The sequence below is a fragment of the Haliotis rubra genome, unplaced genomic scaffold (genome assembly GCF_003918875.1).
Source record: "Haliotis rubra isolate DU_JTF1 unplaced genomic scaffold, ASM391887v1 Scf5, whole genome shotgun sequence".
In the NCBI taxonomy this organism is placed as follows: Eukaryota; Metazoa; Mollusca; class Gastropoda; order Lepetellida; family Haliotidae; genus Haliotis; species Haliotis rubra.
The window spans coordinates 4,991,055-5,063,143 of record NW_025767190.1 but is presented as its reverse complement, the minus strand read 5'-3'; the positions used below and the strand labels follow the sequence as shown (position 1 = coordinate 5,063,143).

General features: G+C 38.4%; 1 protein-coding gene across 2 annotated transcripts; it reads left to right on the top strand.

Moving 5' to 3' along the window:
• The first annotated feature begins 12,970 nt into the window (after positions 1-12,970).
• On the top strand, positions 12,971-57,754 carry LOC124291799 (voltage-dependent calcium channel gamma-5 subunit-like). 2 transcript variants are annotated; one of them, XM_046728870.1, is made up of 5 exons: positions 12,971-13,091; positions 13,771-14,634; positions 28,138-28,227; positions 46,654-46,788; positions 55,982-57,754. In XM_046728870.1, exons 2-5 carry the CDS (start codon positions 14,418-14,420, stop codon positions 56,287-56,289), a joined length of 750 nt encoding a protein of 249 aa, XP_046584826.1. In that variant the 5' UTR covers positions 12,971-13,091; positions 13,771-14,417; the 3' UTR covers positions 56,290-57,754. The 2 variants fall into 2 exon arrangements, with proteins under 2 accessions (XP_046584826.1, XP_046584825.1); XM_046728869.1 differs by having other exon boundaries at positions 13,589-14,634.
• The last annotated feature ends 14,335 nt before the right edge of the window (positions 57,755-72,089 follow it).

Below are 72,089 nucleotides of genomic sequence, written 5' to 3'. Positions count from 1 at the left end.
TTTTTGATTGATCAGCAATGAGTTGTTTCTTCATCAGCGAGATGACCTGGCAAAGTCTCGCACTAGATTCCACTTGTAGAATAGAAGCTCAAATAACACATTCAATCTGAATTAATCACTCTGAACAATTACCGGCCCTAACTAACTCGTTAGTCAGTCAGTGGGTATGCTGGGTATGTGTATCTTGAAAAATATGATCCATCGCTGTGTTGATTTAAACTACAATAACCGGGACGTGCGCACACACACACACACACACACACACACACACACACACACACACACACACACACACACACACACACACACACACACACACACACACACACACACACACACACACACACACACACACACACACACACACACACACACACACACACACATATACGCACAAAATGTCAAAAACAGTACAGGTGTTCAGTCATAAATATTACATAGATAAATAAAAACAGAATGCCTTTTTCTCCAACATGTTTCGTTCTTTACTCTTCAGGGAGATTGTGATTGGAGTTTTGTTAAGAATTCGCCAAATTTCACCCAGTTTCATCATTTATTGAACAATAATCTTTTCAACTTCACGAATTTGTTTTACAATACATCAGTTCATGTGTAAAAAGTACCAGTAACCTAGCAGTTTATCATCTATATATTCCATTCATTGGATACATTAGTAATTTGATACTAAGACTCTTTAAAGAAAGGTTAACATGAAAATAGCTTGAAAATAGAAATTAGTTGCTAAAAGATACGGTATCGCATTCTTCCCATGACAAAATGTGAAGTGTAAACTGGTAGTTGAATGGCGTTTCTTGAGAGGCATTCGGTTAATCACCAATTTAGGTTAATCTACGGTATTAGACTTATAAGTGCGCCATTGGCCAAGTCTTCGAAAACGAGTTGCTTCTCCTGAGCGTTACAGGAATATGTTCCCTGTCCTTGGCTTGCGGATACCCGTGAAGATCCGGGTTAGAATTGGTATTCAGTAACCCATGCTTGTTGTGAAAGTCGACTAACGGGATCGGGTGGTCAGACTCGCTGACCTGGTTGACACATGTCATCGCATCCCAGTTGCGTAGATCGATGCTGATGCTGTTGATCACTGGATTGTCTGGTCCAGGCTGGATTATTTACAGACCGCCGCCATATAGCTGGAATATTGTTGAGTGCGGCGTTAAACAACAAACCAACCAACCATCCTAGGCTGACGGGATCCGTTTCATCTGGTAATGGAAACTGGTTGTGACGTTGTGAGTTTAGATTTCAAACCACGACGGTCCTATAAGCTGGAATGTAGGCGAATGCAGCGTTAAACCACTATTTCGTTAATGCATGAAACATGGAAGATACCATAGTGCATGGTCACCGTTATTCACACAGCAGAATGGATGAAATACGCCCTGAACATGTATACATAGTATTACGTATATCTACTTAATCTGTTACTATTTAACAAGGTCTTCATCGGGTTATTCTGCACGAGAGGTAGTTGTATCCCTGACTGACAGTGTACAGCGATTCATCGTAAGACTCTTAAGATGATCACAAAAACCGGTGATCAGAACATGCTGACCCTATTTGGAAATTCCTGGTGCCGCAACTGATTTTCAGTGGTCCATCCACAAACAATTAATCTCTATTTTGTCTTTACGACCAATGGAGTCTGTTTCGCCAGATAGCGAAGACTGGTGATTATCTTTTGTAGACAGTATATATGTATATATCTGCAAAGGATATATGATAATGTGAGACTACAAGTTATGCTGCATGAAGGAAGTATTGTTAAACTTCAGACATGTTATTTCCACTGTCTGATGAGCTTGGACCTTTTTACTAAAAATGTTGTGTGGATGTTACTGTGCATGTATCCGTCAAGGGCTCTTTAGAATGCCACAGACATCCTTAAATCTGCATCTCACTGTGAAAAGTGAGTTCAAAGCAGGAACAAAAAATGGAAACGGAAATTGGAGAAACGGAAATGGAATTCCGAATGCTGTTACACAGGAAACAGTGTCATGACAGGTTGGTCAGGAGAAGATTTCTTTCACGTTTTGAAACTGGGATCGGCACCATAAGCAAGTGAATAATAGTTTCCCAGCTAAGGTTTGGGAAGTTTGGAAACATCGAAGTGATAAATTGGTATTCCCTTCGTGCGGTTACTGGAAATAGGAATTTCTGATGTGTAGATAAATATGGAAGCGTAACAGTGCCATAAAAATAGTTTCATCTACATAGACGATTTTTTTAGCTTAGTTGGTAATATACACATGCCAATAATGGTTGTCACCCCCTTCATTTTTTTTAATTGGAGAGGGGATGTGGGGTGAGGGTGTGAGGTGTGTGTGGGGTTGGGGTGGGGAGGGGTGTGACAACCATTATTGGCATGAGTATACATACGTGTACGTTACATACCTGCACCTACATCTACGCATATCATGTTTACATCAACACAGGTGATATTTGAATTTAAAGGACATGATACTTTCATCAACATGTGTGTTCTTGCACATCGTTACACTGACCGTGATATTGTCTTGTGAAGTTGTCTCGTAGATAACATTAAACAGTGGTATGAGGTAATCTTGGGGCAATGCTATGGAACGAAAAGAAAGAGTATACATTACACACAATGTAATCAATTGGAACTCCATATTGGAAGAGAGTATACGTTGATGGTATAAACGTTATTCTCAAACTGGAAAAAAGGGGAACGAATTACGGACCATGATCATGTGAAGTCTTAATTACGTAATGGCTTCATCAAAAAGTAGCTTCTATTACTCTACGTAATAATAACTCACTGTTAATAGCAAAAAGAAATCCACTCTGCTGTTGATTGTTTATGTAAAGGAAGGCTCACGTAACCAGTCACCTATGACCTACGAACCTTCAGTGTTTAATTACACTTGACACTGGACAATACGACAGTGTGACTGACCTTTAACAACGATGGCGAAAATGGTCGGACAAGGCATTTTTCTCTTACAGAAAGCCAGACGTCACTGAAATATGACAACTGTGATTCTTTAGTGCCGTTTTCATTTTTCAGACTTACATTTTGTTTGAGTATGAATCCGTCTCAGGAGACAATGACAGAGTATTCATGTTTAAAGGTATTTAAATTATACATTTGTCTCAATTGGTTTTACTTTTGGGCGCAAGTGACTGAAAAACCCTTTTGCTGAAACATGTGGAAGTAATTGATGGAATGGTTTTCCCAACATGAGCACAGTTATGCTTAGAATATGTCGTCAACTGCTAATGAAGACATTACCACATAGCATATGTATTCGGCTTTGACATTGGTTTCCCATGTGTCGTGAAGACACCTTTGATGCCAAATGATTTTAACTTTAAATATTAGAAAAATTTTAGAAAAATATTAGTTTGGAATTTCAGCTTGGCAATTCAAATATATGTGTTATAAATATAACATTGTACGTTGTGAGAGATTGAAAACCACCTCAACGTGTTCGTGCTTCTGGCTCATCATTAGTATTCTAGAAATAAATCCCAAATGATGTTCACTCCCAAGTGATTTCTGATATCAGACATCTTCTTGTTCATCCCCCCAGATAACATGTTGCATCTAATTTAGTCAGCGGAATAAAACGAATAAAAAGTCGTGGTGTTGTCATATATGGAACTAATAACTGAGGATCTGCGATTACATGGATGAAAAGTAGTTTAATCATCAGAAAATGTTTCTTGGACTAATTTCAGCTGCTGATAATCGGCATTTAGGAAGAAACCATTCATGGAAATCAGACAAGTGCGGGTCTTACATTTTTATATGAACAAGTTTAAAAAGTTAATTTGAGATTTGGGAAAATATTTGCAAACATCATTTCATTTTGAGATGCATAAAACATTCGATGGAGGTTTTTTAGAATTATATCTGGAAGTAATTGCGCCAAGCTGTTTGCTGATGATTAGATTCATAAACGCTTGAACATCCTCTATCAAGTCAATTGAAATGTCGGATAACGAAAGCCAGGTCTCCTCAACTATTAAAGTGATGTTTCATTCACCCACTCCTGAGCCTCCCGAGAGATGGTAGCCCGAACCAAACCACTAGATCAGCGTGACATTGAACATTTGCAACAAACAAGAAAGAACTGATAACCCGCTGGGGAAAGCTTTGTTGGCAAGTGTTTCCTTCAGATCATCTCGTTTATTATTTCTGCTATTTAAAGTTTGGATTGTTACAGCAATCATATTTGAGTCATTGAAAGCATAAGTTATTATCTAAATCATTAAATCACATTTTCGTTTTTGTTTTTTTATGAAACTGGTTAATTCCAGTTTCCTTTAATACCCCAAAGTAGAAGATAATTGATGGAACATTTAACGTAGTTCTTGACGTCGGCGTCTTGAAAAATTGGTCTTGTTAAAGGTTCACAAGAGGTTCCAGGGGGCGAACAGACAAACTGGTATAAAAACTAATTACATATGATTCTCAAACCGACGGTGGTTGTAAACACCACATCCACATTTCCTACTCAACCAGTGGCTCCTGCAACTCGTCTGACTTCCGAAAATAGGAACGCCCTAACCCTTACCACGTCCATAACAAATCTCTGCTAATTTTGACTATATCATAAGCTTGTGTTTATGAATCAGTATAAAAATAGTGTGGATACCAGGTGCTAGTCAGTTGTTTACTTGAATAATATCGGGAACGCATCGTAAGTCAAAATAAGGAATTACATAGGATATAATTTTGAAATTTTCTCTGCATGTCTACCATAAAACGTTTAGAAAGGCTAGTTATTACTGTACAAACCGTAGACAATCGAGCCTGGAACAGATAATCCACTATTCCACGTCATGAGCCATGACAACAACGCGACTCAGTCAGCCGAACCATCAGCTCAAAATGCCGAAACTAATAAACTCCAGAAAATACCCAGTGCTAGATTGACGGTTGAAGCAGATTCCACTGGGGATAAACGACAAAACAGTTTCCTACCCAACATTCAGCAACCTAAAACGATCAGTGCCATTTAATGTTAATAATAGATTGCAATTGTTCTCTATGCATACTGCAATTCATAGTCAGCTCAGCTTTAGTACACAAATACATATGAAATGTCTGTGATCTCAATAAACAATGTAACCAAAAATTGGGTTTAATGCTTCTCACTGGGTACAACGTCAAGTCTATTTACAGCTGGTTTACACAAGCATATCTGGAGGAAATGACTACCAACCGCGTTTGATTGTGTTCTACGTTTCATTTATCAGTCTATTCACTGTAGGTAAAACACTGCCTTTTCATATGTTTAGAAACAGGATAATTAATAAATACGTACTTTACGTTCAGAAGATAATATTATTATTCAAGCTTTACAACCACCACCGGTTGAATTGACATATTTAATTTGAATACATGCCGTACGAGGCATCTACAGATATTGATTTCACAGACATAAAAGCAACAAAACCGTTGAATAATCATACAAAACTTTCCTCTGAACGCACAAAGTCCCCAACAAATAAAATCAAACATGCCAAAGACGCAGATAAGTGTTAGCTATATTTTATAAACTAATCAAATCATTTCTAGTTCTAAGAAGATCTTGTGGTGAATCATTCTGACATGTTTACAAATAATACATTATATATAGCAGTAACTTGAAAAAGAAACATAATGTTACGCCATCACTAATTTGTACCGACGCACGTCAGAAAACATCCGTATAGTAAAAAGGACGTTATACGAATTGTTCGGTCAGGCTTTTTGATAAAATTATAATTCTTTCTCCATATTGTCCAATACGAAATATGATGATATATATTTTTCAAGACGATCAAACGAAAACATACACTTGGATTATACATAGTTCCAATCGAACTACACCAACATTGAAGAATTATTTTGTTGAACATTCAGATGACGAAGCACTCAACCCTTACTTAATTACATATAATCTGCCAAGCTTATGGTTCGACTGTTGAGGTGGACCGTCGTGAGACAACCCCATGAGGATATGGCGAAGTGCTTTTTAACAGAATGACCACTGAAAATAGCTGGGGTCGACAGACATCAAGTACCCCTGCAAGTCACAAATCAAGCGTATGATAGCAGGTCATTAGAACATTTCTTGAAACGTTATCCAATCCCTTAGAGAAATAAAAACCGTTTCAGCAAACAATAAAACTACACAGTAACTTTTATTTGAAGCTAAAACGAGCATCTATTGTCCGTAAATTGGAATTATTTTCCTGAAAGTAAGGCAATCCTATAATCTTGATGCAATGATGAACGCATCAGGATGCGACTGTAAAAAGGCATTTCATGTTTGATTTGTCTCACAGAGCACAATTTTTTATAATGGAAAATTGGACATCTGTCACAAAAAGTATACTTTTGTGTTTTTGATTTGGTAATGTGTTCCAGTTAGGTTGCATGGATGAATGTAGGGATAATGTATGGATGTCAGTAACTTTTTAAATTTAATCTGATGACTGACCATAACTTGGTATGGCGATTCTGCTGGGCGACTGAGAAGGTTTGGTACTAAGCGAGGGGTTCTTGAGGTTGTTGTTGATGGTCCTGGTAGGGTCATGTAGCTGCTGAATGAAGTGAAGGTTTTCCTGAGATGGTTCAATGCACCACTGAAGTCATCAGAATGCCAATTGGATTTGGCTGGGTAAGGATGGCGATGATGCTTGTTATTTTGAGGGATTTGGATATCGTTTTGAAAGATACACGTCTACACATGTCTAGACAGGGAAGACGTTGATTGGTTTCTATCCCCGTGGTGAACTAAATTTCATATCCGCAAAGCCGTGACCAGGGAACATATCTCCCTAATGCTAATCGCTTTATTGATCTGCGCCACCATCAATCTGTCGTTGCATTACGCAACACATTTTCTTATTGCCGTCATGTCTAGCGACGAATTTCAAATGCTTGTTTATTACTTCAGCAAATCATGGCCCCCGAGCCCTGTACAAACCACACCACATAACCATGACACACATCCTCGTCTTAGATAAGTTGGCCCCTAAAACTATAGCTGAAACTGAAGTCATCAAATGATCATCATATTAGTTTCAGTACGTAGTATGGAACCTCGGTATAGGAAGAAAGAAGCAATATGACACCAGGCAAGACATCAAACGCCTTTATTTTCACCCAAAACTATAACAAACATAAATACGATCCAGAAAGTAAACCAACACCCGATGTTTATGGAGATGTTAATACTTCTTGATCTATCAGAACCATGTGGCTAGAGAGTTTAGTTCAACGTATTCATAGTATTCCAGTTATATCACGGAGAGTCAGCATCATGTGGCTAGGTGAGTTTTGTTCAGCGTATTCATAGTATTCCAGTTATATCACGGAGTGTCAGCATCATGTGGCTAGGTGAGTTTAGTTCAACGCTATGGTGATGACAAAGGACAATTCCCGATCACTATCGGAGCTAACTGGCATTCCAAACCAGGATTAGAGGATCCTGGTGACACTATAGTATATAATGTACATGAATAACATGTATAGTGTAGCAAGTTTTATACTCAGCTTTGTTCAGGGATTCATGATACTTCCATTCCCAGTCGCATCATACTATTGGAAATGATACGTTTTGTTTCTCTGCCTGGCGTTCGGCAATAAACATTTTGTGTCTGAATAGAGTATCTGTATGATGTATGAAACTGCGACACGGTTTATCAGTAATGAGCACTATACACTTGACATAAGTCCATACAAGCAGACACATACATACACACGCACACGCACACGCACACGCACACGCACAAGCACAAGCACAAGCACACGCTCGTACGTCACTACGAAAATACAATAATCGCCCATTCGCCACTCCTAATCCTAGTTTTGATCACGCATTAAGAATCAAGAATCAAGTGCAGGTCACCGTTGGTTGGTTGGTTTGTTTAACGCCCCACTCAGCAATATTCCAGCTATCTGTAAATAATCGAGTCTGGGCCAGACAATCAAGCAATCAACAGTATGATCATCAACCTACACATTTGGGATACGATGACATGTGTCAACCAAGTCAGCGAGCCTGACCACCCGATCCCGTTTGTCACCTGTTACGTCAAGCATAGGTTACTGAAGACCAATGCTAACCCTGAACATCACGGGTTGTATATCCAAAACAACATTCGGCAGTCAAGTATAGGTAGCACCATGCGTTGCAACTAATGTAATACGATAGGTTTTCATTGTTTGTAGCAAATTCACACACAAAAGGAATAATTAAAAATTCTTCCGAAAGTCGAGGCTCCTTGGGAAATATGGTTCAGATTGTAAGGTTCGGTAATACAATTCCAAATTAATACAAAAACGAAACGTTTTGAAATAATACTTAAAAACCATTGCCAGTTGCCACGACTCTTAGCACATTACTTGATGTTTAATGGCACTGAAACATAATACCCTTCTAAGCATTGGCTCTAAATGTGCAAAACATTGAAAAGTTGTTACATCAATTTATAAACTGGATTATATTCGTCTTTGATAACAATATGCAATCCAACTGAGTATTGAATCTATTATGTTTGACATTGAAAACTCTCAGATCGAATATATGATTTCAACTAGGATGATGAAATTACACATTACCATGCCCATCACGTTTGTTCTTGATAAAGTTTCAGATGGAATGCAATGCATAGAGAACAGCAAAACAATAGTTGAAATTGGCTCGACTTTCCAAAACGAATATCATTTGGGGTTTGGGGAAATCTTTGATAAGTTACACACTTTGAATACACGTTCATATTAATTCAACTCACTGACAAAACCAATTCTTCCGAAAGAAGAAAAGGCTGGACATATAGAACCTATTATAATGATTCCTATATATCATATACATATCTGTCAGGAAAAGTTTCATTTAAAAAAACATTAAAATAGAAATGTGGACAATACCAAATTCCACAAAAATAATTGAAATAACATAACATAAGTAATGTCGCTATTATGAGGGAAATTTGTTTATCTCAGAAGCCGTCAGTCCTGAAAGACCATTATTAGAAATTTATACAATCATGGTTTACATCAACAGAAAATATATGCAACAGCAAAACTTTAAAGGTCGATTGAACAATACTCTGTAGTTCTATATCAATGACACAGACTGTGAACACACGGTATTTATGCATTGTAATAACGCCTTTTAAAAACCACGGTAAACAGTAACATCATAAAATAGTTAAATCAGACCAGATGAAGTACCGTGAAGATTGTGGTTAGAATTGGTTTTCAGCAAACCATGCTTGTCGTAAGAGGCGACTAATAGGATCGGGTGGCCAGACTCGCTCACTTGGTTGACACATGTCATCGTATCCCAGTTGTGTAGGTCGATGCCCATGCTGTTATATAGCCAGAATATTGATCAACACAGCGTTAAACAACAAATAAACAAGAAACATTACAGCTAATCTTACACAACGTCTCAAATCCATGTTTTATGGGAGGGCGCATTGGTAGTGTCCAGATCATTTTTAAGCTTACTTGGTAATTCGGTAAGCATCTCTTTTTCTCGACAATATTCAACTATTGCCGCTAGTAATGCGTCCTTTCATTCTGGACACGTCCACCGGAATCTGCGTAGAGTGACCATGAATGCCTGGATTCTCGGCCTGAACACAGTAGATAATGTATTTTGTAGAAGTCATCAACACCCCTTGTGAAGCGTTCCTTATTAGCCCCGGGGACAAGGAAGTAGTGGTCTCGGTCCTGATTGGCTCAATCATCAAGTGGATCACACAGGACTTAGACACAGAAGACTAATCCAATTGCTTCCATTGATATTAACATAGAGGGCAATGAAACCGACATTCTGTTGGTTGCTGGTAGACCTAGACGGAATGTACAATGAAATTCACAAAACAGTTTTTACAACACAATAATGATCAGCATATAATCGTTCTAATTAACAAATTTAATTAAGGATTAACAACTTATGAATAGAAATTACCGCTACTTCAGTTACATATAAACGGTTATCCGTTCAAAGGCATTAATGTTTAGGAGTTTTATTGTATACTTTTAGATGTGATACCTCTATCACATTAGAAATGTTTTAGAAATGGTATTGTGAACACCGAAAAAGCTGTAAAAATGTCACAGATGTTCAAATCACGGTTATAAAGAGAAGAGATTTTTAAATTCCCTTATGAAAGAATTAAAACAAATAATACGTGTTAGTATCGTAAACATGTAAAAGCATGTAAACATGCGAATATATATGCCTGGAAACCTGGATCATGAAAATCATTTTGTCTTATATTAAGTGTTAAGATCGAAACTTTTGGACAAATTCTGTCTCCAAACGGGGATCACGAAACTCGATCTTTGAGAATATTTTAACTCTAAGACCAAATTTGACCTTGAGTCTTAAGACTGCCTCTGAGTAGACTTGACACAAAGCCGTTAGCCGAAAATAGGCGGACGTTATTTTACTCGAACGTCGTCTCGGTTCTAAGAACGAGAAATTATACATTCAGAGACCGTTTCTACCCTCTAGACATGTACAATGACGAACAACGTTTTGAAAGACACCGATTTCGTCAGAACACCATCGGAACTCATTCAGTGATTGATGAACTGCAACATCTGTAACTTTGTATTCCAACGCTATTAGAAGCTACTGCAGTGCTCTCTAACGTGTTTGGTTCTTCATGCCTAGATCAATCTTTTTGTATGATCGAAACCATATTTGTGGTCGTGATCGTTAAATCAATTTGTGATATCAGGAATGGCTTTCACAGCTAGACAGTAGATCACGATTTAGTATAAAACAGGTTATACAAACACTGACTGTAGACTGAGAAATACTATTAGAGTTGCAGTCAATATTTTGGCAGTCCATTTACACGTTGACTGTGGGCATCCTGATAGACAGAGGAATGAAACACATTACATCAAATTACATTACAGGGAAATCAATACACATTTGTCCACTGGGTAATACGTAAAATGAGGGCGAAAATGATATATTATCTATTAGTCCTTATTTCCCATTGTCCACTGGGTAATACCTAAAATGAGAGCGAAAATGATATATTATCTATTAGTCCTTATTTCATTAACTTTAGCTGTAAATACGAATGCTACCTCCACATACAAACACGCTCTGTAGAAGGATTAATGTCATTCAGGAGTCATTCAAAAATATAACCAGTATCATTGAGTGAAGAACATGCTTTACATCTACTGATAGAACTTTTAAAGATGACTGCAGTTATTATGATTAGACTCGCGAACCAGTGTATTACATAGCTGTTGTATAGGACCATTGAATACACTTTGAATACGATGCACATATATATCCAAACAATATTGGTATAAGTTGTAACATTTGATGTGCAGGTACAAACGTATCTCACGCATTAATGACTTAACATTTGTGTTTAGCACTCAAACATATAGCAATATCCTGTAATGTCTCTAGCCACAGAAACACATTGTTTGGGTTGACCGTTGACCACTGACATGTAAAGAAAACTGTCCGAACCAGGCGTGCACATAGCCAAAGTCGCCAAGGGATTGTCCGATCGACCTTTCCTCCCGCCCCTTGTACCATGCCTCGGTATACAGTGTTTACATTTTATCTACATTTGTCATTTTCACGTCGTGGTTTGTCCATCGGCATTGATGGACCATGGCTTCGTTGTACTGGTTTTCTAGATGACTTGGAAGGTGACTGATGAATGCCACATTCCACCTGATAATTACATCCATCATGGTGTTAGTATATATACATCGGATTGTCAGTAATAACAAGGAATTATTGGACTCAAAATGTCAATGAGAATTCTGTGTTGGAAACACTGAAATCAATGACTGCTCCGGTTATTTCCGAAAAGGGTAAGCATGCCCTATGGCAATTATCAAATCATTAAATAGTGATGACATTCACCAAGTAGGTTATGTTATTAGATTACCAATATATCTTCTCGTTCACAACAACAGTCATGATAAGCATAATGAAAGAAGTACATCACACAAAATACAGAGTTTTTTGAAGCCCTATTTCTCTATCTGTCCTTAAGGATTACATTCTACTGATGTTCTTATGAATTATTCAATATCCGCCATACAATCATGTAATGTCGCGACTTCTATAATCATGGCCCCAAGTAAAACAACTTGAATACCTTTATTGAGTAATGTTCTTTATGCTTGATCGGCATGTTCTGCCTAAAGATCTGGTTTTCGAGGACCCTTTCGCCTGTTTCCTGCCAAAATCAAATATTCCTGCCCACGTATTAACAATCTTCCCCAGCCACTTAACACAGCAAAGTGTCTCCTCGACTGGGCAGTACATGTTATCACCATGTTACAGCTCTGACCACGTAACGGCCACCTTATCACAAGTCTAACAACTTCATAACAAGCTCCAAGCTGCTTATTCGAGGGAAAGGAAAGAAATTGTTCGTACATATACCTGCCAATTGAGCACGGTCTTGGCAATAAGGTCTTTGAAGCGCCAGGCTTTCTTATCATGATCGATTCGCCAGCAGATCATACGCGCTTTTCTCACATTGGTCACTGGTAGTATTTCCTGAATCTCAGAGGAGGATATTGTGGCCAAGACGTTTTGAGCGTATTTCGTGTAGCATCATTTTACTGTTGATGGCGGTTTGCCCATGGGCTGCCCCGTGAGGGTTGGTTCGGTTCATCTAGATACAATTTGGTAAAGAGGCTTCTGTATGGCGTTACAATACGATGTTGTTATGTACCATACGCCAGTATAATCCACAGAACCCCTTTAGCGCGAGTCCAGGTTGGGATGACACCTATTGATTTTATTTTTGACTGTAGTTGATGGAGATGGAGAGTTAGAATGCACTGTATGTTACAGCTGTGATTGGCACGTAGTGAAAGGGGTGTGGTTTCGCCCGAACAACTTAACAAAGCACGTGACAGACAATGTTACGAAGTATATAAAATGAAGTCATCGTGAAAATCAGCGTTTTATGAGTTTCAGGGAATGATGGATGAATATTGCGTGTGACTAAGAAGGATCGGTGATAGAGTTACCTGTTAATGCATGGTAACGGAGATGCTATCGGTATATGGGAAGTCATATGGTACAAAAACAGTAAGTAGAACCCATTTGTCTTGTTTATACAAATTTTTTGAATATTAACATTGAAATTAATTTATTTTAAGTAAACAATGCGCTATATAAATGTATTCCTAAAAATAATATTGAGAAGACATTTTCTATTCAATCATGACAATCTATCCGTATTGCGAAAGCAAGTTTGTCGCTAGTGAGAAATATTCGGTGGCACTTGATAATGTCCATGTAACGTGACACATATGACTCTTTACACAAACAGTAATACATCTATGGGAATCAGATATGGAATCATAAGAAATCATGTCACATATTTCCGAGCCTTTCGGTCACAGAAAATCTTCATCCAATTTGGCGTTCTTTTCACCTATCAAAATCTGAAGAAAGATTTCTTAGTGATGTCAACCCGATCACTTGATAAACGCACACGGCGGAGCCTGTCAGCAATCAGCCTGACCTATTATCAAGACAAATCAAAGATAAATCGATTCTTTAACTCTAGCCCTCAATTTCAGATATTACCAACGCTTTTTCGGTCACACTACGCAGAAGCTTTGTCCCAATCAAGAAAATCATGTCTTGTCAGTATGAAACAGTCTTACCATAAAGGCACAAAGGAGTTATTACCAAGCCAGGCCTTTGGTGGAACCCGTGTCTAGACCCTGAAAGCTAACGGTGACATATCTATTCCTCGCAGATTGTGGTACCTGACTAAACTGTGACAAGGGAGCAGATTGGTCCTTCGACGATTGGACAGAAGTGTATAGTCTGTTTCGAAAAGAGGAGTGTTGCCTTGGATATTCAACAAGTGTTGGCCATCATAAGTGTATCTTCCACACGGAATAGGGACATGTCTCAGGGCTAGTCGACTGAGTGTATATGGTCACAGAGAAATCGACATATGAAGAAGGATACCGTGCATTCAGATTACTCTTGAAGAAGTGAAATTGGAGTTCTGTGTATTCAGTTGCTTGAAAATAGTGGACAGATGTAATTTAGCGAACGAGATGTGTGTTTAAGATATTTATTCTCGGTGATTTAAAAAAATGTCAATGTGAGTTACGATGATGATGCACCATTTCCGTCCATTGTAGATTACGTAAGTCAATTTCTCTTCCCTTTGAGTGCCAACATGACATTTCAACCATCGGTTTTCAACAGTGATTAATCAACTGCAGGGAGACTGATCCTTACTGAACAAAGGAGATTTCGTTTGAGTTGGAATAGCATTACAATGATCGTGCTACTCAACACCAAGAATTACGTTGAAGAAGCCGAGTGTTTCTTGGCCATGGTCGTGTAATATTCTGACGTTACTATCGGAGAGCAGGACACCCTCGTACAATGAAGGTTGCTTGTAGCATTTACGTGTTGACATGCCTGTCATTTGCCTTTGGATCTCTTGCTGGGATAACGTTAGCTTTGGCCGTGGCGACCGATGCATGGCTTTTTACAAAGGAGATGGTGCCTACCATTGTGCCGAACACAACTCATGTCATTCAAGTACTAACTGAATTACGGTCCGGCCTATGGAGGGTTTGCACGATCAATATATTAAATGGTAAGTATGCATTGCTTATACGATAATATCTATTTGGTCTAGGGCTATTTGTTTATAACCTTTATAACTTAAGTTTGATCAGGATTCACTTATGCATATGAACAGGTGTAAGGATGGTGTTAAATCTTTGCGTGTAAATCTAAACTTAAATTGTGACGTGTGTATTTACTCTTTAATGTTAGCTTGGAGTGAAGATATCAGTATGTGGCTCAATTGTTAGCTCGTCACAAAGAAGGCCCTTGTTAGATTCTCCTCCCGGAGACAATGTGTGAAGGCCTTTTCTGGTGATTGTGTAGGACATTCCAAAAAGCGCCGTAAGTCAACTCTTGCTTATTGGGCTCAGTAAGAGAACTGCCTGTTGGGCTTCTGCGGGTCAGCTTAAACGTTTCGTGTTGGAAGCTTTCATCTCGTTTGTACAATACGCATTCAGTGTCTCTGTCATGTGTCATATGTTGTAGGCAAGTCGTTGCAGTCTGTACAAAACTCCAAACGCTTGACCTACTTGATTTTAGTTGCGGAACGAGGTATAATGTTCACAGCCCTCGTTACATGGCCTCTATAATAATAAAAATCAACCTCCCTCGCACAGAGTATCATTCCTGAGAAATAGTTAATCATTTTTATGCAGCCTGAACCGTTGAATGATTCAAAGCATATGTCAGTTTTGTTAGTCTTTCTTCCCAAAATCTATTGTTTAGTTTCCGCTACCGTTCACATCAATTCAGTCATAGCTCGTTTTTAGTTTTAACGCGGAAGGGACGTCGGGACTGATTGTTTGGCTGACGTTGCTTGCCACAGCGCACAAAGAATACATTTAGATAAATTATTTATACCACCTTGCAAAACAACAGTGTGGATGATTATGTAATTTTGATTCATATGGTGAGTGATGACATCATTAATTGACTTGAAAGTTACCAGCGTACCAAATTATAGAATCGACCGGGTTAGAATTGATCTTCAGTAACCCCTGTTTGTCGTAAGATCGGGTTGTCAGGCTCGCTGACTTGGTTGCCACATATCGTATCCCAGTTGCGTAGATTGATGCTCATACTGTTGATCACTTTATTGTCTTGCCCAGACACGATTATTTACAGATCGCCGCGATGTCGTTGGAATATTGTTGAGTGCGGCGTTAAACAACTAACCAACCAAACTAAGTAATAGAATCTGTTCGTTGGATAATCGAGACTGTTCATTCTCTGGAGTTAACGTTTGTTATTTACTAGTTTTAACAGCAATGATAGATGATTCCAGCGATGCTGCTGAAAATCTGTTAGTTGGTCATTATAACAAAGCGTCTCTGTGGCTAGGTATGTGCATGCGCTGGAGATGGTACTTGCAACTTGTGTATTACTTGTGACACAATTTGTCAATGCATGTAGGAGATATCGTGCGTACACTGTGGTATCGCATTAGCAACGTAATGAATATTTTTCTTTCTGGGTTAATATATATCTTTCAATTTCGCAGTTTAATTGAAGTTCTTTTGTGATCAAATACTGTCTGTCACGTGCGCTCCCAACAAGCCGAACATTAGACGTGGGACGATAAGAAAGATCGCAGAGTAGCTATACTCCTACAAAAAGAAAGGGGTCATCAAATATAAATGTGAATATCAGTTATTACAATAAAGATAATGCTGGCCACAACATTTTATGCAAGAACGTTTTGTCTCACTGTATGAAGTGAAACTCTAACACATTCGACAGTTTGTACTTGTCACACAGAGAAGCGTCACGCACGTTCGTTGGGTGTCATTCCTGAATTCAACACATTCAAGGAAGGTCGATTAACATTCGTGGATCATTACGTCTGTCAGTATTATTAATTCTCATATAATTATGAGTAATTGAGTCTCGTTCTTTATAAAAGTATGTGTATGAACATCTGTGCGGCTTCAACACTGCGATGGGTGTCTACGGGTTACTGACATGTTGAAAAACTCAGAAGCCAGGTCATTACGTTCATAGTCTGTGATAGGAAGATCATGGAACAGGTACCTACAAACCCACAATATTAACGATCGAACCGGTTCAGTTCGTTCAAGGTCAAAGACAAGAGTAAAGGACCAATTGACCCGAGACCAGAATTCGGATGAAAATGCTGAAAACTGTATGAATTAGGGATTAGGTGATTAGAATTCGTCTCCATGCATTGTCAACGACCATGTCTTAAGCCTTCTCTTACAGATATTGTGAGCAGACGTCCACTTTCTTCAGATGAGTCCCACTTTATCTTGAATGTCCTTGATAGTCATGGTCAGATGTCTGGCAGCGTTAACCTAAAACCACATCACAACTGTCGTGGTGTATCGGTTGTGGTGTTGGGTGGTAAAACTATTGTGCAAGGAAGGATCACTGGACAGTACTGTCTGGACAACACACTGATAACTGTGTTTTGTCCCGTTTGCAAGACATGTGAGTTAACCTCTTGTCCTTCGGGACGACGACCCATCTGTTCACCGTGGATTGATCAGACTCCGTACTTGTTGTCATGCCTGGTCCAGACCTCTTACAAACGGCGGTCATACAGCTTTTGGAAGCGTTAGACCAACATACGCACAAACACGTTGTTCAATGCAAATGGATAATATAAGACATAAAAACTGAACCCCCGCCCTGACACCACCAAGCTATTGAGAATCGAACATATCCCTGAGAGGATTCTCTTAACTTGTTCACAACAGAATCTCTGCACTTGTCAGCAGAAGCCTTAAAACAAACACTTCCCCCGTCAATTGTAGTTTTAACATAATCAATAAACGTGCTGTGATATCACCGAATTGTCTAGTCCACCGTCACTGGAATGCTGAAATCAAGATTTATGTGTTTACCGACCGCTGTCATATTCCATCAATACTTCTTTGCGGTGTTAGATATCAAAAGCTTTTGTTTGTTTTTTTCTTTTCTTTGTATATCGTAGGAGTGTCTGGGGGTAGCGCTTGAACAGGACATACTTACACTTTCCGGAAACACCGTGTGTAATCACTGAGGTTCAGTAATCCATTCATATAAGTTTCATCATTTATTTTGACTTTTCCGAATAATGAATATTCTGTTTCGGCTGATTACCGATATTGGTCATTTATCGGGCGAAAAGTTGGTATTTTAATCTTCGCAAACAACGATGCGATTGAACATTACTGATAACTCATTTCAACTACGAATGTCGTACAAGAGCGGTATCCTGAGTTATTTCAAGCAAGTGCTGTGTCAAAGCAAATACGATATGTGATGGGTTGGGTTTCACTTGTAATCGTGTATTAATTCAGTGCACAGAGAGACCATCAGCCATGGTATTACCATCCAGCTGAGGGTACGATGCCATCGTCAATCGATAAAGTCTAAGGTGCGAGTCATGCTTTGAGCGACTTCGTTTGGACCACACAGTCTTCGGCGACAACCGTGTTCCTTTAATACAGTGTTGCATCCCAACAGCTTGACGTTTGCCACTTTAGACAATCCAACGAACAAATGTATGGTTGTGACAGATCTTGGATCATGGTCGTGGACAGTATAAGATTTAAAGAAACGGTCAGCAGATCCCCGGGCCTATGTCAACCAATGCAAATATACAGGTTACAGCTCGTATTAAGAAGTACCTCTATTCACTTGGAGACACGCATGGTAAATCGTCTATGGGTTGATCATAGCATGTTGCCTTAAGGATCCCATCGTGTCATTTACTATTTTCTTTGAACAGTCGTTTCTGTTTTCAGCAGAGATTTCTTTAGGATCTGGAAAGGGTTTTTGCCGCTTTTATTTATGGGTAATTTTTAAAGGGGTTTGCCATTATATTTATAAATCATTATGGAAAGGGTTTGCCGATTTATTTGCGAAGAAATAATAACTTAGCATTTCAAAGTAACTATTTGTATTGAAAATTGATTGCCTGAGACTTTATCTATTTCGAGAGATGTCAGAAAACGTGTCTGGGAGTATCTATTATCTATTATGATATAGGTAAGTAGAGACAGTGCTGAGACGTATATCGAGTTAATAGTGATAGTAATGAAAACGTCCTGGTTGAGAATCCGACTATCTGATTTATGATTTAGTTGTAATTGGATACTGACACTGCCTCTTCATATACACATACTATCACACTCGTAACCTTCTAACTGGGAATCGAATTCAACGGTTGTCTGACAACTTGGTTATGATCAGATCCATTTACAAATAAGTATCCAGAAACGTAAAGTAAGCTATATTAATGATATAGGTTTACACGGATACTATGGAATCAATTCCGCATTCATCACTCATGGTCGGTAAACAGACTACTGGAGTCGATACGGACACAATCCGTTCGCCATTCTGTGTTCTCGCAATACTATTAAGTATTAAGTATTAAGTAATACTAAACCAGTGAAGATCCGGGTGAGCATTGGCCTTTAGCAATCCAAACCTGTCGGAAGAGTCAGGCTACGAATATTAACATATGGCACTTGCGTTGATCAATGTTCATAGTGTAAATCACTTGACTGTCTGGTCCAGATTCCACCAGTTAGGACAACAGGCATGTAGCTGGAATATTGGGACTGTTTCATCTGAAAAATCCAACTGAGTAAATTGTTTTATCATCCAAAACTGTGTTCCACAGGAGATATCGCTTGTGTGAGATCATATGATATCTCCTAGGAGATATCGTTTTGACAGTAGATTTTGTACAATGCCCTGACAATGCTATGACGTCATCAACTTTGATGACGTCACAATGCTATGACATCACTGCACAGCAAGTCTAATGGTAGTACAGTGTTGAGAGATGTACATTTTTCATTGAAAACTAATGAAGAATGATTTTTGATGATAAATGGAATCTCACCCTCGTGTCTACTGACATCAATTATATCAACACTCGTTGATAAAAGTGAAAATATCCTCGGCAAGCCTCGGATATTTGTAACTTTATCAACGAGTGTTGATATAATTGATATCAGTACACACGAGGGTGAGATTCTCTATATACCAATCACTCCTTTGTCTGTCGACCATAGTTAATCCAATAGCTGCTGCTATAAAAGTTTCACATAGCTTGCCCTTCACATCCACGACGTTAAATGTCCTGTGTCTAAGTTCAAATTAAATCTAACGAAAACGACATTACAATTACACCCTCAGAAAGTCCGACTCTTGATGAACACAAACACGGATTCATTTAATGTATGATAGCTGATAATATTGTTCTTCTGCCTGGGAAGTTTATAAATGGTGTTTTAAAGTTTCCGCTGCGTGAGAAGAACATGTTTGTCATCGTTTTCATAATCATTCTTTATTATCCTAATGCAATATGTCATAAAACAACCGATATGTATGAGCAGCAGGTTACATAGACAGAATCTGGGGAAATGTTCATCGATAATGTGTCTACTTCTATTGATGCTTATACAGTTTTGCAAAGCTACAGCCCTTGTTAGTTTCAGCAACAGAGAACTGCCTGAAACCAACAATCATAGTTTCCGTCAGCAGAAACCTACATGATTCTGACATTACCAAGTTTCATGTAGCCTTCCGGATATCTGGAATCCTTGTTATTTTTGCTGTGCCACTTTGAATCCGAGATTCTCCCCGATTACGCTTCTTGGTTTGCTGGAACCAGACCACTGATCGTGGGTTTCTGCAAGTGGTATAAATCTAAGACCTGCATCGCTTCCGGCTTTCCTACCACATCACGCTGACACGCCTTGATGTGAGTGAAACACTGTTCAGACCATCAAACCGAACTCATATATCCGCAGTCCTTTTCCATGGCATTGTTTCGAAAAGCGAAACAAAATAAAAGTAGTGTTCGTCATGAAACCAAGAACACACTGATTGAAAGGAAAGCTCCAGCTTGGGAATGGTGTATGCTGAAATACACCGCGGGACGAAAAGCCTAACAAACAATTCTGTTTCCGTTTACATACTCTTGACTTTCCCGTAATGCTATGAACAATAATGGATAAAACTGGTACCAAGTTATCTGTATTGCTTGTAAGAGACGACTATACTGGATCTGATGGTCTGGTTTAAAGAATGGGTGGATTGGGTATAAACGGCAGGAATGGATATGCTCATATTATCAATCACTGGTTTCCTGGCTGTGACGTGACTAGTTAGAGGCCTGAAAATACCCCGGAAAATGCCTGTCAAAAAGGAAACACACAAACAAATATAGTGCAGATCATACAAATCTGTGCGCATGAGCGGTTGGACCAGACGGTCCCCTTGGTACAAGATGATCTAAATATAACATGGATCATTCTGCTAAGTACGTTTAATTGGGAATACAAAGTGTGAAAAAGAATGCATTCCTATGATATAGCATGTGTAACATGTTTCATATATGTACGTATTATGTTATGCATGTACATGTAAGTCTAAACTTAATAAATAACCGCTGGGCAAAAAACGTGTTGAATTGTTTCAGAGTGTAGTCTGCATAACTTCGGTGACTGTTTTCAAGTAAACTTTGGAAAGTTTGTAACTCTACATATATATTTGGTTTACTTATACAACCAATGCAGTGAAATACTGGTGCAGACTTCTAAACATGCCTGACTATAGATTACCAAAACTATGTTATTTTATGCTATTATCTTTAGACAGGGTAGGACGAAACTCATGGGCAACTAGAATTAAAAATATTCTTTTTCAATTTGGCTTTGGATTTGTTTGGATAAGTCAGGAAATTGGTGATCACAACATATTTATGGAATCATTTAAACAGAGACTACGTGATAATTTTTTTCAATCTTGGCATTCATCTTTGGACAGTAACCGTAAATGTCTTTACTATAAGCAATTCAAATCTTTGTTAAATGTTGAGAGCTACTTGATAAATAATGATATCCCTCAATATTTAAAACTATATATGCCCGATTTCGGTGCTGTAATTTTAAACTAGCAGTTGAAACGGGCAGATCACTGATGTTGCATATAATGAAAGGCATTGCCTGTTTTGTAAATTAAATGGTATCTTTGTTGTTGAAGATGAATGGCATGTGTTTTATATCTGTGATGCATATTCTCATATCAGAAATAAGTACATATCAAAATATTTTAGTAAATGTCCATCAATTATTAATTTTATATCAATATTACAGAGTAAAAATGTTAATATTATCAAGGATGTATGTCTATTTTTATACTTTGTTGACAAGAAACACAAATCTAAATGAAATATATATGTGCTCTACTTATCATCAATTTATGTACATGTATTTTGGGCCGGAGGCCTGTTACTGAAATAAAATTCTGTTCTGTTCTGTTCTGTTCTATTTGGTTTTTGGCCCAATCCCATTTTCCAAGTCTTCAATATATTTTCATTTGTAGAGTACATGTCAAAATCTGTCGAAATATATATACATGTAAGTGCCAGTTCTAAGAATGGTCATGTAGCGCCATCTCGTAATGGTTTTGTTTACATTCGGTTGGGGTAACATTACGGCATCTGAATAATCCTATTTCGTTCAAGCTGAGATTGTCATACCAATCGTAAAGTAAAGCTGAGCCAAATTGAAAACGTGTGTCGAAATAAAAGCTGATTGAGCATAATACAAATGACACCGTTCTCTTCTTATGAGATCCGAACAACAGGGTAATTGCTTGCCTGGTGTATATTTCTTTGACAAAAGTCATATAGTTCTTAGAATGAAACCGGGCTTTTATGGAGCAGTTTTAAAGAATTACACGACAGTAACAGTTGTTCTTAAAGTTTAAAATGCAAGCTGTAATACGTTCTGAATATTGACTTGGAACAAATGTACATAGGCTAGATTCCATGTGGTCTGTAAGCTTTGCCAGTAATCGTCTTGTTGGGCAATTTGTTTGCAACAGGATGTCGATACCGTGTGCTTTCTTATGTAATAAGATAAGTTTTTTGATAGAACCAATTACCTACGGTGCAAGTGGACTAAATTACTGGGGATAAGAAAGAATTTGTATCCAAAGAAATCCTTAGGTTTATAAGAGAAGTGTTTTGTTATTAAGTCTTCTATTTGGCTTAGGATTCCGTTTATGTTGTCACTGTTGGTAGGATTCGAAATATCTGGATTAAATGCCCTATTATATGTAGAAAAGTAACACAATGGCTTATGAATGTGATTTGTCAAATAATTGAATATCTCAAATGTATGGATAAGGATAGACTTCTCTTCTTTAAAAGTCTGCCTAATTGGATGTACCGTTCCAATTTGGTGTTCTTAGGATATACTTACACCTTTCGAGAACCATCTGGTGTCACCGCTCATTTTTAATGATCTATTCACATACTTCTCCTTTTATAAACAATGGAATATGATTCGGTGGATAAACGAGCCAGGTTATACTGTGGTGTTAATGTTATATATTACCTGTCATGGAAGAATTGCACCAATTCCGTGAACGTCTTATCGCTGTCAATGTACAATCTTTTAAGAGTATTGTGGGTGTCGTTGTTACAATATAACATGCTATATCATTTTTACTCGTGATAAAACCAGATAATTCGTCACGGCACCGTGTCGTAAACCCTTCAGTACAACAGACACCTGGATACACGCTTACAAAAAAGAAACAAAAAGAAACGCATAGTCCCAAAGTAAGGAATTGCATTGAACGTATTTAAGTATACAAAAGTGGATTAGGCTTGAACATAGATGAAGGACACGTGGATGAACAAATGTATTGTTGTCAATGTCAGCATTAATTCAGTTCACTCACTGCACATGTGTGGGCTCATGGTCAGTATCTGGTGACGTTTGCATTGCGAGATAAGCATCTGTTACACGAGCTGTGTTGGGTCGAGCATTGTCGTGTTGAAACAGCTCCATCAAGATTGCCTTGAACCACAACTAGCTCTGAACCACACGTGTAGGACATGGCTCCCCACATCACGACGCTTTCTCCACCAAATCTGCCCACCTGTCGAACGCAGTTCGGCGCTAAACGTTCGTGTTGACGTCGATAGACACGCTATATCCGATCCCGTAGTTGCAGGAGGAAGGCGATTCATCGCTGAACCAAACGCGTTCCATGCGTTCCCCAGGTTCCATGCCTGTACCCTGTTGTGCCATTGGGCACGTTGTTGTCGGTGCAGTCGTGTCAGGACAGGTCCAACTTTTGGTGGATATGCTCGAATTCCCACTTCTCTCAGACGCTTTCTGGAGGGTGGTCGGAAATTCCTCGAGGACCAGGCATCTGTCCTGCAGTGTCCGTTGCTGTAGCAAATCGGTGACGTAGGTGAAACACCCAGATGAATCGGTCCTGAGCAGGATTGGTCACTCTTTGTTTTCCACTTTTGGGTCGATCTTGGGTCAAATTGAAGCAGGTATATAGATGTCATAATCAAGATATGGTGATGTGGTGGACGTTGAAGTGTCTTGCAACGGCAGACTGGGACTCCTACTTCCAAACGCCCAATCGCGATATTTCGATCAGTACCATTAAATCTTGGCATTTTTTATCTTCGTTTGCGTCGTAAATTTCGAAATGAAAAGATGAATTTAGTTTGGCCTTTTATAGTCGATGTCTCTGTTCATGTGTCCGACACACTGCACGTGGATTACGTGGAAATCTTTTTTTCCGCATGCACTTTTCATGTATCTTGAGAGGCATATAGAAGTTGGCATTCAAAATATTATGGATGTCAACTTCTTGTTTATTCTATACACAGTATAGAGTTAACAAGAAGTTGACATCCATAATATTTTGACTTTCATGTATCGTTTTCATTTTTTATGACTAACGTTTGCAAACACAGTTTGGGATGCGTTTGCGCGCAATACACAACAACCACGACATGATTAAAGGGATTCAAATATAGAAATTGTCTTAATGACGATTGCAGTCTAAATATATCGAAATGAACTACTGAAAACGCCTATGCATTTCTTTTTTAAAGAGTATATATACACTATATTGTTGTGCATCACTATATCACCGATTGTAGGAATTGCATCGAGCATTGTTTTACCACTAATTTGTCAATTTATGACTTTTCCTTCACATATCTACTATAAAATGTTCTGAAAGGTCAATTGATGACTTCATTTTGGCTTTGATCGAACGGCTTCTGAACATGAGTCGCGTAGCGGTCTTTGAAATCGTGGTAAAATCATGCTCGATTGTATCTGTGAAGTGTAAACAGGTGCTCTGTAAACTATGCTGTGACATAGGAAACATAAAGGTGGACGGACTTTCTAGCTCAATAATACGTTGCAGCTCATTCTCCTGCCTTTTCCTTCCAACAGCGCATCCTAATCGCCGTCCTACTTACATGCACAGTAGCAATACCCGAGCACCTGAAGTATTTATTAAGTTTGAAAGTCATAATTAAAGAATAAATAATACACAGGGAATATATATGTGTGTCCCCCAGTGGTATTATACCGATGAACTCTGTTGTACATTGCCCAGAATGTAATGTCTGTGTCCAACATGATTCTGCATTTATTGCGTCGTGGACTCAGAGGTGGCTTTACATACTCATATACCTACAAATTGTGAATAATAGCGCATTGGACAATTGCTTACAGCCATTCCCATCTGATATACTGCCCCAGGTACTATTACTGTCATTGGAACCTCGAGGGAATAGATTGGTTAACATCCCACCAAGACGCCTTAATCAACTGTTAGACGCCTTTACCGTTAGGGCCACCACCATGTCCATGTTTCTGTTCAAGAACATTGGCAATACGTGACTTCACATGAATTATATCAGCCATTATAGCTACGAAATGTATAAACCAGTGACACACGCGCAATATGACATTTAGGCCAATATTAGAGGATACCTCTCGCCACTGGATGTGGCTCTGTTGATGTAACACGTCGAAGTTTGGTGTCTGGCTGTGGACATAGAGTTCTACTACAGTGCTTCCAGTGGGTTCTGCGTCAATACAGCAACAGACAATATATGGTGTGCCATACCAGAGTAAACGATTAGGCAGCCGGCTACAGAGATGTATTGCCAGTTCAATGAAATACTGTGTAGATATATCTGGACCTTTGCTGGTACATTCAGAAGAACGAAATCCACAGGAATGTATGATAGCGACAAAACCCTTTTGGCATCCAGAAGAAATCTCAGCTGAAAGCAGATTCGATTGTACAATTGTGACTGTATCATGAGTGTATATTTGTTTCAGCAGTATTACAGCTGAACAATGTTTTTGTAAACAATCGAATCTGGACGAGACAATAAAATGGATTTAATTTGGACCTTCCATGACCAAAAGGTTGTCCGATGCAATGTCCTATTTTAGTTTTGCGTCCTGTTCCCATGTTTTGAGAGTGAGTGAGTGAGTGAGTGAGTATGGTTTTACGCCGCTTCTAGCAATATTCCAGCAATATCACGTTGGGGGACACCAGAAATGGGCCGCCTCCGTGGTGTAGTGGTAAGAGCGTCCGCCCGGAGAGCGGAAGGTCGCGGGTTCGATCCCCGACTGCGTCATACCAAAAGACGTTAAAATATGGTACTTGTTGGTCCCTGCCTGGCGCTCGGCATTAATGGGTACAACAAGGACTGGTCGCCTCGGAGTCAGTATAATGTGTCTGAGTGGGGTATTCATGCTTCACTGCGGCATGGTATCTCAGTGGGCTAGCACTCTAAAACCAGCTTAAGCCTGGGCTAGTACAAGCAGCCGCACACACACACACACACACACACACACACACACGCATGCACGTCGTCATATGAGCGAAATATTCTCAAGCACGACGTTAACCAAATTTCGCCTCACCTCGTCTCACCAGAAATGGGCTTTTACCCATGTGGGGAATCAAACTTCGGCGTGACGAGTCAGTGCTTTAACCACTATAGGCTATCCCACGGCCCCATGTTTTGAGGAGATTTGAGACGACATCTGTTTGTGTCAGGTTTGTATCCCACGACACCTTTTTGCGAACACCTGGCATCATCAGTATGCGACTCTTATGCTCATCACAATATCGGACTAATACAATGGAATTACCGATATTTATGGAAAGGGCTTTGTTGATTTTATCATGATTATTCGCCTGTAACTTTCCAAACACTTGTAGCACAAGGGAGGTTCAGGTAACGTCGGGTTGTTTAATGAAGAGTAGATCATCTGAAAAGACGTTTATTTAGATGACGAGTATGTATAATTATATCAATTCTTTTGTACGTATTGCTAGTATCTTCTTCAGAAACCGGAATTTGCTGTCTTTTGTCAAAGATACATGATGCAGGGTATTGCTAGATAGACAAGCCACCGGCTAAATGTCCAAGCACATTTGAAACAAGTCTTCCAAGCAACACTTTACTGGTCTGTTGGTTTCATTACCTGGTTCAGTCTAGCAATAAATGATTATCCATTTCACATAGTGACAATGTCTCAGTTCCACACATGGCACTAATTACACCGTCTAGACCTTCATTGACAATGGACATGAGGATGTGGAACTAAGTTTCCTTTAAGCTCCAGATGTGCGTCAGAAGGTAATGGTGTAGATTTTACAGTGCTTTGAAAAACAATCGTGCTGTTACCAACACACGAATATATTCAGAGGATAAATATATTGTGTTTCATCGCAAAGCCAAGTTGCCTGAAGTTTGAATCGCGCTAAATAAATTTGGAACCAAACCTGCGGAATGATGCTTCAAATAGCTCTATCCTATAAATATTAGCTCGTACGATGATTGTCCGTCACTTCGGCTATTTCAATCAGAGAGAATTTATTGACCTCAATTGACCAATCAGAATATCGTAATTTCCAAATTCACGGAAAAAGTACTGGTATACCTTTGCCTATTTGGCTACTTTACAAAGGTTCACCGACCACCGAAAATGAATAGGGTTATCCGTAGTGCAGACAAGCGTAATGTTGACGTGAGGCCATAACACTGATAAACCTTCTGTCCTATCCACACAGTCTCAAACAGTATTTCTAGTAAGTGGAGGTTGAGGTAACGAGGTTTCACTATATTCGACTATCACTCGATTAGTTTGGTTGAGAGGTCCTTCAACCAAACTGTCATGTTATAAAATCCATCGTTCATTTCTGATGACGTGAGTACTTCAGTTTAATTTAACAGCTGTTTCTCTGAGATCGATAGAGAGTAAATTACTTCAAGCCTTTACCACAAAACAAAGTACAGGCAATGAACTAAAGAATCGACTCGGTACATGCAGTTATTCGTCCCTTGACCGAAGGTTAATGTCTCTTCAATTGAGAAAAATTAATTCTTTCAGGACGGATCAGTCGGATTTCCTTCCATCTCGTTTAATATGTAAATATCAGCAATGTAGTCTTTGAATTTCATGATCTGTGAAATGAAACAGAATCCTCTAGATTCACACATCCCCCTGTGAGTGTGGGTACGCGTATCGATCCACGAGACAACTTACACGGTTGAAACCATTCAATTGATCCAATACCTTGTAAAAAATCCAATCTCTTCTAAAAAAATATTGAAGCATAAAAGTTGATTCAGTATTTGTCAAGTGTCATAAAATTCAATATCCTCCAGTGTCTGTACTTTGCTTATGTCGTTTTTTCTCATTTTTAGGAACTCACCCTGACCTATGTCTTGGCATTGACTACAACCAGCAGGGGTCAGGCCGAGGGGATGGAGCCCGGACCAGCATGTCTATAGTAGGTCAGCTATATATACAGCACAATCCGCACACTGACCATACCACTGGAAGACATTTTACACCGCCCCTTTTTGATATGCTTGTTCATTGTGTCTTTCGAGGCAATTACATGTAATGTGAAAATGATGTAGGACAGTCTAAACAATCAGTAAGTGAAGCATTTGTAGTGGAACATACATGCATAGAATAATTTAATGTACAATTTTGTAAGATGCAATGTCTTCCAGTGTTTGTTATACACACCGGTGATACATGTAGACGTGGGTTACCTACAGGTACATGTTGATGATTTTTATTGAATTGAATTAGCCAGCGCCTAAATTGTGTACAGTGTTCAGCACACACACGCATCCACCCCCCTCCCACACACACACACACACACACACACACACACACACACACACACACACACACACACACACACACACGTGCACACTCTCACATACGTGCAGACTCACACACACACACACGTACACACTCACACGCACATACACGAACAAGGCGCACACACACACGAGCATACATACGCCAAAACAGAGACACACTCAGTCACATGGACACACATATCTTTTCTATCAGACACAGATTCGTTGATGATCCCTGAAGGTGAAGCAAAATAACCGGAATAACGACCAGCGTCCTCAGAAATATATCTTGCACGCGCCCACACGCACGCATGAACACAAACAAACGACAGACACATACAGCCCACACACATATTCCAAGGCCGTACCAGTTACGATTTCATACATATATATGCACATAAATCATGATTATCCATAGTAAACGACGTCATAAAGTGAGGGTTTCTATAATGTCACGTGCGCCCTCAATATCCTTTCATGCTGATAATATATACAATAATATAAAAACCTATAATATTGAAGGAGTATAAACAAATAAAGCCAACAGAATATTCATATGAAATATACATTTAATATCAACAAAACCTATATCTGTAAGTTTTATGACTTTGTTCCTGCAGACATTGAATTAACTCAGTCCTTGTCCATTTGATCTCTCCTAAAAGGTTTACATGAATGTGTGGTTCTAGAGTGAGCTATGTATATCTTCCAGGACTCAAGGATGATGTGTCGTTTTATATCGGTTGAAAAACGAATAGACCTCAGAGAAATATCAATGCCATGTAAAGACTCGTTCCTTCTTCAATCTGGGTTTATGTTGAACACGGGCATGAAAGAACTCACAAACAAGAACCTATTTGCAAGCAGAAAACGTTGGAGAAGGCTGGAATCAATTGAAGTCGTACTATGATATGACTCCATTATCGCATTACGTGAGGACAGATGCTATATTTAGTTCGGCTTCGCCTACAAGGGATATCCTGGACTGAATGCGCCAATAATTAGTGTCTGGAAAAGATAAAATACATTACGTTTTACAGACAAAGGTCTATTGGTATTCAGAGCCACGGTAATCCTTGACAGGTGATAATACATGTATGTGAGAACGAGCCGAAGAGGCTTGTGGCGAAAGCATCTTTTCAGAATGCTTGATCGTTCACACTTGTTTGTCGAACTATATGGCGCCACGTTTCTTTTTATTCTTGCAGGCTTTCCTTGGTCTTAAAAACGAAATATCCTGGAGTTTATTTGCAGAATTTGTTTTCGTATCCTAACTATCACACATAGTGAATAAAAAAGAACATAATGTGAGCTTTTGCGATACGGAAACCGATGAGAGTAAACACATTATATCATTCTTCAAGTGATGGATGTTAAGTCATGTTGCCATATTTCAATCACTCGAGTAACGTAAGGAAACGCACAGAAATATATTTCCTGATAGAACTTTCCAATATATCAAAGAGGACCAAATGAATTGCAGCATGCTTGTTTCCATGAACACAACGCATAGTAAAATCTCATATATGAGTGAGCCTCCCAATATGTAATATTGTGGCAAACGAAGTGCAGCCATGTTTGTCCCCATAACCACTTAGTCCTCGGAAAATCTCTATCACAATGTTCTTGGGGCATTAAGCAATATGTTTCTGAGCAAATAGTGATCAATCGATATTTGGCGTTTAGTAACAGTAATTCCTGCTTGGCTTCCAATTCCCTCATGTATCGGGTCACAAGTAAAGCTTATCGGGAAGTTTTAAGGCATCGGTATTACTAAGATCCTTACTAGAGGTTAACGTGTGTATACATGGACGTATTAATAACCAATAAACCGGTATCAGTCTTTTTGTTGAATGTGGAGTAATTTAATCGTGAAGATACTAGTTTTCGACTCTCATGTGCCATTTTAATTTGGATTCGTGAGATTTGTCCAGTACCATCAAGTCAAACCCATTAATATTTGATATCTAATATACATTGTAATTAGATATCTATAATTATGAGCGACCATCTGGTGACCGAGTCGCAGTGTTATTTTCACTGTTCATTGTAGACGAACAGTTGGTCTCAGGACCAAGTACATGCGTGTTTGTTCTTCCACTCTTGTCAGTGATTTAGCTAAACATAGTTCAACATGACACACACTGACGGTAACTGAAATGTGTAACGACAAATGAATTTGGGAGATTTGAACTCAAGGGAAAACGTTTCACTGTGGAAGCTTTCTGTGGGAACACTTGATCAAAGCTGAATATATACAGTATGGGTGTAGGTGGGATGGGGTCAGGGATCACAGGCATCCAGTGCACATCTATCCGTGTAGATCCCGGGTTAGAATTGGTCTTCAGTAACCCATGCTTGTCGTAAGAAGTGACTAATGGCATTGGGTAGTCAGGCTCGCTAGCCCAGTTGTGTAGATCGATGATCTTGTTGGTGATCACTGGATTGTCTGGTCCAGACTCGATTATTTGCAGACTACTGACATATAGCTGAAATATTGTTGAAACACAAAGTTAACAAACAAACAAACAAAACAAACTGCACATCTTTATGTCAATCCACATCACGCCTCAGTATCAGAAGAGGAAGTTACACACGATTGAGACAGTAGTTCTTAGTCATGTACATACTTCAACATTCCCAACACGTAACCTTTTAACACGTTTGTACTGAAAAAACGTTTCTGAGCTTAAAAGCAACCATTACTTCCGTCCTCAGTTGGAGGATAACACATATCTTCAAAATAGAAATAAACGGAGTGAGGAAAAAGAAAACTTTTAAGCAGCTTTGATCGTCTAATTGTACTACGTGATCTTCTTTTGGAACCTCTCAATTGTAAAAATGGTGTCTTTCACAATTTACGCTGGTGATATTTCTATTTTGCCTTTGTTTAGTTCAACGGATAAAGATGTCGAACAGAGTGTTTTAAGGGCACTGGTTAACGTGGGAAAGAGAACAAGAAAGTCATGATGAGTCCTGATGCACTGAAAGTATAACTACTACAGTTCCTCTTCCGCCTCAAAAGACTTAACTAAGAACATTAGCTGTCTCCGTAGAAACTATTGATTAAAAAGTGAAACGGAGATCATAGTGAATGCATAATAAAACGGAACATGATCAAAGCTAACTACATCACAATTATAAGTTCCTTCGTCAGCACAGAGCGAATTTTATGTTGAGACAATTCAGTTTTCAATAGGTTTCTAGGGACAATACAGGGCAATATAAGATAATTTCCGGTGGTATAGGTTGTTGCATTAATGCCTAGCCAAGGTGATGTTTGTGCCTTGTTGAAATGTCATATTTAGCAGCTGAAGCGTATTGTGTTATTTCAGACATTTTTTCCAGTGTTATGGTACAGCCGGGAGATAAAACGTAGAACATGAGCTCACATGGTAAGGCGAGAAACTTTTCTTTAAGGCATCTTGAAGAAATTAACATCATCTATCTTCATCATGTCGTTCCAGCGAACAGATTGAACAATTCCTACATCCCAAATACCCCAAAACTGATAAAACATTATCAACCATTAAAACCATATTTGCTTTGATAAAAAATGTCATGACATGACCATGTTGCATTAATAGTTCATATATCATCATTCATGAAAGGAAATGCTCAAGAATTATACACACATATATAGCGTGCGTTATGAAGAGCATATTAACAGTGTATTAAGCACTTCACTTAGTACCTGTTGATGTATAAATGACATCGTAATGTATTATGCTCCAGCTATTCTGAAGCCGAATATATGCATTTATTCCACCATGGCTTCACTGCCAGAACGTAAACGCCAAATGACGTACTTTATCATCTAGGATATCAGACATCATTGCTCAAGGATATTTGACTGTATTTCTAATTAGTGTAATGAGCCCTTATAGGATTACTAAGTGATATAGTATTCACAATATGTAAATATATGAGTTGTGGGTTTTTCTCCCGACGAGAAGTGTTTCTGTGTCAGTCAATAGATAAAGGCATTGCCTCCATGACTCTGTTTCCCGTGTTCCTCCGAGTGACGCCTGATGCCTGCAAACCAAAGAGGCCAGTCTGGTGCGCGATGAAAATTAAGTTTATATGATTAATTATTATCTCCCTCGGGTCAAGTCAAGTCGGATTCTCACTTGATAGACTGATATAAAACACTTGAATACTTTTGGAGAAAAACACTACCGTGAGTGGAAAGGCATTAACTCAATTTACTGAATGTCTGATAATGGTGTATTCTCCGTTGTACTCGTGTTGATGAAAATGTGGTAATGAAAACAATTCCTAGGAAAACTGTTGCCTTGATCCACTGTTACCTGGATTATTAATTACGTTTGAATCATCACAAAATGACATATACAATTGTATAGGATATCATAATTGTATAGCAAGTAACCCCTGAAGAACAGGGTTATAATTAATCTTCAGTAAACCATGCTTGTCGTAAGAGGCGACTAAGGGGATCGGGTGGTCAGGCTCGCTGACTTTGTTGACACACGTCATCGTATCCCAATTGTTTAGATTAATGCTTATGCTGTTGATTACTGGATCGTTTGGTCCAGACTCGATTATTTACATACCTCCGCCATATAACTGGAATATAGCTGTGTGCGGCGTAAAACAAAACTCAGCTCACTCACTCACACATCGTATGAGAGAGGTGAGATCTGGTGCTGGATGAGGTAGACACAGGCATCATGCGTCGAATTAGTGAACTTAAATTCCTTTCAATGGATAATCAAAAACATTTTATTTCAAACACAGGTGTTGCTTTCCTATGTTTAATTCGAAATATTCATCGTGATAATGTACAGACGATATATGTTAAAATAAGATTTAAATGTTTACGTCGAAGTCACATTTCTTTTGCATGGCTTATACAACTTGATCTTTATACATTCATTAGCGCAGGATGGAATGCTGGGTCAACATCTCCGTACAACCCACGTATCAGGCTTAAGTTTAGTTAATGCTCTCTGCGTAGATTGCTGTGCTTCCAAGGACGAGAGGAAACTATTTCAAGAATCACCATTAACCACACTTGTTCAAAAAGTACACAGACGAGAATGGCCGAGAATGATAAACGTGAGAAGCGCACATTGCTATCAGACATGGAGGAGAGCATGTATCATTAAATTGATCTTTCGGATCGAATCATATTTTATTTTACTGACTTTCTGTGTAGAAATTGCTTTCCGAGAGCATAAAATATCACAAAAGTTGTATCTAATCACTTATGGGCTTACGAAAGCCCATTTGGCCCCAAAGCGGTTGTGCTTTCAACTAACAGTGTATGCCAATATAACATACAAAGATAACTGAGGTAACGAAGGATGTTCGAAACTCTGAACTAACAAATATTCGGATAAGGATCGCGCGGTTATCACGTTTGTAGCCTTCAAAGACGTGAGTAGGTTATGATCACTTTTAGTCTAACAGGAAATGTTCATGTAGAAAGTTCCCGACTGCTATCAAATATTAACCCGTGAAGATCCGGTTTAGAATTGGTCTTCAGTAACCCAAGTCATAAGAGGCGACTAACGGGATCGGGTGGTCAGGATCGCTGAATTGGTTGACACATATCATGTGTCTGGCATATTGCGCGTGCATTACGTGCAAAAAAACATTCTGCATGCACTTTTCATGAATCGTTTTCATTTTTTATGACAAACACAGTTTGGGATGCGTTTGCGCTCAATACACAACAATCACGACATGATTAAAGGGATTCAAATCTAGGAATTGTCCTACTGACGATTGCTCTCAAAATATATCGAAATGAACTGCTGAAAACACCAATACGTTTCCATTTTTGAAAATTGCAATGTGAAAATGGCATAGGACAGACTAAACAATCAGTCACGTTAAGTATGTGTGGTGGTGCATCCATGCATAACATAAATTAAAGTAAAATTTTGTAAGATGCAATGTCTGCCTGTGTTTGATATACACACCGGTGGTACATGTAGACGTGGGTTAACTATAGGTACATGTGAATGATTTTTATGAATTAGCCAGCGCCTATATAGTGCACAGTGTTCAGTACACACAAACGCATCCTCCCCCCACCCACCCCCGGCACACACACACGAACACGTGCACACACATACCCATACGTGCACATTCGCACGCACATACACGAACAAGCCGAACGCACACGCATACATACGCCACAACAGAGACATACTCAGTCACATGGACACACACCAAACACATCATTTCCATCTGACAGAGATTCGTTGGTGACTCCTGAAGGTGGAGCAAAATAACCGGAATAATGACCAGCGTCCTCAGAAATATATCTTGCACGCGCCCACACGCACGCACGAACACAGGCAAACCACAGACACATACAGCCCACACACATATTCCAAGGCCGTACCCGTTATGATTATATATATATATATATATATATATGCATGTAAACCATGACTATCCATAGTAAATGACGTCATAAAGTGAGGGTTTCTATAATGTCACGTGCGCCCTCAATATCCTTCATGCTGATAATATATACAATAATATAAAAACCTATAATATTGAAGGAGTATAAACAAATAAAGCCAACAGAATATTGACATGAAATATTAATTTAATATCAACAAAACCTATTTCTGTAAGTTTTATGACTTTGTTCCTGCAGACATTGAATTAACTCAGTCCTTGTCCATTTGATCTCTCCTAAAGGGTTTACATGAATGTGTGGTTCTAGAGTGAGCTATGTATATCTTCCAGGACTCAAGGATGATGTGTCGTTTTATATCGGTTGAAAAAACGAATAGACCTCAGAGAAATATCAATGCCATGTAAAGACTCGTTCCTTCTTCAATCTGGGTTTATGTTGAACACGGGCATGAAAGAACTCACAAACAAGAACCTATTTGCAAGCAGAAAACGTTGGAGAAGGCTGGAATCAATTGAAGTCGTACTATGATATGACTCCATTATCGCATTACGTGAGGACAGATGCTATATTTAGTTCGGCTTCGCCTTCCCGGGATTTCCTGGACTGAATGCGCCAATAATTAGTGTCTGGAAAAGATAAAATACATTACGTTTTACAGACAAAGGTCTATTGGTATTCAGAGCCACGGTAATCCTTGACAGGTGATAATACATTTATGTGAGAACGAGCCGAAGAGGCTTGTGGCGAAAGCATCATTTCAAAATGCTTGATCGTTTACACTTGTTTGTCGAACTATATGGCGCCACGTTTCTTTTTATTCTTGAAGGCTTTCCTTGGTCTTAAAAACGAAATATCCTGGAGTTTATTTGCAGAATTTATTTTCGTATCCTAACTATCACACATAACGAATAAAAAAGAACATAATGTGAGCTTTTGCGATACGGAAACCGATGAGAGTAAACACATTATATCATTTTTCAAGTGATGGATGTTAAGTCATGTTGCCACATTTCAATCACTCGAGTAACGTAAGGAAACGCACAGAAATATATTGCCTGATAGAACTTTCCAATATATCAAAGAGGACCAAATGAATTGCAGCATGCTTGTTTCCATGAACACAACGCATAGTAAAATCTCATATATGAGTGAGCCTCCCAATATGTAATATTGTGGCAAACGAAGTGCAGCCATGTTTGTCCCCATAACCACTTACTCCTCGGAAAATCTCTATCACAATGTTCTTGGGGCATTAAGCAATATGTTTCTGAGCAAATAGTGATCAATCGATATTTGGCGTTTAGTAACAGTAATTCCTGCTTCCAATTCCCTCATGTATCGGGTCACAAGTAAAGCTTATCGGGATGTTTTAAGGCATCGGTATTACTAAGATCCTTACTAGAGGTTAACGTGTGTATACATGGACGTATTAATAACCAATAAACCGGTATCAGTCTTTTTTGTTGAATGTGGAGTAATTTAATCGTGAAGATACTAATTTTCGACTCTCATGTGCCATTTTAATTTGGATTCGTGAGATTTGTCCAGTACCATCAAGTCAAACCCATTAATATTTGATATCTAATATACATTGTAATTAGATATCTATAATTATGAGCGACCATCTGGTGACCGAGTCGCAGTGTTATTTTCACTGTTCATTGTAGACGAACAGTTGGTCTCAGGACCAAGTACATGCGTGTTTGTTCTTCCACTCTTGTCAGTGATTTAGCTAAACATAGTTCAACATGACACACACTGACGGTGACTGAAATGTGTAACGACAAATGAATTTGGGAGATTTGAACTCAAGAGAAAACGTTTCACTGTGGAAGCTTTCTGTGGGAACACTTGATCAAAGCTGAATATATACAGTATGGGTGTAGGTGGGATGGGGTCAGGGATCACAGGAATCCAGTGCACATCTATCCGTGTAGATCCCGGGTTAGAATTGGTCTTCAGTAACCCATGCTTGTCGTAAGAAGTGACTAATGGCATTGGGTAGTCAGGCTCGCTAGCCCAGTTGTGTAGATCGATGATCTTGTTGGTGATCACTGGATTGTCTGGTCCAGACTCGATTATTTACAGACAACTGACATATAGCTGAAATATTGTTGAAACACAAAGTTAACAAACAAACAAACAAAACAAACTGCACATCTTTATGTCAATCCACATCACGCCTCAGTATCAGGAGAGGAAGTTACACACGATTGAGACAGTAGTTCTTAGTCATGTACATACTTCAACATTCCCAACACGTAACCTTTTAACACGTTTGTACTGAAAAAACGTTTCTGAGCTTAAAAGCAACCATTACTTTCGTCCTCAGTTGGAGTACAACACATATCTTCAAAATAGAAATAAACGGAGTGAGGAAAAAGAAAACTTTTAAGCAGCTTTGATCGTCTAATTGTACTACGTGATCTTCTTTTGGAACCTCTCAATTGTAAAAATGGTGTCTTTCACAATTTACGCTGGTGAGATTTCTATTTTGCCTTAGTTTAATGGAACGGATAAAGATGTCAATATAAGGGCAATATAAGATAATTTCCGGTGGTATAGGTTGTTGCATTAATGCCTAACCAAGGTGATGTTTGTGCCTTGTTGAAAATGTCATATTTAGCAGCTGAAGCGTATTGTGTTATTTCAGACATTTTTTCCAGTGTTATGCTACAGCCGGGAGATAAAATGTAGAACATGAGCTCACATGGTAAGGCGAGAAACTTTTCTTTAAGGCATCTTGAAAAAATTAACATCATCTATCTTCATCATGTCGTTCCAGCGAACAGATTGAACAATTCCTACATCCCAAATACCCCAAAACTGATAAAACATTATCAACCATTAAAACCATATTTGCTTTGATAAAAAATTTCATGACGTTACCATGTTGCACTAATAGTTCATATATCATCATTCATGAAAGGAAATGCAATAGCAGTATACATACATATATAACGTGCGTTATGAAGAGCCCATTTACAGTGTATTAAGCACTTCACTTACTACCTGTTGATGTATAAATGACATCGTAATGTATTATGCTCCAGCTATTCTGAAGCCGAATATATGCATTTATTCCACCATGGCTTCACTGCCAGAACGTAAACGCCAAATGACGTACTCTATCATCTAGGATATCAGACATCATTGCTCAAGGATATTTGACTGTATTTCTAATTAGTGTAATGAGCCCTTGTAGGATTACTAAGTGATATAGTATTCACAATATGTAAATATATGAGTTGTGGGTTTTTTCTCCCTAACCAGACGCGTTTCTGTGTCAGTCAATAGACGTAGGCGTTGCCTCCATGACTCTGTTTCCCGTGTTCCTCCGAGTGACGCCTGATGCCTGCAAACCAAAGAGGCCAGTCTGGTGCGCGATGAAAATTAAGTTTATATGATTAATTATTATCTCCCTCGGGTCAAGTCAAGCCGGATTATTACTTGACAGACTAATATAAAACACTTGGATACTTTTGGAGAAAAACACTACCGTGAGTGGAAAGGCATTAACTCAATTTACTGAATGTCTGATAATGGTGTATTCTCCGTTGTACTCGTGTTGATGAATATGTGGTAATGAAAACAATTCCTAGGAAAACTGTTGCCTTGATCCACTGTTACCTGGATTATTAATTACGTTTGAATCATCACAAAATGCCATATACAATTGTATAGGATATCATAATTGTATAGCAAGTAACCCCTGAAGAACAGGGTTAGAATTAATCTTCAGTAAACCATGCTTGTCGTAAGAGGCGACTAACGGGATCGGGTGGTCAGGCTCCCTGACTTTGTTGACACACGTCATCGCATCCCATTGCGTACATTAATGCTACTGCTGTTGATTACTGGATAGTTTAGTCCAGACTCGATTATTTACATACCTCCGCCATATAACTGGAATATTGCTGTGTGCGGCGTAAAACAAAACTCACTCACTCATGGTATGAGAGAGGTAGGATCCGGTGCTGGATGACACAGGCATCATGCGTCCAATTACTGAATGTCTGGTAATGGTGTATTCTCCGTTGTATTCGTGTTCATGAATATGTGGTAATGTACGTATACACATACACAACATACAAAAACAGTTCTTCAATAAACCGTTACGGGACCACTGTTACCTGGGTCCCGATCTACAAAACGTTCGTATCGCTGCGACATCCGCAAGCCTATGGTAAACTATAGAGTTACGACAGGCCGTAACGTTACGAACACTTTGTGGATTGCGACCAAGGATGTACAGTACGTCTTTGAACATCATGGTATAAGAGAGGTGGGAGCTGGTGCTGGATGAGGTAGACACAGGCATCATGCGTCGAATTAGTGAACTTAAATTCCTTTCAATGGTTAATCAAAACATATTATATCAAATAAAGGTTTCACATTTGCTTCTTTTCTATGTTTACTTCTAGATATTCATCATTATTATGTACGGACCACACATGTTTAAATAAGAAACAGTTCTACATTTTTGTTTATAAGTCGAAATCACATTTCTTTTGCATAGCTTATACAGCTTGATCTTCATACATTCATTAGCGCAGGATGGAATGCTTGGTCAACATCTCTTTACAACCCACGTATCAGGCTTAAGTTTAGTTAATGCTCTCTGCGTAGATTGCTGTGCTTCCAAGGACGAGAGGAAACTATTTCAAGAATCACCATTAACCACACTTGTTCAAAAAGTACACAGACGAGAATATCTGACAATGATAAACGTGAGAAGCGCACATTGCTATCAGACATGGAGGAGAGCATGTATCATTAAATTCGTCTTTCGGATCGAATCATGTTATATTTTACTGTTTTTCTGTGTAGAAATTGCTTTCCGAAAACATAAAATATCACAAAAGTTGTATCTAATCACTTACGGGCTTACGAAAGCCCATTTGGCCCCAAAGCGGTTGTGCTTTCAACTAATAGTGTATGCTAATATAACATACAAAGATAACTGAGGTAACGAAGGATGTTCGAAACTCTGAACTGACTAATATTCGGATAAGGATCGCGCGGTTATCACGTTTGTAGCCTCCAAAGAAGTGGTTAGGAGAGGGTCACTTTTAGGCAACTGTTCACGAATACTTTCACATATTAACCAGTCAAGATCCGGGTTTGATTTGGTCTTCAGTAACAAATGTTTGTCGTAAGAGGCGACAAACGGGATCGGGTGGTCATGCTCGCTGAATTGGTTGACACATGTCATCGTATCCCAATAGCGTAGATTAATGTTCATTCTGTTGGTCACTGTATTGTGTTACGGTTTAGAAATTAACCTGACGAAAGTCTCGTTGGTCCCCTTTATACCAGCAAAATAAGACACAAACTAGTTTATAATATTCGATCATATATTAACAAACAATCAAGGTTACAATGAATGATTCCTAATACAATACAATTGGAGCACAAATCTAAAATATTGGGTCACAAATCTAAAATATGAACTCACTAAAATCTTGATATTTCGGGTAAACAGATGTATTGATTGAAGATTGTTGACAGCTGTTGGAAGTTTAATGTAGACGAGTGGTAGGTCTCTTGAGTGGTGAAACGTTGACGTTTGCAGACAAATGATCGTAAATCCAAAGTAGGAGTCCCATATCTCGACAACCATCCCTTATATATCTATTATACAGTTCTGGGTGCCGTTGTACAAAGTGATCTTAGCGCTAAGGTGACCGTAACTTCCATACCTAAACGTAGACTTAAGGAAGTCTTAGCGCTAAAGTTTTGTACAACGGCACCCTGGAGAACTCTAGCGGAAGCCAGGCCACACTGCGACCATTTAGATCATACTACGACCATTTAGAAATTTCTCACAGCTTCCACAGCATCCGCCGGAAGCAAAACAACAACAAAGAGGAGGAACATCTCAAACCCACTCTTAGCATTTCAAGAATTACTTGTTTTGGCACTGACTGTCCTACAGGTGCTAAGGACATAATAAAAGGCGAAAGATTTTCTGTAAACGTAGTCCAAACTATGCCGTTGTTTGAATACACTGAGTCTAGTTCACAATCACATAAACGCATCTGATAACATCCGAAAGGACATCGGAACATGGTGCTTACTGTAGAACTTGTGATTTCGGCCAAATAGGCCCTTTTATTATATCCTGTGCTTTCCTCTTTAAAGCCAAAAAAAGCAAACAAAAACAGAAAAAAACAGAAAAAAAGGAAAAACAACAACAGAAAAACAACCATTTGAATACAGGTTTCTCATGCACCAACTCACTGATCACTGTATATAAACTATAGATGATTGACAGTAGTTGTATTTGTAAGCGTGAAGCAAGAACCAAATATGATATACGCTTTTCTCCTCGAGCCATATATGAGTATGAACGCCAGATCATCATCGTGTGATTTCAGTTGTTTTGATTTGTAATAGCGACAAAATGTTCATTGCCACGCTCTTAAAAGAACATCTGTATCTGCATACCATGTTGTTTTTGGTACCACAAGAAAAGCTTTGTGCATGGAACACCTAAAGGTATTTGTCGGGTTCTGATGAGTTTACCTTGTTGTTAACTGTTGACGTTCGAGTGATTTCTCAGAGAGCGGAAAGCCATGCAGCAGCATCACCAAGGCGAAATTTGAGCAAAGTTGGTTACCGACCCGACTGACTTGCTGGAATTGTTCATCTAACCAAACAACATCACATTCCAGAAAATGGATTTTTCCTCTCTTGAGCCCGCGGGTTACTTGTCGAATCTAGGGCCTATTACTCCGAGTTAGCTGCTGACACTTTGGTAAAGTTGAACAGGGCACAACTTGGCTTGCAGCTATCGGGACCATAAACTAATAACACAAGAGTGAAGTCTTCACTGCTTCCTGCAGGCTAGCGGTATACTTGTTATGACGAAAATACACTTCTACACAACAGTTAGCTGTCTAAACTGACGTCTTTTCATAAATACATTCCAAATCTTCCGTCATTACCTAATCTATAGCGTGGAGATATATTAGAAATCTTACCAGTACGCTATAGCCAATGCATGAACACATTATACGGATCCTACTGGGTAATTTACATGACGAAGAACTAAATCAGCTACCGCAGTATTTCAGTCATGCTTTAAATGTCTCTATACGGGGCAGTTTTTCTTTGTTCTGGTACATTATGTAGGAGAATTCTCCCCTTCAATAATGTGATATTACTTTCTATATATTTGGTGGATGGGGTATTTGCGTGCGAATCACGTTTTCTTTGTCTTTATCTTTATGTTCATCAGATGAATGTGCTTTGATCACCAAGATGTTCCACGTTCCATGTCATTGTTGATGGTTATTTGAGATGAGATATTGTCTTCCTCCCATACGCATGGTCACTTGAAACCCTTTTATAATTTTCTGTAGGAGAACAATTAGTAATGCATTGTACGATCCTCAACTTACATTTAAGCAAATCTCCTGCATAATTTATAACATATTTCTTACTAAACAAGATATCTGATGAAACAGTTACATTTCATTGAACATTACAATGAAGAGAAGATTAACCATAGACCAATAAGAAGAATTTCACAATTTGTGAAGTATAAGTATTACAATCTGTGCTGTATTAACCTCATTTAATCGAAAATAGCTCACAATTTTGTTCCATGTGGCGAAAGTAGGTAGAAATTGGACACTAAAGCTAATCAGACACCTGGCACTTTATTGCTAAAAGCAGCTAGGTCCTAGCTCTTTGTCATCTGATATCTGGTTCGTAGCGTTACAGAGCAAGATATAGCGTGGTGTGAATACGCTGGCAAAGTGCTGAACGTGCTATAAGATTACTTGCCGGTACGTACTTGTATTCATTTACGATATACAAGTTCCTGATCGTTTAAACATTGCAAAACGTTCCAATAATGTGAGGGTTTGGTTTTATGCTGGATTCAGTAGTATTCCACGAACATCACAGCAATGGCATCAGAGATGAACCCCCCCCCCCCCTCTCTCTCTCTCTCTCTTTCTCTCTCTCTCACACACACACACACATGGCTAACCATTGGGGTATGAGAGTTAGAATGAATCATGTTAGATGCTTAGATTCGTGGCCTAAATTTTGGTCAGTGAGACCACTCGTTAGTTTCAACGACCTGCAGCTTGTAAATGGTCTTGCCTTTCCATACTGCGACCTATAGATATAGCTGACAAACACTACTACTCCTTTCACTTGCTTTAATTGATCGGGTTGTAATACGTATTGTCTTGGTTGACATCGTGGCGTTGTGGTAGCCTAGTGGTTAAAGCGTTGGCTCGTCACGCCGAAGACTCGGGTTCGATTCCCCACATGGGTACTATGTGTGAAGCCCATTTCTGATGTCCCTCGTTGTGATATTGTGGGAATATTGCTAAAAGGGGCGTAAAACTAAACTCACTCGCTCACGCAAACAATTCCAATCACAAGTATAATTGGTTTATATATTAACACCAGAACAATCTCAGAGTTTATAGAGTTTAGGTGTGTGTTGCTATGTTCACACTTTCAATTGCATCACGACGTGAACTGTTAATGTGGAAGGGAAATAGAAAAAACGCATATCATTACAAACAATTCAAAACGTCAAAACATATATATTATTAGTATTAAATATCTGTGTGGACACAAGAAGTTATGCATGGCGAAAGACATTTCACATGAATCACAAAACGATTCCTTCTTCCTGTCTAGACAGTGACTTGATAGTATTTTCCCTGCAGTAGACCACAGCCTTTAATCTATTGATTATTTACGATATGACATGTAATCGATTTATGTTTACTCTGGGTGGTATATTTGTTGGCGATGATGCATTATTCGCTCCAGTTGACTGACATTCTCTTAGTCTGACTTGTCTGAGCATGAAGTGAACATGTCTCCCATCATTCCTTAGACTGACGGACTATAAATTCACTCTGGTGCCTTCGTAAGCCCAAGGGACTTCAATTTGGCAATGATGTGTTTGATCCTTGAGACTAAATATCCATTACTTATCACGAAAGTAGCTTTGCGGAACCAGAATCTATTCTCAGTGCGATGGCACTAATAGGAAATGGAAATAATTCTAATATCATTTGTAAACATTTCAGTTATATCAAAGCTACTAATGAGATACTGCACATGCATAGCTATCATTTATTAATAACGTAGACTGTATCAATATTACAAATGAATTTTCTCTTAAAGCTATACGTTCAGGATTATGTTTTAAACCATGTAAATTTTGATAAAAAAACCATGGAATTGTGGATATGAAACCTTTATCATGCTGAATAGCTTACAAGACAATAAATTCAAAACGAATTTGTTTTATTAGATGAAATTCTCAAGTGACATGTATCAAACTTTCTTCAAGCAATCTTTAAACAGTAATCAGATAATACCTTTTTTAAAAATTTAGTGACATATATTGCGAAATTTGCAGTTGTGGGATCACATATTTGTCTAAGTATTGGGGAGTATTTGGTTATATTGTATGCCATAATCATTTTTCGCGGATTATATCCAGAAGGAACACCATTTAATAATGAGTCGTTCTGTAATATTTTTCATGACGTTGGCGCTGTATTTTGGAAAATACGGAGAAATGGGATGTTATGAATCATATTAAACTGAATATGTCCCGTTGTTTAGGAAATTGACATGCTATACATGTATATAACGACTGAATTTTACTTAAAATATCTATTTCGCAACATATAAACCAACAAAACCGTTTACATAATATCATCACTTTCTTGTTGATCGACCGTCAAAGACAAGCAATGCTATTTTGCTCCAATGGTTGCGAGTCAACGACCAAGAAATTGTAGCCTGCTCAGCTGCTAGTTAGGTAATGTTATTTCATGGGTACGTAAAAAACCCATGATTTTTTGCTTTATGACAATCTATTTTGAACTTTTCAAATGGCGACAACAGTCGAACACAGGTAATTAAAGATCTTGTTACAGTGCCTTGACCAAAGCATATATTTCATATACGAGTGGAAAATAGAAGTAATATATTCTCACGAAACTAATGCCAGTGTTTTGTCGTAAAAATATAAGCCCTCGCATAATGGAGCTTTTAAACTGAAAGTTGTTGATTTCTTTATACTTTGATGCCTGAAACATAAGTTTCAGTAAGATGTTACTGATACGTCAGTATGATGTTAGTTATTGATACCGGAATCCTTGAAGTGACAGCGGAATCCACGTAGTCCTTTATTCAGTATTGGATGAAGGACCTTTACATCAAGACGTCGACATTAACGAGGCAACGCTAGCATAAACTTAAAAAGTACAAACTAGTTCACCTAATGTCCATCGGTACAGGGCAAAAAGAATGGTATCTGAAAGCCTATTTTATTCATACCGCCTAAAAAATAGGGTCGGCACCAGAATTCAAGGGTCGGTCGGGTAAAAGGAACCACAACAGGCCTTAAGAGAAATGGTTGACTGCAAAGCTAATGCCTACGAAGAGCAATTATATCTTCAAGTGGCAATTAGGCAATGAAGTATCCATAGAGTCCTTATATTTCATTCGATGCTACTATTTAGCAAAGGTACTGGTACCTTTATTTATCAGTTCGAAATTAATTACTCAGTTTTAATTTGAGTAAACACCATGTTATCAATGAACATTGAGTGTACGTGTGAACACCTCACTACGGCACTGCCTTGTAATCAGATAGACATAATTTACCCATCTGTGAATGTTATGGAAGAGATATTGCTGTAAAATAGTGACGTACATGCATTTAAGTCTGTGTGTGCTAGCTCGTACTCGTCCGACCCAATGACAGTTTATGGTGCTAGCCCACTATGAAATACGTAATTTTACATGGATATGTTACAGTAAATGTGTCAAACCAGGAAATGTGTAAATTTCCTGGAATATGTATTTGTGCGCTCAGAACCTTTTGCCCATGGTTGATGTACAAACTGACAAAGAAATTGGACTGCGTCAAGCTGTGCAACAAGAATCAATATGTAGTGGTTAAGGATACACTAAGTGCAATTGTGCGCAAAGTGCTAATTATAAGCAGTGCAAAACCATCAAATGGAGATGTTACAAAGCAGGACTTAAGTGTAATAGCCGTTGTCATTCAAGCTTGAATTGCCACAATAAACTGATGTCCTTTAAATCGAACTGTATTATTTGAGATAGCAAAAAGTCACATCAGGAAATGTGTAAACAAATCAGGCCCTCAAATCAGGAAATGTGTAGGGATATTTAGGAAATGTGTACATTAACTGAGTGAATCAGGAAATGTACACATTTCCTAAATTTCAAGGAAATTTACACATTTCCTGATTTGACACATTTACTGTAACATATGCACTCCTAACCACAGTATAATGGCTCCGTGCCACGCGTCCCCTTGATGCCAACCATCTGTAGGGGAACAACACATTCCAAACGTTCTTTGATTGTCTCAGCCAGGAATCGAACCACTCAAGGCTCAACGTTACTGCTGTAGTGTTGAACAAGTTTTATAATAGATAAGAAACATTGTCCTGCGTCTATTGATAAACCACGTATCACTTACACTAGTCACATGTAACAATATTGAAACCAAATGCAACCTATGTTCTTGTGATACTTTTGATATATTCTAATATGAACCCCGCCATATAGCGGGAATATTGCTGAGTGCGGCGTAAAACTAAACTCACTCACTCTAATATGAACCCACGTTTCAGGTGCCTACCGTATATCAACGCCCTGCCCTGTCGTCGCGCTGATATTAGGATTCACTGCCATCATATTCCACGTCACGGGGACAATCAGGAGGAACTCCAAAACATTAGTAGCTGGTGTGCTGTACATACTGTCAGGTAAGATGTTCTCACTGATTCAGTGTTGCTTTACAACTTTGACACAGTGGCGTGTCAGTTATCGAAACTGGACAAGAAAATCGGTCGCAGACAAATGATCAGCACCGTCCCGAATCATTACACATTAGTCTCCCTTGGCCTCACCAGGAAGCGCAGACATTGACGAGGTCCGATTACAATCCTCTGTTTACCAGCTCAATACCCGTGGTGAAAGTATTCTGTTGTAAATTTCATGTGTCAAACGCAACTTTTGTCACTTAGAATTCTGTACATACGTAATGCGTGTAGTATTTACTATCTTACTATGTAAATGTATATTCAAATATTGATTGTCACAAGGATTCGCACAGACAATGTGACACGCGTCAATTTACCGAGAGCTTATTACTGTTACATTTCTATAGCAACGTGTATCTTTGGTTCACGAAAAAAAGAAGATAATTTCGTTTTTCATCCACATCCATTTTGGTACATCATTACCGTTTAATAAAGATATATTGTAGTTTTAAAACAATGCCCGTCAGCGAACAGGGAAAAATGACCCCTGGAATAAGGTGACTAAGAGATGCAATATGGTTCTGGACACAGTTCGGAAATGAACGGATATCCAAGCTGAGACTAGTAATCCCATTTCATTCTGGAGTGAATTAGCTTAAGGACAAACAATCCGGCCTCCGTGACAAAGGTCGGAATCTCAATGTGAATTGTTCCGAGTTAATCCCCGGGTTTTACAGCGAGACAGGTGACTGCTTTAGACTTAATTAATGGTGTGGAAGTCGTCCCTCTCCTTCATTACGTGCATAAATTGAATTAGTATGTAATACGACATTGATATCACCGATGCATTTGTTTATAATCTGTAATTGTTTTGCCCGGCGGTAATATATGTATACAGATGCTTGTATGAATGTAGAAACCAAAGAACAGTTTTGTCCTGCATTGCACAGAGTGAGTGAGTGAGTGAGTTTGGTTTTACGCCGCTTTTAGCAATATTCTAGGAATATCACGGTGGGGACATCAGAAATGGTCTTTATGAGGAGAATCGAACCCGGGCCTTCAGCGTGACGAGCGAAGGCTTTAACCACTAGGCTACCCCACCGCACCTGCTCTGCACATATAATTTGAAGGTGATGTCGAACTTTAGTTCCTTGCTGCATAGACAACATATGGTGTTTTATGCATTGAAATACATAAAGTACAACATTATGAATTTACGTACTTCATATGATATTTATCTAGTTAAGAATATGTTTATATAAGTAAAATATATCAAAGTAGGTTAAGAAATGATAGTGAATAGTCCTATTTCAAACTGAATCATGAACAGGTATTTATGAATCCCTTTTAAACTTGATACAAACTGTTCACCAAAATGTGAGCCTATCCTTCCCTGGGGCACACATCTCTAACACATGGAGAGGCGGAACACTGTATGTTAGCTAACCTTGACCACTTCAAGTCTAAACTGTAGCCGGTGCTTTACGTGACTATATGTCTCTGTACATAAACTGCAACAAACTGGTATATAAGAAAAAATACCTTAAATTTACAGTTAGAAATGGGTTTCGAATGTCCTAGACCAAACTGAACAGGCTAGGATTGCCAAATACACAGAGCCAAGTCTACCTTTAAGGTACGAAAATGATTTATGCACAGATAAAAACGTTTCCATCTTCTTCAATCGTAACACATGTAACTACATTTTTTGCCGACGGTCGAAGTAAATGTCAGTGTATATCAGTAAACCAGATGTCACGTCCACCATAAAAACTACAAATGCGTGCTGTTATTTCTTGACATCATGACACACTGTGATATCTGAAAGTTTTCTGCTTGAAATTGTAACAGAATATCTTCCCGGCATAAACCTGCTCGTCTTTACAGCACCGAAGACGTCATTTGTTTAAACAGTCAACGTGGATCTATACACCCATAGGTGCATTTAGTCGATACCAAAGAGATAGTAATAGTCGATACACAGTTATGCACAAAGGAAACCTAGACATGCCTAACTAGAACACACTGTTCATACTGTATTTAGTAATTGCATATTGTGAAAATGGTCACACCCCCCGTGCTAACTCGACTGCCTGCGTGGTCTAGGAGACAGAGAGTCTGACAGGAGAGATAAAGGTCGGTGTTCATTCCCAGCTGCGACTTTCTAAAAGAAGTTGAAATATGGTTTTGTTTGCTTATACTCTGCCTTAAATGCGCTCGGATTTAAAACAAGGGCTGGTGAGCTCGGGTCAGTTTAAATGTGTATCAGTGGACTATTTAGGATACATTGCGGTGTGTTGGGTGAACAAATTACAACCGCTGTTTGCCCGACCTGTTGCGGTAGGACATACACGCACGCACGCGCGCACGCGCGCACGTATGCACGCACGCACACCTAAAATGTCAACCCCATTCATCAGACCTCACCTGTATGAAAGTTAGGTCCTTGAACCCCACATTGCTTCAAGGATAGGAACGTTTATTGATACATGATAAAACCGGAATACGATGGAATGTCTCCCAAGGGAAGACATTCAATATGCATCGTTTCGTTTGGTACAGAACCTAGTGAGTGAACTGTATAATACTGCAACATTATTGCGAGGGCACGATAAAGTATGGCAACACAGAACTACTGCAGGGAACGCCATGATAACGTCTGAGCACCTCCAGTATGGTAAATTGACAAAGACTTGATCCTGTGAGAGACCGAGCTCAGCGCGAGGACGCTGTAAAAGAAAATCTAGAATATGTTTCTTTCCGCCACTCTTTCTACGCATTTTTCGCTGACTACTCCAGACCTTGGCAACTTCAGAATGACTTTAACCACGGCAACACATCCAGACAATGAGTATTGCAGAGCTTCAAACATAGAGGAGAATATTTTCAAGTACCTCTGTACTTTCTGACAAACCGATTTCAATGTGACACCAATCCAATCAATACGTCTATTGAGAGAAGGCGATTAGTGAACTGGACTGTACCACCTTCTAATAAATCTAGCCAGCTTTTGAGTTTCTATTTTGGGGTGGGACATTTAACTTGGAAATAATTAATCTTCGCTATTGACTTATATGTCTCATTTCGGATGGGATTCAATCAAAATGGTGGTTGACGTTCTTGCAATATGCAAGGACATTTATTCAATATTGAGATGTTTGCTTTTATAAACCTCAGACACATGACAGCACGACTAGTATTCCAGACGGCCAGACAGGGGGCACATAAGAGAAAATAACATTTGTGACTTAATAAATCAATCAATATTTGCAATTGTTTTCATGTCTGTTTTTTTGTACGGATTAAACATGCATCTTGACTCTATAAGTTGCTAGCTCAATACCCGAGTTATTATATACTATATGGACAGACGACCTGTATACACGATGTGGGCAGTGTATAGAAAGGTTGAAACGACATATAGGTATGACTTTCTCTGATCGTAGGGTCCCTAGTATGGTGATCTACCTTCAGTTGTTGGCGATTACTAGTCCATTTTTACATTGTATTGTCCAAAAATAGTTTTTCTACTTTAAAGATATATGCTAGCTAGTTTTAACTGATTTTGTGATAATCTAGTAATTTTACTGTCCTTTGTTGACAGGGTTTTATATATTATATGTAATATGAATTGAGAACTAGTTTTAGTCACGATATGACTGAGATATTGCCGAGGTGACTTTAAATTTTAACTCACTCACTCACTGATCGTAGTCCACTACAGGTAATTTCATGATACGTCATTGCAAAGAACTTGAAATCGAATCGAAGTCTCAGTCATATAGTCACGAGCAGTATATGGTTGGATCAAAGAAAATTAGTGATGGCACAAGGTGCTCCATTTACACAGTGCTCCCACATTATGTTTACCTAGGTGGTAAACAAATCCACATTGTGGACCTTTGTTCTGGTATTACTGGGAACTTCCATAAATAATTAAAGTGAAAATGCAAGACGATTCGTTTATCTAGAAAGAGATTTATGCTGTCTTGAAGGCATTTCACAGTGTAAAGAAATACAGTGCTGTAGAAAGGAAATTAGTAATAGATTCTGAACTATTACGCACTTTGAAACAACAAAGCATACAGCTTAAAATATACCCATAACACTATCTCTGCTTTCAGTTGATTCACATGTACAGGCCTACGATACGATCTGGAGAAGATTTGTACCTGAAGTTTCTCTCACACGAATATCGCCGCACTTACGACTAAAACAGAGAGCAGTACAACTAAACTAAAACTCCAAGTGGTGCCGCAACTATAAATATCTGATAATTAAATTGTGTCGAAGGCGTTGGTGACGATACACAGACCTATTTATAACGTCACATTTTTCATCCCAATGACAGAAGATCGCTTCTATGCAATTTCCATCTTTTAAAGCTCGTGTTCGTAAAACCCATCGTGGGAAATTGTTCCCATCGGGACACAACAACAAAGGGTAACAAAAGAGGCAAATGTTTGTCATTCACGGACTTCAGGGAAAATATTAAAAATGAAACTCATATCAGGCACCAACCACTCTGCTTTATGCTGCTTTAATAATGAAAGTGAAAAGTCCTCACAGGATTCCTTTGCTTACATTAAGTAATTACAATTACTCCAAACATAGTAAGGAAACAGAATTGTCTGACGCCATTTCATTGTTGCACTGTTCGCAAATGTGGTCCTCTTTGTCCCAAATGTAATGTACTAAACGGCAGTCCGTAACGTTTTCAAAGGATCCCTGGAACATTTTGTTACCTGTTTCATACTCCTGGAAAAAAATGTCAACACTGTCTCTTATCTTTTTCAAATATGATGACCTTGGGTATCTATTATAAATCATATTATAACCTTAATTGATAGAGGTCCAAGATACCAACGATGAATCGTGGGCAGTTGGTCAAGAATGATGTTATGTTCCTCAGAAGGTCGCAAGCGATGTGCCATAATTTACATGGGCACGGGAAGCAACTAAAAAGGTTCTCAGATTAATATTATGGAGCAGGTACGAAAGGTGTCATCCGTGTTTTCGTGTTTGAATATGAGTATTGTCGCTTGCAAACAAAATAAACTCTGTTGGACATTAAATTGAAAAAGGAATACAATTAAAAATATGTAGTTGTAGCTTGTAAATACTAAGCATATATCCACGTGGGGATACAGTTGGAAATTTAGATGTAGGGGATGGTGAGAATCATCAAGGCATATCTTCTGATTCATATGATATCGTCAAAATGGGAATGATAAGATCGTATTTGTTGGAGAAGAGGTGATCAGGTCCTTGGGGTTCTATGTGCTCGTATGATGGCATGTTGGCACACAGGTCGTTGGGCAAATTCGAAATTTACATTTTGTAGCATTTTCACTCATACCGGGTATAAAAACATTTGTTGGCATGGCCTGCACGCATCGAGTCCACCAATGTTATCTTAAGTAATGTTGTTCAACTCATCAGTGAGAACAGCCCTGAATTACTTTGCGAGTGGTCGGTGGATGTCGACGTTGACGTATGCCAGTGACGTCCCAGTCGTGGCTTGATATGGATGTTTTACTGTCAGAGGAATTGGGGCAGAATATTGGCACGGTGAGCTTTATTATCCGAAAAGATGAAACGTGGCTTAATGCCGTTCTGCAAGTGCCACCCCGAGTAGTAATAATCTGATTCTGCCATGGAGGATATGGAAAGCAGTTCTGCCGGTCATTGAGATGCCAGCCAATACGAATATGGACCCAACACTCAAACGATCGTGCCGTTCGACATTAATGTCCATACACCGCTCATTAGGACGTTGTAAATTTCGATTGGTCAGAAAACATGACGTCAGCCAAACGTCGATTACTACAGTAATGGCGTTCATTCACAGCTCTGATGTCTATGATTCAAACTTGTGAGACGACACGTGGAGGTTCGTGCACGCAAATGTCATCCGTGAAAATGATTTCGCGTGTACTCTTACCAGGTGTTTGTTGCAATAGGTCCCTCGTGTGAGTGGCAATTAGCTATAGATCTTTTTATACCATCGTTCTGACGAACCTCTCCTGGACAGGAGTTCTTGCCCGTGGGTGTCTAGAGCAGCGGCGATCGTCTAGAGCGTGTTTTTGTTGGTATCTGTTGATGGCATACTGATAAACATGCAGCCTTTGGACATGAGCGCACATGCAACATGCTTATTGCACGTTATTGTTCAACACGTTCCCAATGTCATTCGATCAATATTGCTATTTCCTGGTTGGCTAAATGATTTATTTGATAACGTGACGTCATACAGCTGCGTCAAAGAAAACAGTAACGTCTGCTCTCAACCGACAATGAGTAACATGATCACTCTTACATAACACCACATGTACGTGCTGTCCGAGGTCACGTGCCTCATAATTGTTAAAACGTGTTTTGGAGCTTCTTATGCAAGAGTGGCATTTTTCCCTAGATGTTCCTCCGCTGTCTTTCTATAAGTCCCGTAAATCTCTGTTGACCTGTGAAATATATTTATCATTGAACATAAGTAAAAAGTGCAAGCGCCTGTTCACATTATTTAGATCAGGATGTAATGCACTAGATATCAAATATATTAGAAGAGGTACGCCTCTTGTAATGATGATATTGTGTTATGTAAACACTGTAAAAGTATTGAGGATCAAATTCATATTGTTTATATTTGTAAACGCTATGAGGATACGCGTCGGCGTTACATTCCCAAAACGGTCCATGGATATTATTATTCACTCCACGGCATATGTACATCATCCGACATTAACATCATAAATAATTTTGTCAAGTTCGTAGAACATGTTTCTTCTGCTCCTGTTAGCGTTGTTGCATGAAAATGGTAACCAAAATCGCTATTGTACCACCTTGTACAATGGGTCGTATGACCTTTAAACAAAATTAACCCTTCTTCTTCTTCTTCTTATTCTTTGGAGCTTCATTTAGCCCTAAATGATAACCCAAGATATATCTCATGCTACGATTGTATATCTTCTCATGTATGTATGTCTACACACACAACCTATAGCACCATTACTTTACTGGTAGTGACACCAAAACAGTCGAAATGTCAATGGCACAAGCCAACATTATGTTATAGTGCTGCTATAGACACGCGTGCTATCTTTAACAATGGATGACGTGACAATGGCGTACTTAATGATCCTCTAGACATCGAGATAACAAGCATCGTTAGGATTCCGGGTTTTGAGAGGTCACCTGTATTTCATATTAGATATCGCCTGCTGATGAGGGGCAGCTACTTTCAGATGGGCAAAAGAAAGTGTAAACTTGGAAACTGGGCTTGACCCAAACCTAACGAACGTTATTAACAGGGGCGGATACAGCTTTTTGAGAAGGGTTGTTTTTTTTGTTGTTGTTGGTTGGGGCACACTTCAATTTCACAAGTGTTTCTATGGTCATTTAATAAACTTTCAGGACAAAAGGGGTTTCCGAAACAAGGTTGAAAGCAGTAATCGTACAACTGAAACGAACGGTCAAAAACAAATTGTGAAACCAGTAGCAAATACACCATCATTGAATAACTATTTTTTGTTTGTTTCACCTTTAGACCAAATCACACTTGAGTGCATGGTTCTTTTGTTTTGCAGTTTAGTTAGACGCAATTCTCCGATATGCTGTCACATTCTTCTTTGAGAGGCATTTAGAAGTTGGATCAATAAGGAAGGATGACAATATATGGATGAACAACTTCTTTATTACTGTGAGCGCGACGTTTCTGTGTAGGTTCTAACACCGTTATCAAGCAAGTGATCCGTGAGCAAGCAAACAAGCAAGCATCACAAGCTTGATCACGGTGTTAGAACCGACACTCTCACTGTAATAAGTTGTTCATTCACGTATTGTCTTCCTTCCTTGCTGTCACATTCAGTGTGCCTTGTCTGGTATCGATGAGGTACACATTGACTTATAATAGGTTAAATAATGCTTCGGCTTATAACAACATTCATTTACTACATCGTATTAACGAGGTTATAGAAATTGCTGATATCGATTTACACAAACAAATACTGTTACACCGTTAAGAACGTGAAACGCACTGCCTTAGTGGTTTGCTTGGCGTTTTCATCAACGCTATTGCGATGTATTCATCAAGCCAATTCTTGCAGTTACCCAAATGACCATATCTCTTGCGCAGAGTCACAAACCTGTTCAACGACTCGCATTCCATCAATCTATTTCATTCCGACTGCTAAATTAGGTGATTCCGCCTGTCATATTAGACCCCAGCTTATCTCTGGATTATTTAGATCCGTAACGAGAAGCGATATTAGTTTAGACAAATTGGTTCGGTCTTGACCGTTTCTCGCGCGATATTATAACAATTGATCCATAGGATCTTAATGATGGTTTCAATATGATAATAAAGCAATTAGATTCTCAAACTGTCAGTCATTATTTGGATATTGTTAAAGAGTATCCCAATATAAACGATAATTGTTTTTACAGTTAAAGTGACATTCAGGATTCGGTGATGTTTCAATCCATAACTTTCATCCACGTACATACGGAAGAAGATACTCTCGATTCCAAGAAGACGTCTTTGGGCTATGGGCACCATTCGTGCAGACCAGCTCCCTCATACGCTAAATGAAACCGTTATTTGGTCCATAAATACACTTTATATGTTTTTGTATTATATTAGATACGTATTATGACCTCCCGTTGCACTTGCAACGAATCCTACAGTGAAACTAAATAGAGCCTCTTTCAAGACAGAGTGGGCATTTGTACCATTTATAGTTTTCCTTTCAGTAGCAGGGCAATGAGAGGTCCTGTTTGGGTGTTGAAAATACAACTCTTGATTTGTGGGTTTTAATTAAGATGTAATGACGTTTTGTCAGTGTAAACATGGGGAAGGAACTCGGAATGCCTGTCCAACTAGACAAAGTGGGTAAACAAAGTACGCAATCTTAATGCGTATATATCATAAAGGAAACCAGTTGACCTATTTCTGTCTGGAGCAAGTTTACCAGCAGACCGAAATAGATGTAAAGACGTCTAATGAGGTACTGCGACTAGCTCAAAAGTCTACGTTGGCCGTTACATGCTGCAAATTACCGTTTTGTCCAACAGATTCTTTACAAAGAAACATTCCTTCATTCACACATTCATTTTCTCAACGTTCTGCAGATAGTGTTTCAGACTTTGTAAACATGGTCGTCACAGACGAACCTTTTCATGCCCATTTTCTATATTTCAGGTCTGGTTTTGGCCGTTGGGATAATACTGTTTATTTCTGCAATCAACGATGAAGTTGGACATACAACCACAAAGAATTTCCCGTTTTCCTACAGGTATGGTTGGTCCTTCTTCATAGCGGGGCTGTCCTTTATCGCCTTGGAGCTGGCTGCTGTCGTCTGCGTTACAATTTTCTTACGCAGGCATTCGAAAATGTCGGATATGATCCAAATAATTCCTGGATTGGAAGAAAAGATAGACACGGCTTATGAGAAGACCGAGCAGAAATGCCCTGGGCAGGAGGATCACAGGATGCTGTATATGGGCTGATACTTTGTTATTGGTCTTCATCTGTGAATGTGGCGCCCCTTTTATAAGACATATATGGAGCTTGGAATTGCAATGCAACTAATTTGTAATTTGGCGGAAACAAAATGGTTGTATTTGAAATAATTGTTTCCAATTTGTAGCGAAGTATGTTTTGTTCCTTCACGGAGATACTAGAGTTGAACGTATATATAATGTTGTAATTTTGTTTAAATTCTGTTCCAAATTTGTAATAGAAACAAATAAGTTCATAAATAATTCAATATCTGAGTTGGTGTTGAATTGTCTGGACTGATTAGATTACATATTTATGTTATAATTGGTCATAAAATGTATGTTATTTTCTATAAAAGGAAACATTATTTAACATTTACCTGAAATTGCGTTAGACTGCCTAAGAAACTGAAAAGAATACCTTAATCTGACTCAATTCAACTAACTCACAGCAGTAGTAATCTATTTTTTGGTACAAATTAGACATATAAGTAGTAAATGAGTCAACTGAATGATGAAATCACTTATCAAACCAGTACGTTTAACGTGTAATTGTGTGCTTGTATGAAATTACGTTTATTAATATATATATACTTGGTAACTAATTAACCGGTTGGTAATTTTATAGTGTGCATATAGTGTCTTTTGTCTGATAACAAGATGATTATAGCTTTAAATAGTGGTCAGATGACATGTTACATGTTTTTTTGATGTTATAATAAGTAAAAATTCTGTGACATTTTGATGGTGTTTGATACAATTGAGTAAAATGCCACGTTTGCTAAGAGGCATTTTTAAGGTTTGTTCTTTTATAACATCCCTATTAAAAGTTGGGAAAAAGTAAGATTATGAAACACCTAATTACCAGCTTTAACTATTAAAGGTTTCACCGTTTTGTTTGAATATGTTGATAAGATACATGTATGTGTTATCATTTTCAATGCAAAAACGGCATGTACAGAAAATCACTTGATATATTTTGGTAGTATATTTTATATTGTAAGTAATAATATTGCCTACCACCTACATGAATTTTCATGCAATACATGTGATTTTATATATGTACATATATGTCTATTTAACCTGTTTAATTTATAAAACTATACCGATTCCACCTATCTTGTTACAAAATGTCATACTGCTTTTTCTTTACTACAGGATTTTCCTGGTTAGCCCAAGATTGTGGCGATGTTAATCACTTCATGTTAGATTTTAAACAACGCTGTATAGATATTAATATACAACACTGGAATAGTGAAATAAGTAACTCATCATTTCCCGTAAATTACAGTACATTTAGTCCCTTCTTCAACCTGAACTGTATATTTCCCGTGGGGCATTGAACAAAGATCTAATGCGAAAGTTAATCAAATCACATAACTTGAAGACACAAAGACACGGTTTTTCAAAGATAATGATTCCATGTAATGAATTAGTATGTAAAAAATGTAATTTAAACTTGCTTGAAGATGAATATCACATGCTGCTAATATGTCCATCTTATAACTTATGCAGATCCCAATGTATTCCAGCCTATTTCTACAGCCCACCTTCAATTGTCAAATTTCGAGCCCCTATGAGGATACAAAATATCCATGTTCTCAAAGGGATATGTATATTTCTGAAGCAAAACCTACGTTAACATGATTGTACTATCAATTATATTTCAACTCTACACACCATGACATTGTTGTGTTACCTGTTGTACTCTTGGCCACATGGCCTTCAATTCTGAAGAGAGTGATCTGAAGTGATCTGACTATTGAACAAACAAGTCTCAGTTCCATAACTGTGGTTGAGCATATTACCAAAGTGGCAAACGTCTGAGAACTGAGTTACTTCAGGCTTTCTTGACATTAAGCACTCGACATTTAATCACACTGAGTTAATGTGCCGTCATATAACTGGAATTCTGCTCACTACAGTGACATGATAGACCATGCCCAGGACGTAACCTTGGGAGCCTTCAGTCTTATACAATGTAAATGAATGTACAGTTTCTACTTATCGCATTTTGTATGGCAATTAAAGGCGACGACACAATATACAGAAATGTATCATTAAGTCCAAGTGACACAGAAAGTGAACGAAGATACGTGTACATTACCGGCGGTCCAGAATGTAAAGTGACCACTTTTGTAGGCGGCCTGGTTCATTTTATTAAATGCGTATACCAATCACACATATTCACTAAATGAAATTACGTTTGCCTGTTAATGAATATATTCTTGTAAATCTTTGATAAACCTCATTATTCCGTAAATATGCTTCTTTAATATATACTTCCTAAAAGAAGTAAAGAACATTTGTTTTCATATGGGTGTCTGCAGTTGACGTGGTGGGCATTGCATCACAGCCTTTATACTGTGGGTGTTAAGATGGGTTATGTAGTTGGTTGAACATGTTATGATTTGTGTAATTAGCAACACACCAGTAGAGATGAATAATATGACATTACATAATTAGTATGTATGTTAGCAATTATCATTCTCAATTATCCAGTGTAAATGCATTATATGTCTCTATTATAAACTTGATGTAAACATCGTCGTTTGAGTTGAGTAAAAATTCAAACTTTCTGTCATATTACTCATGAGTGTCACAGATTCGGCATCTGTTAGAGAAACAGGCCTTGGATGCAGATACTTTCATAAAACAGAGAAGACAGATTACACTGGGTAATGGAGAATGTTCATAGACTCACATAGTTTTTGCATGTCGCCAGGGAAGGTTGGACATTTCCGCATACATATTTATGACATGTGTTGTATATTTACCGTATGAAAACAGCTGATTCTTGTGGATGATGCAATATTGGTCTACCTTTGTATGTCACAACGCTTATTGAAGAGATACAACTTGCCTGTGTGTTTGACTGGATGTTGAACATTATTTACGTGTGGATTAAAATTTGTTAATTTGTTGTTTGAAGCTTGATCAGACGCTTTGAACGTCTTGATTTACTCGCCATTCATGTACAATGTGACATAGCCAACGGTTTGTACTGAAACGTGTTGTTGATATCTCATTAAACGATAAGCCCTGACGGGCTTACACTTTTCAAAACGTCTCGGCTTACCATTGCTGCTAAATAAGTGAACTAAATACTTTAAACAACCTGTTCTGGCTAACCTTGGGCAACGTTTCAACGCGATGTATGACATCGCGAAAGTGACTGACCTCGTCAGTGGCTTGATTTTGTCTTCCAGGGACAACTGCCAAAAGCTGTATGCAATCGTGCTCCTTGCCTGCGACCAGTACACGGGCCTGGAGCAGTGCTACCTCCATGGATGACACTGCCCGGGACACTTTGGCTATCCTAGAGTACGTATAAACAGATCCAATAAACCCAATAGATTGGGTTCAACAATGAATATTGGCCGTAATTGATATGCTCTTAATGATATATGAACAATACATATGAGACTTGAGAGTGTACTTATCCGCTATTCAATATTACTAACAATAACAGGTACTATCATTTGACTATACTACTAATCCGTTTTAATGTGGTAAAATCACTTATTTCTTATTCGTTTCATAATTTTGGTTTGGTTAGAATAATAATAATTAATAACCCATTCTAATATTACTGAATAAAAAGCAACCCAAACAGTAATACTAGTAGTACTAAGGGAAGAACAATATCGATTTACTAAACGGAATACCGATTTAGCCAACGTATTATGCATAGACTATTTAAGAAAGATGTGTGTGCTTTGTGTATGAAACAATGTAAAGATCAACTTTACCTCTTATACGACGTTTTAAATGGTATAGTTGTGAATATTCTGTGATTGTTTGGTACACTGTGTAATGTTAAATACTATATTTAGTTATCATACCATGTACGTTCCGTCCCATGCAATTTGATTTGCTGGCAGTTTTCTCTGATGTGCAGTTTTCTCTGATGTGCGGTTTTCATGGTAAAGCCGGTTACAGCGGTTGAATATAAAGCTCTATCGTTTATTAACCAATGCATTTCAAAGTATTGAACAATGATGAGGTTTATGTATAGTTGTACTACCTTAATTGCGATGTGTAGATATGTTCAAATGTTGAAAAAGTTGTTGTATGCACTAGTTAAGCTATTTGTAGGACTGTTAGAAATTTTATAGAGCATTTTTTCAATTTTTGCTTGTATGTTGACTTCATGCTTCGTATATAGAAGTGCAATTATTAAACATGTTTTCAATTTTCTTGATATTTGTGTTTTTCTCCATTAAGGGTGTTGGTGGTGTCCATGCAAGAACAGAAGATTAGGCACAGCTAGAAAATGCCTATCATTTCTATTATTAATGTTTGATTCTCTCCAATAATGACCCATACACGTGGAATGAATTTGAAGTCGGTTGGGGTTCTTATTGCAAGTGCCCTCACCTTCAGTTGCTACACTGTGATGCTTCTTACTCTTTACACCGGATCGTTGCAGTAGCTGCTGTACTGGTCGAGGGCGACCGTTTTCAAGGACGTCCATTACGGAGTACATCTGTCAAACTGACCATCAAGGGGAATCAGGTATTCACGCATGCTCATTGGGAGGTCATCTCAACCAAGTGGATTAGAAACTTACTCACATTATGAACCACAGGTGTACTTGGTCGAGGTCGTGCTACAGCTCGCACTGTTAGTTGGAACACAGAACGATGACGTAGTAGACACAGAACGGTGACGTAGTAGACCAACTTAAAATGACATCGCAACCTATTTCTAATAAGCTTGCCAAAGGGGCAAGACGTAACCACGAAACGTCGCTGTAGACAATAACGCAACGTTTGTCAAAGATATAATAAGGTAGTTTTTGTAGCAATATTGTGGTTTGCTTCATGATATAATACAGAGATAGGAGCTGTCTGGTGCAGAGTCTGTCTGTTGTTGCTGCCAACACAAACAAGGTGTCGTGTGAGCTGTCTGACACGCGTTTCAGCCTGGTAGCAGCTTAAACAGGAAACAGCGGGAACATTGCAAAATCACTTAAAGAAACAACTGTAACATAACATTTTTAAACAGAAAAGGAACTTGAACTTTGTATAGCAAGACACTGAGACTCATTTACCATAGTGTGTTGAGAGGTGACGAACAGTTCATTTCCACATATCAGACGAAATCTGTTTTACGACTCTGAGTACACAGTTATTATACGAACACGCAAATAGTGAGGATATCAGGTGTTTGAGAATGTTCAACACAATGTTTCAACACAGATTGACTATCAGAAAATAGTGTGATCCCTCTTGGTGTACAGTTTTGTGGAGTCTTGTGCTCAGATCTAACTGTGATACTGTTTCACTGATTTTTGTTTTGTTTCTGGTCCAGATGGGTAAATCAGTGGAAGGGAATTGGACCATTACTGGACGATATAAGTCTCTGCCAATATACCTGAATCTTAATTTAAACGTTTTAGCCAAGATCCCTTGTTTTCAGATTCAGAATGATAATGAAACAAATCCACAAGAAGGGAACACAACCGTCCCTACCTTGTTTGTAGCATGAATTATTATTATTCTGTAAGACTGGGTGTGATGACACATTTTTGGGGCCCTAAATTGTCTCTTCCTCTGTTGAGTTTGACTCCAATATCAAAGAAGAAAGGACATTTCTTTGGGTTTTAGATGACTAACAGAAAGGGATGGATTCTCTATCTGGAACGAAACATTTCTGCTAATCCGCCAGATGAGAAGCTCCTAACTAACAATACTGACACTATCAATTGGTTTCATCTTAGGTCTAACATGATGAAAAAGTTAACCATATTTTTTATATACCGATCATGTATAAAAACAAAAAAAAATTAAGGACAACATATTTATTGTTTGCAATTGTGGGTCTTGTCTTGACCTTATGAAGTTGTCAAGAAATAGTCTTATAAATGCATGTTCAAGGCTTTACATCTACATGTATCTACTTTAAGGTACGACATTGATATCGTATGAACGATACAGAGAAGCTAGTTTATCCATTTGAAATTAATCTAGGTATAGCATACGATCTATTACATATACTTATTATGTCTTCATCAGTTCTTATTCATATGAGTATGTTTGCGAGTGTTTGAGTGTCTCAGGTGTCGGGGTGGTGGGGTAGCCTAGTGGTTAAAGCGTTGGCTCGTCACGCCGAGGACCCGGGGTCGAATCCCCACATGGGTACAATGTGTGAAGCCCATTTCTGGTGTCCCCCGCCGTGATGTTGCTGGAATATTGCTAAAAGCGGCGTAAAACCAGTCAGTCTCAGGTGTCAAACTCAAAACTAATTTCACGTGACCAAAATACGATGCCTTGGAATTAACTTTTTGCACCATTAGTGCATCATCTTGATTGAACAAGCTCGCATTAACATGTTTTTATTTGTTGAAAAACAACTACTTGATTTTTGTTTCCAAATGGTATTCTCGTTGCACAGCGATCAACGTTATCGTGATTTTACTCTTTAAATAACGAGCATTTAAGCATCACCTCACATGCGTTTTACTCACATTATCAAGCGGTACGTCGAGTTTTGTTTTTGAATGATCTGAAAAGCTGTAACAAACATTTGAGGTTATTTTATTAACATAAATATAAAACACAAATCAATCAAGCAACAAATAATTAGTGATTGGTTATAAACGGTCTTATGACAGTAAAAATCAAATATGTTGAATTGAGGTTAATAAGCTCTGACAGATTACAACAGAAAAGCCCTTTAGTCCGCTCCCTCCCTCAAAGGACGATGACCTAACTGAAGTAGTGAATCTTCCTACCAAGTCTACATCATGTACATGTGCTTATAAACCACTAATCAAACAGATATGATATTGTGTTCACGAAAAGGGGGGCACCATTCACACACACGCACAAAGGCAATGTTCATACATTGTCTCACAGATTCGTAGTTCTACTTGTCAACGCTTAAGGTATAAATAATATAGTGGTCTCAGAAATGTATGTAGATGTACATATGCCGTCACTTGCTGGCATAAATAGGATACAATACATACGCATGTTAAGCTTGAAAGTACAAAAATAATCATAATCAATGTGTATAATGTGTGTTACATTGTGATGCTACTTCATATGAAATATGCTGCACAATATGTTCCAAAGCACGGGGTGTATATATTCAATGGAACAGGTCCAGCCACTTACCTTGTTGAAGGAAGTCTTAGTTGGGCATTTAGGTCAGGGATATAGATACCATATATCCAATTTTAAATTTTCTACACTTACTTACGAAAATAGACACATTTTCATATACCTGGTATGTAAACATATATGTATTGCAAACTGTCTTTGAATGAATGCAACTACATTACCTGAATGCATGTTGTTTTATGCGAAAGTCAAAAAGAGGAACAACAACAAAAAGAAGAAGAAGAAGAAGAAGAAAGAAGAAGAAGAAGAAGAAGAAGGAGAGGAGAATAAAGAATACAGCAATATCACGAGTAATGTATTACAGGCTCAGCCTTCCAAGGCTGAGGTTGATAGCACGATGAACGATCAAAACTATGATGACACACAATTAAGGAGACGAAAACATTGCACATCCATTACAAAAGGCTAGACGTACATGGTTCCTATTCTGCAGCCACTCCGGGCTGTCCACGTGGTCAGTAAAAGTATATGTTGGATAGCCGTCTACTTGAGCATCTGCGATTGACCCGGCTGCTAACAAGTAACGGTATCAGTTTTTCAGTTTTTCTGACGAGTTTACTTTTCAAAACTTTAATCTGAGTGCCATACATGATAGGAGGATTTATCGATTTTATTCCCGAAAGAACTGATAAATTTGACACCTGTTTCTGAATTCCGTTGAAATATTCATCCCACGTTACACTAGATGAAAAGGTTAACGTCAGACTGATACAAAATATATACATGTTATGTAATGCAATCGAATGTTGTGACCTTGGTCGAACAACTCCTCAGAGTTATAAGATGCGCTTTGAAATCTTGATAAAACATCAGGCTCGATTGAGAAAGTTATATATTTTCCAACATAAAGGGAAGCTGACTATTGTAAAGATGAAATCATCCCTTTTGTCATACAGCCTTGAGGATAGTTTTGAGTCACTCTGAATCAGTATTAATAAATATAAGTATGAAACAGTTGATGAAGTCTCACTTTCCCCCTTTCTCAGGGTCCGGTGGGTTTATCAGTAGAAGGTTATTGGCTATTTCATTGCTATAAAACCGTGAAGATCCGGGTTAGAATTGATCTTTAGTAACTCATGCTTGTCGTAAGAGGAATGCTTGTCGGGATCGGGTGGTCAGGCTCTCTGACTTGGTGGACACATGTCATCGTATCGCAATTGTGTAGATCGATGCCCAGTCTGTTGATCACTGGATTGTCTGGTCTGGACTCGATTATTTACAGACCGCCGCCATATAGCTGGAATATTGCTGAGTGCGGTGTAAAATTAACTCACTCACTCATTGCTACTGACAATCTTTGAGAAAGTAATTAGGCGGTACATTTACTAGACCCAGCAATGTACGGATGTTTTGCGACTTTAAAATCCAGTACAAGAGAGGAAGGGACTTGTCTTCAGGTTTTAGATGAATGGTTTGGGCAGATTTCATCCTCCGTTTTCACTGGACTAATACATGTATGTGGCAATTTTGTGTCACTTATACCACGTTCTGATCAAACAATTAGTGTAGCAATGGTTACATATGACAGTTATGTTATTTGAGGTTATTTGTGAGTGTGAACAACGACAAACAGTTCATGTAGGGAAGCCAGTGTTTTCTTCTTTCAGTTTGTGCATTCTACCAATGACAACATCACATACGGACCTACCACAGTCGGAATGGCATTCAACAAGTTCCTCTTCTCTTTAAGTCTTTTTGGCATAGGCTTCGTCTGCCCCCATAATTATTTAAAACTGTTATCCCAAATGGTAGGGATTTGGGGCCATATTTGAATAATTGTCAATGATAGTTGAGTCAACGGTTTGGTTGAAGATTTATGGAACGTGGCAGCCACAAGTAGTGGAATGTTCATTAGGTGTTGCTGAGCCCACGTTCTCAAAACACTTTCCTATTACTGAAAAACCTGGATGAAACTGTGTCTTGTAGGAAAAGGAAATCGTTGGTACTTCCTGAAATATGAAATATTTTGGAACATCTTTGGACACTGATTTTTGTCTCAGAATGTTACGGATACTTAAGGCATCCGGTTCCTTGCTTGCAAATTTCTAATTGAGGAACATGCGATTTTAGTATGATTTAGCAGGGTCTGTTTCTGATTTGACCAAATGTTTCGAAGCAATATCAAGAAATATACTCTCTAGTGTTAAGTCTATTCTAGCAACCATCAATCCATCGCCGTCGAATTCACGACTAAACCGTCACTCACAGGTAATTTAAATGTGAATACATCAATCATTAATGAGGCCAAAACATCTCACCAATCACAATTGACAAATAGTTTCATTGCGTGACGTATTGATGACACATTCCCGTGAACCATTTGCATTGTTAAATGGGTGATATCATATCACATATACGTTCTTCACGTCTAATCAGAACTCTCATGAATTACATTCTTTTTTTCAACTTTACTTTTTTCGCCAAAGAATTCTGAGAACGTCAAGCATCAATCCCTGAAAGGTGGAAAACCTGGAAAGGTGATTCAATTTGCGTTAGAAAAAGTTTTAGAGGGAGATTATTAGTTTTAAAATAGAGGAATTGTATAGATTAGGAAACGTAAGTAGAAACAATCATGTGAAATTGCTGCTATATTTGTGTTCAGGAGAACTCAGAGTTAAAGTGGACGAAAGTTAAATTTGAGAAAAGTATACGTGTTATTGACCTTTAAAACTAAGCCATCCAAGTAATTGATAGAGTGGTGTCAATATACCAATGACACAATGACCAACGCCGTCGGTGTACATTGACACGCAACCAATCAAGTAACGAAACCACAAGATCACATTAGTCGCCTCATATGACCAGCATGGGGTGCTGGGTAAATATTCTACCCCGGAATCCTAAGCGGATTTGATTTGATGAAAGGGGGTTCTTATGACATATACGATGTTGCTTTTTAGAGATGTCTTATGATCATGGAAATATTTGTCCCTTTCGGTCATTACATTTATGTAATACAGACTTAAACACCACGAAGAGACACTAAACAAGGAACAAAGATGAATCAACACTAGCTGCACATCTCCAAAGCTGTCGCAACAAACTTAAACCAACGTACTAACATACCCAAAAGACGTTCACTGTACATTAAAAAACATGAGGGTCATTCAAACATTGGAGCCCCTGGAAACATCGCAGAAAAACAATGTCAATGCACTGGGTTAGGTAAGCCGTTATATTTGATTTCACTGTCACTGTCACACTGGGAAAGCAAGCTTGTAAACGCCATGCCAATGGCTGGATGTTCTACCTTAAAACCTGTACCACGGCGACCATAAAGTGCCCTATGAAGGGGGTATATTCAGTGTTATGATGGTCTGGAAGCCTCGTATGTCATTCCAAAGATGGATGTGGAAGCCACTGAAGACATCATTTTAAGTTCTTGCTTGATATTGTCCTGCGTTTTTATCCATGAAGGTAATGTTATGCCCACCTGCTTGTATCAGAGGAACGGTAACATGCGTGATGCAATCAACATCGAGGTTTCAATATTTCTTTGAAAATTATACAGCATGTCATGAGGTTCCAAACCCTCTAAGAAGCAAGTGTAAATTGTCACATCAGGATATATCGCACTGCTATGTCCCTGGATTGTCTGGTTTACAGGCAGCCGTTTCACTGCAGGAGTATGCAGGGTAATGTAACAAACAATTACTTTTCAGTGCAGCTTGCATGACAAGCAAGTGCTACAGGAGAACAGGGCGAACTTATTCATGTTACGAACACCTGGTGTCATCACTGAGTTTCATTGGTCCACTTATATCATATTTATCACAAGTGCGCCTGTTTATACCAATGGAATCCGTTTCCGCAGGCCGTCGAGACTGACGTTGACGTTATTTGAAAGAACACGGTTTAACCAGTACAAAGAATCCGGAATGATGTCAGGACGTAATGTAATTGTCAGGTTTGTCTGATAGTCACTTGTATTTGTTTTGACGGCTTTACAAACTGAAAACATTCACGACTTGGCTAATTCTGTTTCTTTCAGCTGTGCGTTGGTTACCGGCGTTGCATCTAATTTTGTTACTGAAAACGACAATGACTTTACTCTGCCCTTTATTGCTCAGGGGGTCAATGAGACTAAGTTTGTTCCAGCAACGTTCTCGTCCTAACTCTATAGAATACGTTGGAACACAATCTTAGGATAATTGTTTCGATGCTTCTGGATATGTCGGTTAGCATGTCATGGTTGCTGTTACATTATAACTGTATATATCACAATAAATAGAGTGTTTGACCATGGTTGAACGCCTTTATACGTCAGTTGGTGAGGAGTGAGTGAGCGAGTTAATATTTATCGTCACATCGGCAGTATTTCAGCCATACCGTGACGAGAACAATCAGTTCATTTGGTGTGGATTACAACACTTAGTGCCTTATCAAAACCAATTTAATAGATTTGGAGGGCATTTTAAGTGTCCAATATTTTATCGGATACAATCACCAGTTTGGACCTGCATTCATGTGAGGAAAGCGAGTCTTCTGTGTAACAAGTAAACACGTTTGGTACTAACCTGATGCACCACAATGTTTACAATACATTGCTTCCACTGACCTTTACCATGGCTGAAAGAGACACCATACTTCTTGAGATAGTAACAGCTGTATACAGTGGTAATTATAAAAGTCAGAAATGAGGACAGCCGTGTTTACAACTGAAATATCTCTGCTGGATCAAAATGTCAACAATTCGAGGCAAACAAGTCCTAGATTGTATCGTAAGCTGCTCAATGGTGCTGACAACATGTACAATATGCATACAACAGAGAACATGGAAACAGGTTTTGTTTGAGGAGATCATCACGTACAAATTATTCGAAGGGGTTGTCATTGTTGAGAGAGGTGGAAGCTACAAAAGTGCATTAGGTCTTCAGAGACATAAATTTAAAACAGAATTATGTTCTTGTGTAAATGCGATTCTTCAAACATTTTGTTCCTGACTGTGTAATGCGTGACAAAATTTCATAACTAACATTATTCGGGAAAAAATCATATGGACTATCAGTAGACGGCAATTTTCGACCGTGTTGTCAGTTTCAATAACCGCCTGTTTCCGAGCGGGAAGATGTTTCACTAAAAACCGATCCCAGAGGCTGTAATTGATTTTAAGGTTTTTTTCGATCACAACTGCTGGAGAAAACCCAAACTCGATGTGAAACTAATTTAGGAACACTGTCACCTTCATTCAATAGTCAATAGTCCAAGCTCGATATGCCGAAGCTCTTGTCCTAATGCAGTGGATTAATCTATCGTATCGGTCACGATCTGTTTGCCGAAAACCTCATCCACGTCTAAAATCGATGCCACTTAATATCACAGTGCTGTAAGAGTCTCGACACAATGAAATTAGGAGACTATAGGGCAACCGATTTAGAAGCAATAACTGTAGCCTCCGTATGATCCTAGATCATGACCGTACTGCCTCCCTAATTCTCCCACCATGCCACATGACTGTAAATTGAACTGTAATTCAGTGCTAGACTGAGGATACGGATCTTGTTGATCTGTGGCATGTGATATCTGTTTCTGTAATATAAAACATCTTTGATCTGTAGACTGTGGTAAACAGAGACGGGTCTGTGAGATTTGGTTTCCGAGAAAACCAGAAGACATCATGTCTGCGTGAAAGGTATATGAGTGGCTGGACGTAGAGAGCAATCTTATGTGGCACGCTCATCAAATGGATATTTTCGGAGTGTTTACAACAGATAGAAACTACATGAAAAGATGGTTAGCAAACAAGAACGCATGGCATGCAACATCACGTTTGACCGCGCCGAACAGAATGACATGATTGAAGCACTCATGTATTTGAATATATCAATAGGCGTTTGGAAGCCAGCCTTAACAAAATGCCTACGATTTATCGAGCTGACGTTTGGTTCTGTGTTCTCTAACTTTAAACAAATTAGGACTTATGGACTTCATAAAACATTATTATTTGGGATGATATTTTATAGTAATTGAAATTTTGTAGTCTGTTTTATCTGCTTTGTTTGCCCAGGACGTTATACACATTGGGATCTAATGAACATGACTTTAACATGGAAAATACACACGTGGCATAAGATAAATTGCATTTCCTTAACCTCTAAGAACTATTGAAATATTTACAACTATTTAATGGTTACTTTTGACTATTACATTAAACAATCAGCAAAAGTGACGATACATGATTCTGCCAAAGTTAGCAATAACACTTCCGTAAATTCCAAGTGCACATTAATTGAAATGTGTGTTGAAGATAATGTAATGGATAACGTTCCATTCTGGAAAATAATATATTGTTTAAACGATGGAGCTACGTGAATGTAATATTAGTGGTAGGTAACGAATGCAAAACATAGGTGGTAGTTTCCAGATGCTATTTAGGGTTAACATTACAAATACAATCAGTTATGACATCAGTTGTTTAAATATAGGGTGAGCATGTTCTTTAATCCGGGTAGTGTGTCGATGCGTCACCATTGAGTTGATCCTGTAAAGAAATAAATTGATTTGTGAATGACGACTTCCTTGATTTGCGTCACAAGTTTATTCAAATGTTGACCCATGCCCTATCGTGCAAACAAAGTAATATGACAGGAACTGCAGCAGACGAAAGGCTTCTTTCATCCACATGCATATATGGTCGATTCCAACGAAAAGTGTGCACAGCATGTTTGGGCCCATAACATTTTAGCATTACTGCCTTCATTTATTTCAGGGTGCCCATCACATCGGCACATGTGAGACGATTCGGGCCATATATAACATGACTATTTCTAAATAAAATTAGGCTTATCGGAGACAAAAACAGGCCATTTTTTTATTCATTTAGAGTTTAATTTTACAAATGTTTTGTTGAAACATGTTGTGTGTTAAATACTAGTCAAACTGGATGAACAGAAGTTTATTAATCGGATTGCCAAATATTTCATGAATAAATCCCCTGAAATGATTTTGTCTATGGCTTAATTGGTAAGTTTGGTAATTTGTTTTCAAGTGGTAGTTTTTTGCGTTACCTACGAATACAGTTTTCAATGACACTGTCAATTTATGTAAATGCAACATAAGGTTATGTTTTGTATTACTTTTTACAGCATTAATGTGTACAGTACACAAATGCAATGGCGTTACATAATATTTCTTACAGGTAATAATCTGAAAAATGTTAGAAAATCAAAGTCTGATTTGGTAAAAAAATCACGTTACCTAGAAATACCATTAAATATGTTGTTGTTTCCACAAATGAACACATTAGTGAATGATATCCTAAGTTCAAGTGCAAAGGGCCACAATATATACGTGTGCTACATCTGAACATTTTCTGTGCTGTTTTTACGAAGATATCACACAAAATAACCTGTATTCGTAAGTAAATTTTAACTCCGAAATGTTACCTACAAGTACCAACAACTTATCACATTCAAATAGATTGTCGGAATGACAACACGTGACAAGTGTTCCATTTGGAAGTCATCATAGATGAGACCAGACAACATATTGGTGATTAGTAAGTGTATTTGACATTTTCTGTAAGAATGTTATATAAATAAACCCATGTCACAATAACAGAGGATGCATATGACACCTGTTACAACTAACCAACTTTAATTTTTGTGAGGTTTTAAGTCCTATTATTGTGAAAAAGGCCTCAAACTGCAAGTGGAATTACGTGATATTTGTTACCTACAAGTACATTTTTTTTATCTTCCACCCAAAATTTAGTTATTGATGCATTTTCACATTTGTTGTACTTACCGAAAGTTCCACCCGTTGTCTCTCAGATGAATAAGATAGATATGTAAAACACCAAGTGTATCTCACTTACATCAAACAAAGGTAACAAAATGGTTCTATTTTCGTAAAGCTTGAGGTTATAAAACATGAAAGAAACCATGATATGGCTTCAGAGTTTCTATAGTCATTAACATATTGTGCATGCAGAACAACAGTGAATTTCGATGTTAGGCAACATATAACCCATCTAATCACAGGATATACAAGGTATGATGTTGGTATTTGTAGGTAATTTAGAAAATGAGCCTTCAACTTCACTGATCCACCAACTTGTCACTTTTAGAGAATAGTGATGACAACTGATTTTGATAAGAGGCAAATATGTTGACTTTACATTAGTAAAAAGAATTACAAGGAGCAAGTAATTCTATTTTGGACACCTTGTACCCAGCTGTGTACACTTTTCGTTGGAATCGACCATTTACGCTGTGCCCTGCTTAATGAATCTCCCCTTTTCTGTTAAGTGACGAGTCAGAAATGAAGACAATTGGCATCACTCACCAACCACTTGGGAATTATAATTATTTCACCGGAAAAGGCATCACACCAGTTCCTGAAATGCTATTTTAACAACACACATTAGTTCATCATGGTATTGAAAGTCACAAGTTCATTTAAGAGCTGTCCAGAATCTGCAACAGTCCTACCTGTCAAGGTTTGGGAAAGATATGTCTGCATCCACCAGTAGGATCATGACCTCCAGTGCCCCGTAGACCCAGAAAACTACCCTACAGACAACACTGTTGCATGGTATGGTTTAGATAAAAATCCACAGTTGATTATTTGGGATTATGAAGAAAAAGTAGTTAAATTCAATATGAAAACAACTTCTATTTAAAAATACCATCTGTTAACATCATATCACAATTTTCCAGAAGAGTATTCCTTCAAGTG

What these genes read in the sequence shown, in the direction of transcription:
- LOC124291799 (XM_046728870.1), top strand. Translation starts at nt 14,418, where the DNA reads ATGAAGGTTGCTTGTAGCATTTACGTGTTGACATGCCTGTCATTTGCC. An exon ending in CACGATCAATATATTAAATG is followed by an intron (nt 14,635 to 28,137) that starts GTAAGTATGCAT and finishes TCTCATTTTTAG; the next exon opens with GAACTCACCCTGACCTATGT. An exon ending in TGTGCTGTACATACTGTCAG is followed by an intron (nt 46,789 to 55,981) that starts GTAAGATGTTCT and finishes TCTATATTTCAG; the next exon opens with GTCTGGTTTTGGCCGTTGGG.